Raw genomic sequence first — 64,013 nt, forward strand, 5'->3', positions numbered from 1 at the left:
TCTCTCTGACACTGTGTTGGGGGGGGGGAGGCAGCCAGGAAAAAATTAATTTACATTTCAAATTTGAATTTACAAAAATTTACATAAATGACTATAATAGGGGTGGAACTTATGAATGAATGAAGGTCTTGCAATAGCTTAAGGCCAAAAAAGGCCTTGCACAGAGCAAGGCCGGCCTTTCCTTCGCTGCTGCTGCTGCATCACATACATGAAACAGCAAGCAGTGGAGGGAGCCCTCCACCCACAGATCACGCAAGAGGTCGAACAGTCGCCCTCACATTGAGAGCAGTTGGTAAGGCCAAAGCAGGCTCCAGCAAGTCTTCAGAGGCTCAGTGGAGACTGGGGGCTCCCCGTGGGGGAGACTGGGAATCCCTAAGGATCGCAAATGGTCCCTGGGCAAGGGTTTGGGCACCCATGGTTTAGACTACAGTTTACAATATAGCCATGTGGACTGGTATGGGCTGAAGCTCCCCAGCATACCTGACCCATACAAATTTGAATCAGCAGAGCTGCAAAGCAGTCTTGATGTTGGTCAGGCCTTTGGTCCTAACTGTGCAACTCATTTTCCTGGCATGAGCTTTTAGCATGTGTATTGTACACAGGCGCACACACAAATACCCCTCTCCCTCCAATTGCACCTTGTAGCCTTTGATCACTTGACTCTGAAGATCTGCTTTACTTGATGTTTCATTTGCTAATGAAAGATTTCTGTACACTAAATTCTGCTCAGTGCTCTTTGGCTTGCTCCAGGTCAAGTCGCATTATCTCACTGACGAAAACATGCTCACTGATGAACACACACTCTAGAGGTGGACTTCTCATTTAAAAAAAATGTAAAGGCTCAGTAAGCTGGAAGCTTGGCAGAGCTCAGGTGTCATTCGATGACCCACCAAAAACTAGGTCTATGATTCACAGTTTGAGAACCACTACTACAGGAGCTGTTGTTAAAGTAGGGGAAATCATCACTGATGATAGGCATCAAGGGGACTGAGACAGGGAGCTATGCAATTGAAAGCTCCCGTCTCTTTCACTTACCCCCACTATTCGAGTCTTCTGACCCATACGCTCCAAGAAGAGCTGGGAAGGCAACTAACTAAAATGGCTATTGCTTATTGAGCACTGAAGGCCCAGGAAAGATCCTCCTCTCAGAAGAACTCAGTTACTGCATGGCTGCTTTACACTGCTGCCACCTCCTGGATGATATGCAAGGGAACTAAACAGATAAGTGGCATATATCATCAACTCCTTTCTACCTAGCTAGCTAATCTGAGGGAAGAAAAGTTGGCCTTGACTGAATTCAGCAGAATGCTATTAAAATTGGGCATTTTCAAAGCTAGGCAGAATGAGGAGAGGCTCTCTTCCAAAGGAGTAAATAAATCTGTTTTGCTCTGTCTACTGAAGCAAGAGAAAGGAGCAACCCATGCAGAGAAGAATCTCTCATACACTGTTTCTGGAACAATTGCATGCTCCTTGAGAGTGAATTTTGGCTAAATGTTCCATACCTTGGGTTGAATTTTTAGGAGGGAAGCTAGAATAGCCACCTGTTCATGTAAATCAAAAATGGCCAAAATCCCACAACTGCTGTGTCTTGTCCCATTGCACTCTCCCATCAGCATTGTCTTCTCTATCTACCCACTCTCCAGTAACAGTGAAAGTGATAGTCTTTGTAAAACAACCTTGGCAGCAATCTAGCCCAAACCCCTGCTCAGCACAGACAAGAACAGCACCCCTTAAGTCTCAAGCTAAAAAGAACACATTTTAGACATTGTGTTGAAAATACAAGGAACTACTTTCTATATTAATATGATTTATTTTGAAAGAGGAGTACCCACACATATATACACATGCTGATTAAAGTTGTAGAGGCCTTTCAGCAGCATTACAGAGTTCTCAGGGCTCAATAGGCGAGGTGGAATGGTCGTTCATATTTGCCTTCCTGTATTAGTTTCTCTCTATAATCCTGTACCAAAACAGAAGTGCAAATGGTAAATTTAAAATTAAAAACCACTGGTTCAAGAAAAAGTAAAACACTGTAACAAAAGCCATCTCCGATAGTTCAGAGTCAACACTGCAGAGTGTTCACAGAACAGTAGAATGTAAAGGCCACCACTAGGCTAAGATAACGTTTTACTTCTTGAAAACTGTTACCTGGCACATTTAATACTTGAAACTTGAGAGTCAGCTCCATTTGCAATTTGAATTTTGACTCCACTCACATTTATCTTTACAATTCCTTTTTAGCTTTCTCAGAAAAAAGACTAATGGGGACAACCATTATTTGTAGATTGTTAAACCCTTTTGAACATTTTGCTATATAAACCACTTTTCTTGAAAAATGATATATTTTTCGCAGTAGTAACAGAGATCCTAGAAACCATTCTTACCATCTAAAGAATGATAAAATAACTTTCAAAGTCTCAAGATGGATGAAAAATTAGGGGAAAGTGCCAAAATTTTTAAATCATCAAATACAGGAATATAGTTTATCTCAGATTTTCATGGCACATACACATTAAAGCTTTTCATTTAGGTTTTGCAAGATACAGAACTTACTTACAGAGAAACACTATAGTGAGGAGGAAGTCTGAATCCCTTCATGTTACACATCTGTGCACTGTGGCTGGTAGGCAAAGCAGAGCTTTTATAGAGCCAAGGGCGACCTCCAGGTTTTTCCTCCTGATCCTTAAACATACTGGGACTATGATGAATCCTTGATTTTATTGTTTTTATACTTTTTAACATGAGTGTTTTAAGCCCCCATGAGCCTTTGTAGGAAGGATGGGATATACATTATATAAAAACAAATCATTGCTCCTGAGCCTGGAGTGCAGGAGAAATTTGAAACTTCACCTGACATTGCACAGATCTCTGAAGGGATTTGGGCTTCTCAGTGTTTCCAAAGCTCTGCCCTACATCCGAGTCAAGCCCTTGTCCTTCGCCCAAGCATGGACCTCAGGACTAGGATGCATTCTTATTCTTGCCCTCGTTGTGAGTTTTGGAGGTGCACAGAAGCAGGAAGATTTAAGCTAATTAGGAAAGTAGATTTGGAGAACTTACTAATGGAGAGAGCTATTTGGCACGGGAACAGTCTGCCTCATGCAGTGATGGGCTCTCATTGAAGGTTTTCAGGCAGAGACTGGATGGCATTTGACAGGGATGCTATAGGAATTATCTGCACTGAGCAGGGGGGTTGGACTTGATGACCTCCAAAGTCCCTTCCAACTTTAACATTCTATATCATCTCAATATTTCTAAGTGCCTCCATACTCCTGTAGCAATTTCAGGGGGTTCCTGTTGGCAGTTGGCCTCTGCTTGTGTATGGGGCCCCGGCAATCGCCTCATTGTGTCAACCAATGAAGCTGGCCTGCACTGATCTATATAGACCTGCTAACTGGACAAAGAAGCACCTTAAGTGGTGACATATTTAGCAGAAAAGCAACTGTCTCTTTTCACGCCAACCTGGCATCTTTTAAGTGGCTGTTGCTGGTGTCTCTTTTGCACCTTTTCTTAGATTGCGAGTCCTTTGGGGACAGGAACCATATGTTGATTTATTTTGATATGTAATGCACTTTGGGAACTAAGTTTTTATTCTAAAGCAGTATACTGTGTAAATATTCTAATAATGATGATGGCAACAACTTCACTGCACTGCTGTGAATGAGTTAGGGCATATTCAATAACCAAGATCGCTCTAGTCTATCTCCAACCTATGTTTCCTCATAGGATTATTATGAAGATAAAATGCTACTCTGAGCTCCAAAGGAGGTAAGTATGGAAGTGGAACAGATAAATGGGAATGCAAGAGACCAGAACATGGTTTGTTCATTCCCCGTTAGGATATCCAAAGCATTCTTGTTCATTTACAGCATTCTCCACATGTCACATATACACACTAAGGAGTGACTTAAGAAATTGTATAGGAATATTCTTACCCTTTCCTTTTTGATGACATACCACCAGAAAAGAATGGGTCCTATTCCAAAAACAGCTCCCATTAGGGAAGTTTTAGGCGTTACTCGGAAATGAGGATAGACATTGGCTCTGGCATAGGTCCAACGAGTCAAGGCGGGATCATCCTAAAGCAAAAGAAAAAACAATGAAAATCTGCCAATTATTATAACAAAAGCTAATGAGAAAAATATCAGCTCATAAGAAAAGCCTGCATAAATCAGGCCAAGGGTCCATCTAGTCCTGCTTCCTGCATGTCATAGCTGCCTACCAGATGCCTCTGGGAGAACACAAGACAAGATACTTGTATCTAGAAGTCACAACCTCAAGACTTACAGGAATGATTCCTTACACCCCAAGGTCAACTAGAGGGCAGAACTGTGGGCCTTGGCACAGGAGTCATCAGCTAGGTACTGTACTTACCTTCCAGTGCCTGGCTAAGCCCATGAGGAGGCTGGAGGGAGAGCTGGCTGCTGCTTCGCATTTTAAGCAAACACCCCTTCCGTGAACACCATGGAACAGCCTAATGACATAGCCTAAGTCAGTGTTTCTCAACGTTTGTCCTCCGCTGTACCACTTCACATGGTCCACCTATCTGAACTACTGGAAGCAGCCACTGGAAGCAACTGGCGATGACACCATTACCAGTTACTTCTGGATTGAGAGGCCAGATCTGACACGATGAACACCAGTAAGAGGCTCAGGATAGACTGGAGGGCTTTTTCGAGTGCAGAAAAGCATGCTTTGGAGCTCTGCCCATCAAATCAAGCCTCTACCTCTGCTTGTTGCATCGCATTCCTGGTCTCACTGCCAGGCAGCAGATGTCCAGGGGTCCCATAAGTACCACCAGGCACCACCTCAAGTACCACCGGTTGAGGAACACTGGCTTAGGCACCCAGAGGCTCTGCTGGGAACTGCACTCAAACCCGCTGCAGCCTGACACAGACTGCTATCCTATACACACTTAACTGGGAGTTAGCCCCATTGACTATAATGGGACTTACTTCTGAGTAGACATACATAGGACTGGGCTGAGGCTGCCATCCTATCCACACTTACCTGGAAGTAAGCCCCATTGACTATAATAGGACTTACTTCTGAGTAGACATGCTTAGACTTGGGCCCGGCCTAGTGGCGGAGAAGGCCCCTTGTTCTGCGCAGGCAGCTCTCAGGGGGTCTCAAGGCGGGGAGCGGCCCGCCCTCCTGCCCCGCCCTCCGCCCGCACTCACGATGAGCTGGGTCCGGCGGGGGTCGTTCAGCTGCAGCAGGTAGTTGCGCTTGAGGCGGGCGCGGATGGCCAGGCGCTCGGCAGCGGCGCGGCGCTTCTCCGGCGAGACGTCGTACTCAGCCGGGTCGAGGGTGGGCGGCAAGGACGCCAGAGGCGCCGGCCGATACTTGGAGGTCGGCTGTCCCACAGAGGGCTCCGCCATCTTGTCCGGACGCAGCGCTCCGCTCCCAGCGCAGGAAAACAGCGAGCGCCCTTTGACCCGGAAGCGCTGTCTCCGCCGAAACCATGGAAACCGGGCAGGCCTCGCGCGCGCGCTAAACCCAGGCCGCACTTGGTGACGTAGGCGGCAGTGCTGTGCGCAGGGACCGAACTCCCCCCCCCCCGGCTCTGCTGCATTCCAATAGCGTAGCTGTGTTGGCTGTCCTGCCTGAGGGCCCCCGCCTCCTTCCAGTGGCAGCACCCAATGCAGTGTTTCCAGTGGGTCCTCCAAGCCTGGTGGTGTGCCATAGGTTTTGCACCAGGGGATCCAGCCACCCCTCCATGCTTGACACCCCAATCCTCTCCACACTTTCCTGGGAGTAAGCCCCACTGACTAGAATGCGGCTTACTTCTGAGTAGACATGCATAGAATTGGGTTCTAAGGCTGCAGTCCTATCCACACCTTCTTGGGAGTAAGCCCCATTAACACTAATGGGACTTACGTCTGAGTAGACATGCACAGGACTGGGCTGTGGGATGCTTACTGCTGGGAGGCCAAAGCAACCATCCACAACAGTGGCCCAGATAGCGTGCAGGGGGTGGAATAGCTTCCACCACTGGTGTTTCTCAACCACTGGTACAGGTACCACCAGTGGTACTCGAGGTGGTACTGGCGGGACCCCTGAACACCTGCTGCCCAGCAGCAAGGACAGGAACGCCATGCAACAAACAGCGATAGGAGGCTCGGCTCTTCTGGCAGAGCTCCAAAGCATGCTTTTCCATCCCTCCCGTCCACCCTGAGCCTCATACTGGTGTTTGTCGAATTGCATCTGGCCTCCCAACCCAGAAGTAACTGGCAATGATGTACCACCTGGTGGTACTTCAAATAGGTGGACCATGTGAAGTGGTACGGTGGAGGACAAACTTTGAGAAACACTGCACTACAGCATTTCAAAGCACCATCTAATGATAGCAAATAATAATAAAAAGCAGAGGCTCAAGCTACATATTATGCTGGAAAAACTAGACCAGTGTTTCTCAACGCTTGCCTCCCACAGTACCACTTCGCATGGACATGGTCCACCTATTGGAAGTATCACTGGAAGTAACTGGCAATAACATCATCGCCAGTTAGTTCCATATTGGGAGGCCAGATGCAACACAACAAACACTGGGAAGAGGCTCAGGGTGGACAGAAAGGCTTTTTTAAGTGTGCAGAAAGTGCATGCTGGAGCTCTTCCTGCAAACCTCTTACTGCTGCTTGTCATGTTGCATTGCTGGTCTCACGTTCTTGCTGCCAAGTGGCAGGAGTCTGGGGGTCCCATGGGTTCCACTTGGCATAACCTCACGTACCAGCGGTAGGGAAACACAGATCTAGATTGTGTTGGGATCTTGGGAGGCAGGGTTGTGGTTGATCAGAGTCACAGTGGTGACTTGCCCTATTTCTGCCCTCAGAATTTTGTGTCTTAATATATCAGAAATATTGTATTTTGACTCCTTGTCTGGCTAGTCCATGTTCACTGGTAACTGAATGGGCTGTTCCATCTCCAGTCTGTCTGCCCCCCCTTTTAACTTCTGACCCAGTAAATCAGTGAAGAACCCAGCATATATTGTTTCTGTTCAATGGGAGCAGAAGTGACACAGAGCAGGGAGGTTACATGCTGGGGTGGAGAGGGAGCAAGACACAACTTGCTTCTACCACTTGGTGCTGTATAAGCACCAAGTGGGTGGGGAGAGTCTATTTGGAGCCATGGCAGCAATGCTGGAAGGACAAGGGGACTGCAACTGCTTGCTGTCAGAAGGTTGCAAAAGAATCAGAGCCCCCAGTGAAGCAGCAGTCTGGAGAGGGTAGTGGGCTGAGGATTCATCTGTTTGCTGCCCTTCCAAGGGTGCTGCTCTATGCAACTGTTTTCAAATCACTTCATGGCAAGGCCAGCCTTGACCTAGTGGTTAGTGCTCAGCACACCCTTTCCTGCTTTCTTCTTAACTGATTTACTGAGCCAACAGCTGAACGGGGGGGGGGGGGTAGGATTAGTACCTGTCCATTGCTGGGGAACTATCCCAGCCTGAGGAAATCAGGCAGGGGGGCATATTCCCAAAAGAGTGTAGAAAGTAGCACATCTATTTCAAATCAAATTGCAGTAATGATTGCAAGTGGGTTATTAAAACCCAAAGTGAAAAGAATTACCCCAAATCGGTAAAGGGTGGAAAGAAATACAGTAAGTAAACTGGTGAAATAATTATTTTTCTGGCCACAAAGAGCTTGCTTGAAAAAATTGGGTACAGTAACTAGTAACAACCAGCAGGAGGGGCCAAGAAGTTACAGAAAAAAAGAAAATAAAGCCCCAAAACTTTGCTATACACTACAGTACCAAAGAAGTTGGGCAGAAAGAGCTTAATGTGGGAACAGCAAGCAAAATAATGAATTGCCTACATGTGTCTGGCTAGAAATTCACAGCCCAATCCTATCCACACTTTCCTGGGAATAAGCCCCATTGACTCTAATGGGACTTACTTCTGAGTAGACATGCATAGGATTGGGCTGTCAGTCCCCAATGCTAGTTACTTGCATTGTCCCAGGAATGTTGGCCTTCTGCACTTACTGAGTGTGGTTCCAATAGCAAACGTGTCTTTAAAAAAGCCCCCAGTTGCATACAAGAGCTCATCTGGGTTGAATGATGCTCTGAACATAAGAACAGAAGAAGAGCCCCGCTGGATCAGGGCAGAGGCCCTTCTGGTCCAGCTTCCTGCATCTCACAGCGGCCCACCAGATGCCTCTGGGGGGGCCCAAGACCACGAGAGACCCGCATCCTGTGCCTTCCCTGCACCTGGCCTTCTGCCCTAAAATCAAGAGGCTGCACATACACCTGAAATGTCCAGCTGAAATGTCTGCGTGACTTTCTCTTTGCCGACGATGCAGCTATCACTACCCACTCTGCCAAAGATCTCCAGCAGCTCATGGATCGTTTTAGCAAGGCCTGCCAAGATTTTGGACTGACAATCAGCCTGAAGAAAACACAGGTCATGGTTCAGGATGTGGACTCACTTCCCTGCATTACAATCTCTGCACATGAACTGGAGGTTGTCCGTGACTTTGTGTACCTTGGCTCAACGATCTCCGACACTCTTTCTCTCGATACCGAGCTAAACAAACGCATTGGTAAAGCAGCTACCACGTTTTCCAGACTCACAAAGAGAGTCTGGTCCAACAAGAAGCTGACGGAACATACCAAGATCCAGGTCTACAGAGCTTGCGTCCTGAGTACACTTCTGTACTGCAGCAAGTCATGGACTCTTCACTCACAACAGGAGAGGAAACTGAATGCTTTCCACATGCACTGCCTCCGACGTATTCTCTGCATCACCTGGCAGGACAAAGTTCCAAACAACACAGTCCTGGAACGTGCTGGAATCCCTAGCATGTATGCACTACTGAAACAGAGACACCTGTGTTGGCTCGGTCATGTCGTGAGAATGGATGATGGCCAGATCCCAAAGGATCTCCTCTATGGAGAACTCGTGCAAGGAAAGCGCCCTACAGGTAGACCACAGCTGCGATACAAGGACATCTGCAAGAGGGATCTGAAGGCCTTAGGAGTGGACTTCAACAGGTGGGAAACCCTGGCCTCTGAGCCGCCCGCTTGGAGGCAGGCTGTGCAACATGGCCTTTCCCAGTTTGAAGAGACACTTGGCCAAAAAGTCTGAGGCTAAGAGGCAAAGAAGGAAGGCCCATAGCCAGGGAGACAGACCAAGGACAGACTGCACTTGCTCCCAGTGTGGAAGGGATTGTCACTCCCGAATCGGCCTTTTCAGCCACACTAGACGCTGTTCCAGAACCACCATTCAGAGCGCGATACCATAGTCTTTTGAGACTGAAGGTTGCCAACTAGGGCACATACACCGCATGGCTTGCGACCCGGGATGGAGTTTTCCTCCAGGCTGGCCGGGGGCTCATTTGCATTTCCAGACAAGGCGGCCAATAGGCGCGTCGGAGGAGCGAGCCCCGCCCGGGGAGTTAAGGAGAAGCCCGGAAAGGGCTCCAGCGCGGGGAGTGCGTGGCGCAGGCACAGTGTAACCCTGCAGTGGCTGCCCCGCGGAGCTGCGGCTTGGAGACGCCCCTCCGGACTACCCGGGGGCGTCGCGGGAGACTACCGTCGTCCCCGGGCGGGACTGACTCCCACGACGGCCCCCTCCTCCGGCCGGGGGTGCGCTCCCCTTTTCCCCCCCACTTGCTGCCCCCTAGGAGGGGTTAACCCTTGCACAACCACAGCCCCCCAGTGCTGCCCCCCAGGAGGGGTTAACCCTTGCACAGCCACATCCCCCCACTGCTGCTCCTCAGGAGGGGTTAACCCTTGCACGGCCACAGCACCCCAGTGCTGCCCCCCCAGGAAGGGTTAACCCTCGCACGGCCACAGCCCCCCAGTGCTGCCCCCCCAGGAGGGGTTAACCCTCGCACGGCCACAGCCTCCCTACTGCTGCCCCTCAGGAGGGGTTAACCCTTGCACGGCCACAGCCCCCCAGTGCTGCCCCCCCAAGTGGGGTTAACCCTCGCACGGCCACATCCCCTCCCACTGCTGCCCCCCAGGAGGGGTTAACCCTTACACTGCTACAGCCCGCCCCCCACTGCTGCTCCCAGGAGGGGTTAACCAGGAAGGGTTAATCAGGTATGGGATTACCTGATTGGAGAATTTATGATCACTTGTGTACCGCTAGTTTATCTCTGAGTTGGTCAAGTGGGTGAAGGGTACCCATGAATGGCTGGATACCAATCACACTTGCCAGGTAACTCAGTTCAGGAGGGCTGTCATATAATTGACAGGCATATTCCCCCAGCTAGAAAGGAGGCTTGTAGCATGGCCTCACGTTGCTGGTGGAAGCAAGTACTGGATCATAAATGTCAAAGAATGTCCATGCATATTGTGTGTGCGTGCTAGATCTGACCCCCAAAATATAGGGAAAGTCAGCCTCACAAAGGTGATTCTAATTTCTTCTCATTAAAAAGATCAGCACACATAAAAATAGGCCAGTCTCTGTACAAAAGAATACATGGATACAAATCTGACATAAACATGACTATGTTTAGAAATCAGTAAGAAAACCATTCAGTCACCCAGGACACTTCTAACCCGTATGTCTTCATTCTTCAACAAAGTGACTTCAAAGGGAGACTGCAGTATGAAATTCTTGAAGTTTATGAAATGTACCAAAAAGTTTGATATATTAAAAGCAGAGAAAGGTGCAACAACACTGTGCAAGCACCTTGCACCTGAAGGGGGCAATACCGTATAATTAGAGGGCCAACCAGATGAGATGCAAGGATTTCCTCTCTTACATTTCAGTAAAGCTCTCTCTCTCTCTCTCTCTCTCTCTCTCTCTCATATGCAGGTTGCTAATCTCAGGCTATCCCTTTTCCTCAGAATCCCTTTCCAGCTATACAGCAAGCATGTAGGACCATTCTCTCTCTCCCTATTCAAGTATGGAGTTCATTTATGATAAATAAATGAACTTCATTTATGAACTCATTTCCTTTTCTTTATGACTACATGTGTTGAAGTGATCTTAACAGAAGTCTCCCAAACCTTGCTGCATAAACTAGCTGTGCTTACATGATAAATAACATGTATAGGACATCTGGAGGTAGGGCACCTCCCCACTATTCTTGGATTCCTTCCCCTGTTCCCCTTCCTTGCAGCAACTTGTAAACTGCTTTGATTGACCTCCATGAAAAATAGTACACAGTAAATAAGTACATAAATAAAATGGCCCTTGCCCTTGGAAAATTTCTAGTGACCTTGCTCAGAGAGACAAGATCCTTTATGACATATTCAGCACATTTGTTGACTACAGCTAACCTAAGGTTAAAAGCATCCTTCTTGTACCTGCCAGTAATGATATTGGGAGCCATGTTGGAGGACAAAGGGAATGCATTCTGATGTTGACTGACATAGAGCAAGACTTCTTAACTCCGTGATTTTCAGTCACTGTGCAGCAGCACATTGGTGTGCCATGAATGATCCAGAGGTGTGCCATAGGAGATTGTGGGAGGGTCATTTATTAATAGGGCAGTGGTTTTCACACATTTACACAGGGACCCACTTTTTAGAATGAGAATCTGTCAGGACCCACCGGAAGTGTTGTCATGACTGGAAGTGACATCATCAAGCAGGAACATTTTTAACAATTCTAGGCTGCAATCCTACCCACATTTACCCAGGAATAAGTCCCATTTACTATCATTGTTAAAAGAATATACATAGTAGCCTGTTAAAAGTGCAGGTCTGTAACATTTCCCCAGATGCAGTCACCTACCAGGGAAGCATAAACTCTAATATATCAAAAATAAAATATTGAAATTAATGGGGACCCACCTGAAATTGGCTTGCGACCCACCTAGTGAGTCCCAACCCACAGTTTGAGAAACACTGTAATAGGGTAATTGAGGGTTATGAGTCCCCCACAGGCAATGCAGTGTGCTGTGAGATGAAAAAGGTTGAAAATCAGTCTTAACTCAAGGGTGAGCTGAGGAGACTATGAAGTGACAACAAGAGTTAATGTCACAATTCTTGTATGAGGATTCACAGCACTACCCATTCCCCAATGAGGAAGATTTTAAAAGGGAGGGTGGGGGGAGTATCTTGCATGTTCCATAGATGAGATCATGATGTCAGCTCCTGGAAGATTAATAATCTCTCCACCCTTCTCTGCCCTGGAGACTCTGCTGATCAAGTTACTGCCGAATTCATCTTATTTGGCATCAAACCTGAGAATGTGATCAAGATACACGCAAGTATATTGGCTTTAAAACATGTTGTTCTCTTCTTAGTCATGATTGCTTGTTAAATAGTGTAACTGGGTTGTAAATTGATGGCTTGCACAAATGACATGGAATCACTCTTGTTGCATTCCTGCATTCTTTTTCAAATATATTTTTCACAGCACTTCAAAAGATACATAAAATTTCCTTCCAAAGTGCAAAGAGCACTTTTTATACACAAACCACAGAACCAAAAATGATGAATTGTTACCATCTCAGATGAATATGGCTGGCAGTGACTTTTTGCAAAGTTCACATTAAGATGGGAAACAGGTGATAGACTTGCAGCAATTCCATGATTTGTGTGTAAACAATGAAAAATCAATTTATTTTACATTGATTTCAATAAAGAACCACTGCATCTTATGATGTCTATAACTTTGGCATTTTCCACCAAATTCCATTAGTATTTCAGACATTTATCACTTAAGGCATAATATCTGAAGTTTCTAAAAGATTAGATACCAGGAACACATTTTATAGGTAATTAAAAAAAATCCACAAAAGCTTGGTTGATTTGAATAATAACCACCAGCTTTTGTGTTGCTTGCAATGTCTCAGTTTCCCTTCCCCTTTTGTTGAATTTTTCAAGTACAGGTGGGACCTCAATATCCACTGATTCGGCATCCACTGATTTTGACTCACTGCTGATACCAGGGTCCACCTTTCAATTTCTTGTAACAAGGGAAAATAACATCAATATCAATTTCCTACTATTAGAACATACCAGTTGCAAGCTTCTCGGGGTTTAATGCTTCTCCATTGGTACAAATCAGTGCTTCTCAATGTTTGTCCTCCGCCATACCACTTCACACGGTTCACCTATTTGAAGTACCACTGGAAGTAACGTGATGACATCACTGCGAGTTTCTTCTGGGTTGGGAGACCAGATACAGCGTGACAAACACCCGTAAAAGGCTCAGGGTGGACCGAAGGGCTTTTTCGAGTGCAGAAAAGCATGCTTTGGAGCCTCCTACTGCTGTTATGCCACGTTCCTGAGCTTACTGCTGGGCAGCAGGTCCTGTGAGTACCACCAGACACCTCCTCAAGTGCCACTGGTGGTACCTGTACCACTGGTTGAGAAACATTTGTATAGATGCTATACCACATTCAGCCACTAAATGGGGTGAATAGTGAAATCTAATGGAATTATTCTCCCCATCTAGTGGCTGAATGAGTTGGCTGCTGCCACATGTATTATGTATGTATGCTAATAAAGGTTATTGGATTGGATTTGAGGCTGAATGAGGTATAATGTCCATACCTTGTTACAAGGCATTTAAAGGTGGAACCTAGTATCCACTGATTTCAGTATCCACTTAGGCCCAAATCCTAACCAACTTTCTAGCACTGGCATAGCTGTGCCAATGGGTCATGTGCTGCATCCTGCAGTTGGGTGGTGTTCATGGAGGCCTCCTCAAAGTAAGGGAATGTTTGTTCCCTTACCTCAAGGCCACATTGCCCTTATGTTGGTGCTGGAAAGTGGGTTAGGATTGAGCCTTAGTGTTCCAGAACAGAATCCCAGTGGATACTGAGTTCCCACCTGTATTTTACTATTCCTTTAAGGCATCATGTCTGAAAGTTTTCAAATATACAGAGCAAAAGTTTCTCATTTTACAGGTTATCAAATAAAGCGCACAACTATATTGATTTCAATGGGAAAGATCCAATAGCTTTTCGCCTGCATCTGACTTCTGTGCTTGCCCCATAACAGTGGCATGACATTTCTATTGCATTCTACAAACTCTGGATCAGAGGTCTCAAATTTCAAAGAAGAAGAAAAAAGATTCTCATTTTAAGCCTGCACAAGAAAACCAGACTTGCACATTTTTATTTGAATGTATGTGGCGATGCCTCTACTTGTTGTTTTTCATGGGTCGACTCTGAAGCAACCTGCACTGAACTTGTCAGATGGGCACAACAATTCCTCAACCTAACTGGTGAATATCACAGCTGTGTTGGCATTAGCAGCCCAAGAGACCCTAAACTGTCATGCAAGGATAAAGTGAAGCAAATTTTCAGGCTTCTTATTTTCCACATCTCGGATTCACTTCTTTTGGCCCAAACCATATGGAACTGTAAGGGGGTACAATTGCATTTCTCTTCATATACCAATTTTTTCCCCTTATATGAATGCAGTACAAGTATTGTCCTAATTAGAGAAACACAGGGGTTGAAGCTGCATTACTCTTGTATAATTTTTTTCAAAGATCATTAGGAATACTGCATGTGAGAATGAGCTTTACCAGTTGATTTCAACCTGTTATGCATTGTTAAAAGACCACGAATTCTGCCTATCATAAACTGGCAACCCTTGCCAGATGCAAGGGAGGGCACCAGGATGCAGGTCTCTTGTTGTCTTGTGTGCTCCTTCAAGCATCTGGTGAGCCACTGTGAGATACAGGAAGCTGAACTATATGGGGCCTAAGTTTGGCCTGATCCATCATCTTATGTTCTTGTGTTCATCCTCATATAATTTTCATATGGCCAGTAAGTTTTTCACAACAGCTCCAAAGGAATTCAGTTAGGTTCTTTTAGCTTGTGGAAGACTTTTCCTATAAAAACATTAAGATGAATACACTTTTGGCTTACTCTTCATTGGGAGGGAAATATAATGACCTCATAGCATTACTAAGTAATGAGTTCTTCATTTCTTGGGTTAACTGTGCATGGTTATATATTTTGAATGCACCTCTGGCTAGTTGTTTTCAAAACTTGGGCCTGGGCGGAATAAACCACACACTGCAGTATCCCAGTGTCTATCCTAACTTTTGCCAGAGGCAGCTTTATAGGAAATCCCAAGTGTTCAGTGCAAGAATAATTAGTTCTAGGGAACAGGGATGCAAAACAAAACAAAAACTGTGACTCTATTACTGTATTTTTTACTGAGTCTGGACCTGGTGAGGTTTCCCATCTAGGAGTGAGTAAATGGGTAAGTAAATAAAATATTAGGGGCCTGAATAGGGGCCAGACTGGATACAAATTGGAATAAACAGGCACTAGTGATCCACTGAAGCCAGGAAGACTTTGCTTCAAGGTCTTTTTGTGTTCCTGCCTTACAAACCTCACTGATCCTAGAAAATGACAAGAATCACTATTTTCCAGCTCCAGGTTAACAAAGTGTCAGTGACTTCATTAGAACTAAATGAAGGCAAACGCCTGGAAAAAAATGGGTGAATGTGAGATGTGATCCAGGAACCAACTCCATCCCCCTAGGATTTCCATCTGGACCCCATCATACCCTTGATCCCAGGTCCTCTCCCCACATACACTCACTGTTGTCTTCAGCCACTATTTTCCCAAGCTGCATCAAGACAAAAAGATTTTTTAATTGTCTTTCCTGTAGTATGAGCAGCAGGAGAGGTCAAGACAAAGAGAAAAAGGTAGACAACAGTTGATAGACAACAGGGCAGGAGGTCTGGTCTAGAGGGTAGAGCCTCCGTCTGCCTGAAGATAACATCCACAAGGTCGCCAGTTCGAGGCCACCGGCACTGTGCGACCTTGGAGCAGCTGACAAGCTGAAGCCGAGCAATTCCATCTGCTCTGAGCGTGGGAGGATGGAGGCCAGAATGTGAAGCCAGATCGGAATGAAACACCTTGAATGTAGTCGTTCTTGAAAGAAAGAACCTTCTTTGAAATTGTAAAAATCCCTATTTAATAGCCATTTAAAGCCTGCCTATGTAAACCGCCTTGAATAAAGTCTTGAATAAAGACCAAGAAAGGCGGTATATAAATACCTGTTATTATTATTATTATTATATGCCTGGAACATGCTCTGCAAAATTCTGATGACATTTACCTCATTTTTTTTTAGAATTTAGCTCCATCTCAATACTAATATTGATCTCAGCAATTTTCACCCCAAACACTTTGAGACCTTGAGGTATTTCAATGTACTGAAGAAAGATGGTTGTCTGTATCCTGTTCTAGACTCAAAGGTTGTCAATGCTTTCATCCAAGAAATTCCATACAATGATACAGAATACACTGACGCTTCTCTATGAAGGCATCTAGTTCGCAGCTGTAGACTTAAAGGATGTCTATTTCCACATCATGACATGTCCATGACACTGGAAGTATCTACCAGTGGTTCTCATACTTTCTAGTACTGGGAGTCACTTTTGACAATGACAATCTGTTGGGACCCACTGAAAGTGACGTCATTAATCTGGAAGTAAGGTCATGGTCAGAAGTGACATCATCAAGCAGGAGAATTTTTAACACTCCATATGAAAAAATCAAATCAGATTAATTAATTCATTAAGTGAGTAAATTAAAAGTTACAATAAGTATAAGTTTAAAAATTTCTTTAAAATAAAGAACTCTCCTAACAATCCCAAGAAGTTGCTGATCTCTTAAAAAAAAATTCCCTAAACATCCGCAAGGCTGTAATCCTATCCACACTTACCTGGGAATAAGCCTCATTGACTATCATTGTTAAAAGCATATGCATAGTAGCCTGTTAAAAGGACAGATCGGTAATATTTCTCCAGATGCATTTCCCCAAATGGTAGAATCAAATCTAATACAAAATAAAATACACATTGAAATGAATGAGACACACCTAGAATTGGCTTGCGACTCACCTAGTGGGTGCTGACTGGCAGTTGTCCTACCCATGTAACTATCTTGCCTCCACTCTTCCTTCAGTTCAGTTTTGCATTATTGCTGAATCTATGGGAACCAGAAAATAAGAGTAGCTCAATCCCCCTCCATCTTTCAGTACAAAAACTTGTGACATACAAGTCTAGTCTAGTGCCTATTCCAGTGATTTTCAACCAGTGTCCCATGAATGGTCTGCAGGTGTGCTGTGGGAGTTTGGCGGAGGGTCATTTATTAGTCCTTTGAGGGATGTGAGACTCCCTGCCGCCACCAATTGACATGGTATGACTTGTCAATTGTCAAAACACCAGTGTGCCTTGACATGGTGTGCCTTGACAATGTTAGTCAATGTCAGTGTGCCATGAGATGAAAAAGGTTGAAAATTGCTGGCCTGGCCTCTGCATCTCCATCTCTCCCAACTAGGCTGGAAATGGCAGTGTGTGGTGAGTGGCAGGAGCACTCTGGGCATTGAGGGTGGGTTGGAGTCACATAGGGTCCAAAGGTCTCTCAGTGGAGACAGCCTATGGTTAGGGTTAGGTAGGGTTGTGTCCGCAACATATTGCAGACATAAGGGAGCCAACCTGGCACAATTGTCAAGGCTTGGGTACCAAGCTGGAGCTGGGCTTGGTATTGCGTAGGAGCAAACTGAGGCTGTTGCATTAGGTCTTGGGACCGTGGACAGATGGACAGAAAATGAAACTTTCACAAGGTGAGCAAAGGAGGCAAAGAGGGCAAGTGAGGCCTGTTGTCTGTCAGGTGGGAAGGAAGAGAAAGACACCGGCAGCTGGTCTGAATCTGAGGGCCTGCCATTTCTTGTCGCCAAAGCGGCAGAGGTTCTCAGGCAGCCAAAGCTTCCAGTAGCCAGCTCAGGGCAAGCAGAGTGTCTGTGAGCTGAGCCAGTCAGGACACAATCTTATCCAACTTCAGTGTAACCCCGCAATGCAACCCCGTAGTAAGGGAACAAACATTCCCTTACCTTGAGGAGGCCTCTGCCCTGCTCCTCCACAGCAGGATGCAATGGGAGCCCCACTGGCACAGCTGCATCAGTGCTGGGAAGTTAGATAGTACTGGACCCTCAACTGGACCCAACTCTCAAGATCGGATTGGACCCCACCCTCAGCTGGGTCCCAGCAGCAGTGCAGAGGCGGCAGGGGAGCTCGCTGGCCCTCCTTTCCCTTGGTCCAGCTCAGCTCTCCTCTTCCCGCGAGCATCGCCTGGAGTGGCCCCGGAGCGCTGTGCGCTCAGCATGCGCCGTCCCGCCAGCATCCGCGCCGACGACGCCCCCTCCCTGGGACTGTCTGGCTGGCCTGCGTTGGGGAGGGGGTGGGATGGAAGAAAGGAGGGGAAGGAGGAGGGCTGCGAGGGGCGGCGGGGAGGAGCTGCTGGCGGCGGGAGGGAGCGAGTGGCGTTCCCATTCCAGCATCAGCTCGTTCCTTGGAGAGGAGGAAGCAGGGAGCGCAGCCTGCCCGCCCGGCCTCCCTCCTTCGAAGCCCCCCCCCCGTGGCTGCAGCAGAAGCCAGCAAGATGGTGAGGGGTCCGGGGATCGGGGCCCCCCGCTCGGGGTGGGAACCCCGGGGTGGGAGAGGGACCCGCGCGCCCAAGAAGTTTCTCTCCTGCCGCTGCGCGCAATGACGCCCCCTCTTTCCTTTCCTCTCTCCCCCTCCGCAGTCCTGGAAGAGCCTGTCCGCCTGCATCGTCCTGATGATCGGGGTCGCCTCGGGGCTCCGAGCGGAGGTAGGAGATGCGAGGCTAGGGAGGGAAGCAGGGAGGGGCCGCCTCTTGGCACAGGCAGCCTGGGAGGAAAGGCGCCCTGCAGATGTCGACCAGAGTGCGGGCCGGGGGAGGGAGGAGGAGCGCGCTGGAATTCCAGGCAGGGGCCACTCCTGGGGCAAAGGCCTCCGGCGAGGGAATGGCCTGGAACTTGGGACCAGGAGGGAATAACGGATCCACTGGATCTCCTCTGAGTTGGGTTTTCCTTTCCCTTGTGGAGCAAGAGCTTAAAGGGAGCATTGTGGTTTGTGGTCCCTCCAAAGCACACTCCCTCCTCTGGGTTCGGAAGAACAACTTTGCTTCTTCGCTCATGGAAAGTTTATTCTTTCCCTGGAAACGAAGTGAGGTGTCTCATGGTTACTTGCGAAGCAGCTATTGATAGATTTAAGAACATAAGAAGAGTCCCACTGGATCAGGCCAAAGGCCCATCTTTTCCAGCTTCCTGTATCTACAGTGGCCCACCAGATACATCAGGGAGCACACAAGACAACAGGAGACCTGCATCCTGGTGCCCTCCCTTGCATCTGGCATTCTGAAGTAGCCTACTTCTAAAATCAGGAGGTTGCACGTGATGGGACTTTTCTTCCAGAAATCTGTCCAATTCCCTTTTAAAGGCATCCAGGCCAGATGCCATAACCACATCCTGTGGCAAGGAGTTCCACAGACTAATCACACACTGGATAAAGAAATATTTTCTTTTGTCTGGAGAATATTTTCTATGTCTGTTTTTTTGTCTGTCTTTTGGAGGCCTGTGAGTGAAAGAAGGCCGCAAAAGTCTCCTTCCAAATATCAGGTTTTGTGGGTGGCACCTATTTGTTTTCTGCTACCCCGTTTGGGCGATCCTCCACTTTGCAAAGTATTTTGTTTTGTTTTGTTTTGCCTTATTGTGTACACACCCAGCATCTCATTCAAAAAAAGTCAAAGATTTGGCTCTCCAGAAATAAAGGAATGGTGACTCAATTCACAGAGTTGCAGCCTTCCTGAAAGTGAAGTCAGAGACAAAATATTTGGTAATTATGGCTAGGAAATGTGGAAGTGATTTAAAGAAAATAAACTCAAGCTGCTTTGGACAGAAGAACAGACTGAGCATTATGAAGAGCTGAGGTCCCTCATGGGTTGCCTCCTGCCCTCTTCTTTGTGAGCATTCTTTCCCTTCTTTTACATCAGATGCAGATAGTACAGTATATCTGATCCTGGACCATTGTAATTTGGACTTAAGTAAGTAAATAAACAAATATACCTGATTTTCTCTGGGAAAATTATTCATGTCGTCCCTTATTACCAAAGTTAACAAAGATGCAATTTATAATATTATTGGGCTGGCCCAGTCTTGAAGCTGGCCTAGTCTGCAGGGCTGGCCCAGTCTTGAGGCTGGTTGAATCCTTTACCTCAGGCAGTGGATTAGATAGGCTATAAGCTGATGGGAGTACTCCATACCATGTACCTGCCCACCACCTCCCTTGATCCATTGCCTGCCTCATGAAAGAGGAGGATGGGGTGGGTTTACCTCCTCCAGCCTCCAGCCCTGCTGTTGTTTCTTGTAATGTGGCCTTTAGAGTGTATGCTGGAAGTGGAAAGGTTCTGCTCCTAGCATTCTCTCTACCAAGCCAATTTACAAAACATGGCAGTGGAGTAGGAGCAGAATGTGTGAGTGAAGTGCTCTCTGTGTATGCATGTGTACATGTGCATATCCGCTCATGTGCATGTGCACTGGGGTGGGTAAGGGGATGTGGAATTGGGGTATTGGTTGAGATGGCAGCTCACTTTGGGCTTCCCTTCCTAAAGCATTAAATAGTACTTATATAGTATACACAGGAATACCTTGTTTTATGGCAATTTGCTTTGTGATATGGTGCTTTTCAATTATATTCATTTTTTAAATTTTTGGCTCTTGCCTTGTTCTTAAAGCACATCAGCTGAGTCCAAGCTGAACCAAGCAAGTCAACCTGCACCATATTGTTGTATTACTATTGAAATTATTAATTAGATATGTCTCCTAAGTGTAGTGCAAGCCTCTTACTTTGCAAAAAAGTTTTTTTTTTAAAGCCTGTAATTTGCTTTATGGGGATATTTGCTTTTGGGTAGTGATCTAACCTATTGTATTATCGAGATATGTCTGTAGTAATAGTTTCTCAAATGCACTTTCATTCCGGAGATGAAAAATGTTTAGTTACATAGCATGCATGGTATTGTACAAGGCAGAGGTTTCATGGAGCAATGGAGAAAAATCAGACTGGATTCCATTCCCACTCCTTTCAGGGGAGACCTTGGATGCCAAGAAAATGGAGATTCCACATTCCCTTGTTGCAAAAAAAAAAAGTGAAAGATTTGGTTCCCTAGAAATAAAGGAACAGTGACAAGATACATGTATCTTGTTTTGTGTGCTTCCTACAGCATTTGGTGGGCCACTGTGAGATACAGGGAGCTGAACTAGATGGCCCTTTGGCCTGATCCATCAGGGCTCTTCTTATATTCTTTTCATTCTGTTTACATCTGGCCGCTTGATCACTGGCCAACACATGAGGGAATGACCACTGATCTTCCTATATGCTGATATTAAGCAACTCCTCACAAACCTCTCATAGCCCTCACGGAATAACTGGGTCACTTTTGTAAAGGAGCCACATATTTACCACCATGACAGTGGAGATGTAGTTCCTCTCCCAACCTGACATGCACCTGTCTCCCATCCTTCACCTCCATGGCAAGGTCACCGAAGTTGTGTTGCAGGCTCCTTTACTCTGCCTGACATCTTCTTGCCACTACTCCAGCTGAAGAATTGTCAGCCCTTTCTCTGTGGACCATTTGCCCGATTAAACTCCTCCCCAACTGCTTTTCTCCCTGCGAGAAAAGGGATACCTGGACCTGGTGTTTTTCCATCACTAGTGGGAAAGCTGCAGCTATGTGTGTGATTTTGATCAGGCAAATGGCCTGCAGTGAAAGGTTTAAGCATATCCTCCACCCAAGGGGTTGACCAGGACAGGCACTGGTTGAGACCTATTCCCATCATAGAGCCCACTTTGTGCTGGTGGCACCCACCATGCCAGTGGGGTAGGTGGAGCCAAGAGCACAGTTTAGCCCAAGGGCTTCCAGCAATCTGGTATCAACGTTCAGTGGTCAAGTCCAGTCAAATCTTTCTGTGCCAGGATTAATGTAAAAACCAAAAATGTTGAATGTCTCTTCCATCATCTTCCAGTTTGGCTCTTGGCTTCTGATTACACGTGGTTTGTTTTTAGTGGTTCAAAGAAAGGTACCTTAAGATCTCTTTGTCTCAGTCCTCCCATAATAAAAGGCTCTTTGTAAAGATTTTCAAAACTGTGTGCTATAATTGTGCTGTATATGTGCTATATAATTTCTGAGCAATGAGAAGTTCCAGAGGCAATCCTACTGGGTCTAGTTTTCCTTAGATGAGAGAGAGAGAGAGAGAGAGAGAGAGAGAGAGAGAGAGAGAGAGAGAGCTCACTGAAGACTTATGGTGCCTTTGTAATATTTGTTGTCATTTTTCAAAAATGCAAGCATATCACACATTAAGGCAAAAAAAGAACGCCTGCTGCAAGCAGTAGATCCCCAGAGATCAACTTGTGTAATCCATTTCAAGGCTGCATCCCCACCTCCAGCTAACTCTGAAGAACTTTCGGGTTTGGCTTTTGTTCTTTCTTTTAAAGAGAGAGAAAGCACCCAAACTTTCTAGCCCTACCACAGTTTCGATCCTAATCACACACAACCCTGCTCGTTACTTTTGGTTTTTAACAAGCTTCCCTTGGCTTTCAATGTAACTGTCAATAGTGCAGTCAAGAAATGATGGCAAGGGCTATGAACTAAAGCTCTTCTGCCTCCCACTATAGTTTCATGGCATTTTGTGTGTCTCTTTACATGCTATTTAAAAGAAAAAAAAGAAAAATGGAAGGGAAAACTCACACATACGTGATGTGTAGTTTCGCCTTCACAGCTCTGTCGCTCTGTCTTTGATTCTCTTGATTTAAAAACTCTAGACTGCTCTTCTCATGCACAATCTGCTGAGTGTTCATCTCAGAGCCCTCACCTCTGCCAGTGAATTCAGGGCCCAATCCTATCCAACCTTCTAGCACCGTTGCAGCTGCAGTGCAGCCCCGAGGCAAGGGAACAAACATTCCCTTAACTTGTGGAGGCCTCCATAACTGCCCTTCCACCACAGGATGCAGCACATACCTCTTTGGAATGGCTACATCAGGGCTGGAAAGTTGGATAGGATTTGGCCCTCAGAGTCATTAATGGGCAAACTCTACAAATATTTGGTAAATGTGTGCTCCAGACATGAGCTTCCAAGTGGACACACCTCTCTTTTGCCTTAAAACAGCCATGTGAGGTGGCAGTTCCAGTCAGAACTGGGGCACGCAGGGCAGGGGAAGTTCATTCTCCCCAATGCACTGTTTTAAACTGAAAAATTGCTCTCCTGAACAGGCGTGAATCACCCCTTCACTGAGATGATTTTCGGGTTTAGAATAACTGTTAGGATAGAATGAACTTCCCCTGCCCTGCGCACCCCAGCTCTGACCAGGATTGCCACTCCATGCCACTGTTTGAAAACAAAGAGAGGTGCTTTTGAGCATCTTCTCTAGAATATTGTGTTTATATGCTTGTGTGATGTGGTCCTGAGAATAGTGTCCTTTTGTCATAACTTTGACCTCTCATTCGTAGTGATCAGGCCTGCTAAATTTTCAGCAATGTTAAAGCCCTAGAGGTACACATTGGCACCAAAATTAGGGTCATGTCCCATGTTAGTCAACCAGAAGTTGCCCGCTGAATGTACCTAAGTAGATCAAGATCCGGTTTGCAATTGGGAGATTTACAAAACGGTATGCAACTGCTCTTGCCTGGCAGCTGTGGGCACAATAAGGCTTGCCTTGTCTCTCTATTATCATTTCAATCCATATGATATCCAGGATTAGGCTATTGGGGTGGGGGAGGGATTTACGACAGTAGAAGAGGCTCCTATTTTCTTATATGTCAGAACTGGGGCACATACTGTGCAGTATAACTACTAGAGCTGCTCTACCACCAGAGAAGTGATTTTCAACCTTTTTCAACTCATGGTACACTGAGACAGTACTTTTTTTTCAAAGTACAAAATTGTCAAGGCACACTGGGCGCAATTCTGAGTGCTGCTTCAGCTGGCACAAGTCCCTTTACGGCACAAGTGCCGTAAAGCACTTTTGCACAACTTTTCGGGGAGATAGGCTGGCGCATGGACATGTGCTGGCCTCACTGCGCTGATGTGAGTCCTGGGCTGGGTGAGTTTGCATTGGCCAAGCTTGGCTGGCACAGGGATCTGGGGAGCCTTGGGGAAGGCAGGAAGGAGGTGGGAGGGAGGCGTTTGGAGGAGGGCAGGCGGCAGGTGTTTCCAGGGGCAGGCAGGCAGGTGGGGAGCAGGAGGCGGGGCCAGGATCCAGCAGTCATGCCCCGGGGCAGTCCTGGGCTTCTCAGATTTGTGCCACTTCTTTAGGTGACACAGATCCAAGTGGACCCATTGGGGCTGCAGCAGCTCTCCCCAGGTTAAGGGGGGAAAGTTCCCCTTGCCTTGGGCTGAGCTTCTGTCAGCACTGAACTTGTTTCAGTGCAAGTTAGGATTGGGTTGACTGTCAGGTGTTGTTTTTTTTTTGCAATTGACAAGGCACACCACGCTGCTAGCAGGGGGCTCACATCCCCCAATGGCCCTACTAATATATGACCCTCTCCTAAACTCTTGAGGCACACCTGCAGACCATTCATGGCATACCAATGGGTCGTGGCATAGTGGTTGAAAATTGCTGCTTTAACTGCTCAACTAGAGGCAGAGTTCCAATGCAACTCCTTACATTGAATGGGCATGTATTGGCCTAATGGCCACATTATTTTTCCTAGTAGGTGAATTCCCAACTGAAATTTCACTAACTTTTTCATGTTAGAATGTCCTCTCTTTAGAAAAAAAAGAAAGAAAAAAAAGAAAAGAAAAAGAAAGCTAGTTGGTGTTAGCTGGTCTGTGAAAAATTTATCTGCTGTGTAGCAGAGGAAAAATTCACTACAGTGTGACATTTTTTACTTATTTAGCAGGCAGGTGCTGATGCAGCTTTCATCCTAGGAGCCTGGAAAATGTGACAAGCCATTCCTGCCACAATGTGGGACTCTTAGCTCTTTCCTGAACAGTTTGAACTTACTGGCACAGAGGGTGAAGGGTGGGGAAAGAGGATGAATAAGGGCACCTTTGATTATTACTTTATTTGCATAAAAAGGGTCTGTAACCAAACCCTATGGAATCTTGCTTTTCAAAATCACAGAACTCTTATTAAGAATACTTCATTTTTTCCCCTGGAATGCCTAATCAGGGCTCCGGATTGAGCCAAATTTTGTTTGTCTTTCTCTCTTCCTAAAAATCTCCTGTAGTACTGCAGTTTTTAACCTGCTCCTAAAGCAAAGCAGCTCTCCTGGTGGAAGATCTCTTCTGTTCATCCTCTCAGATTGTTGAAGGAGAGGTTTCTTTAAAATATAATACACAGCTGATTTGGCACAAGCTTAGTGAAATAAATGTGGCTTACGCTAACACACTCCAGTGAGTCTTCCAGTCTAAAATGTATTCATATTTTATTTTAGTAGGTCTGAATCCCATTCTTTTCTGAAGGCTCAGAGCAGGTACCGTGATGTCAGAATGCATATTAAAAGCCATCAAGATAAAATAAATAAAATTAACAAATATTGAGGCTGTACACACACCTCCATACACCCAAGTGCCATTCCATCTCTAGCCATTGCTAGCTGAAATAAGGAAGTCTTATATCCTGTCTGGATGAAATTCAGGCCCAGGCTTTGTTAGACTCAGGCTTTAGCAAATCTCTTGGGGAGAGAAATTCCACAGTTGACCACAGAAAATGTGTCTGTGTTCTTTTGTGGTTTTACTGTGATACAAGGATGGGAATCTTAAAGGAGTACTCCTGGTCAACCTTTGAGATAATAATGGGACATACGAGTTCGGTACTAGAGTAATTTCTGATACGTTGGGTAGAAGCCACTCAAATTTTAATAGATATTCATCAGTATCTTGTATTGAGCCTAGAAGACAATAGGGAGTCAGTTCATACAGTGGTGCTCTCATGTCTCATATCTGTGAAAACCTGCCCCCCTTTGTACAAAGCCTCTGAAATGTTGTCAAGGGCAGCCAAATTTTGAAACCTTTTATCAGGGGTATGTGGTGAGGGGAGGCAGACCCACCTCTGTTGTAGTCCATGGAAAAGAGCCACAGCCTCCCCTGTAATTGCACATGTGCTCCACCCACTTTCCGGCTCTGTACGCTTTCTGATTTCTGTGCCTGTGGCTCTTTCCCATGGACTACAACCTGGGTGGATCTCCCTCCCCTCACCCCACGTCCCTGCCATATACTCATGGTTACAAAGAGCTTTCTTGGTGATAGTCCCCAGATGATGGAATTCCTTCCTAATAGCACAATCACAACCATGCCAGCACCAGACAAAGTATGTCTTCTCATGAGCTTTAAACGCAATTTGTGTGCGCTTTATGCCCTTCTCAAGTATTTTTTAATCAGCTAGTACAGTGTTTCTCAACATTTGTCCCCAGCCGTACCACGTTGCATGGTTCACCTGTTGGAAGTACCACCGGAAGTAACTGGCGATTTTGTCACCACCAGTTACTTCTGGATTGGGAGGCCAGACGCAATGCGGCAAACACTGGTAAGAGGCTCAAGGCAGATGAAAGGGATTTTTTGAGCTCGCGAAAAGCGCACGCTGGAACTCTGCCTGCCAAGCCGAGCCTCTTAATGCTGCTTGTCACATTGCATTGCTGGTCTCGCTGCCAGGCGGTGGGAGTCTGGGGGTCCCGTGAGTACCACTGGACACCACTTCTAATTTCACTAGTGGTACGAGTACCACTGGTTGAGAAACGCTGAGCTAGTTTGACCATTTTAAATATAATGTTGTATCTTTTGTCATTAAGCCACCTTGATAATAATTGAGAAGTCTAATTTGAGGAACTAATAGTTATCTGGATGTAAAATTAGGAGAAGTGAATATTACCCAAAAAAGCGGCACAGAATAACTCTAATGTGACCAGATTTATCAGATTCAGTTCATGCTGGAGTAGAGAGAGGAGCTTTAAAAGTATGCAAAGAAGAGGAAGAGGGTAGTTGGCACTGGACCAGCTATGCAGATTGAGCGAGTGGACGGGCCGGGTAGGCAGGCAGGTGCAAGAACTTTACAGGATTCCCACCATCTCCCAACAATCACCACCTGAATTGGTCACCTCACCCAGCCTCATCAGCAGGCTAACCATGAGTAATGAATAAGAATTTGATTATAGAGGATTAACCCAGCATTAGGTGCAAGAAAGACGTACATTTGGCTTTCAAACTAGAACCCTTTAGCACTGCAGAGACACTGCACCGCATATAAAGCATTTTCTCCATTTCATGCATAATGCTCCTTCGCTACGGCAAGGCCAAGGTGGGCTGGCATTACCAATCTCAGATTGGCAACCTTAGAGCAAGATTCTGTATATGCTTACTCACAGGTAGAATTGGTTTAATTACTCTGTCGAATTATTCTCTGTAGAAGCGGTTCTCAAAATTTTCGGTCTCCAGAGCCCTTTATGCTCTTAAATGGAATCTCAGGAAGCCCCGCTGGCACATGCTTGCAGTCTAGGGGAGCTCCAGAGCGCTGGTGCACGCACAGAGACACACAGTGGTAAGCAGATGGCAACCACTTATGACACCATCAGTGTCATAAGTGGAACCGCTGAAGATGCCTTGGGGAGTCCCAGGGCTCCTAGGAGCACACTTTAGATAAATGCTGCTCTGTCGTAACTGCTCTATTCGTAGAAACCCAGGAACTGTGCTTAGAATTCCAGCTTTTATTTATTGATCTCCTCTTTAATGTGGTTTAAAGTGCCTTCTGCTTCTCTACAACATTGTAGAGCCGCTTCTACAACATTACCTGAAATGGTTCATCCTGCCACTTTAAATGACTTTTCCCCCCTTAATCTCACCATCTTTTTTCATGACTATAATATCACATACACTCCCCAGTGGCATGAGATTGCACCATGAGGAAGCAGTTCCTCCTTTTTTTTTTTGTTATATTTTGTTTTCACTCCTGTGCTTGCTGAAAACTCCCCTTGGCTATGATCAGGTGGATTGTCTTGACCAATAGTCAGCCAGTAGCACAACACAGTAGAGTGCTGAAGGATGTCTGCATGGTCCATTGTTTCACATAAGCCATTGCCACCAGATCAACCCCACCTGCAATCTCCTTCTCAATTATGCCCCCTCCCTGCCTGATTTCACCCCTCCCTGCCCCTGTTCTGCCGTTCCCTGCCCCCTTCTGCTTCTCCCACTGGCTTATCTGTTCCAGCCGGCAGCGAGAGAGTCATTGATATGGGCAGGAAGGCTCTACCCTTCCCACCTGCATCCTAGCATCATGCTACTGAGCATGCTTCTGGAAACTGCTTTACAGCTCTTTTACAGCAGTTAGCACTGGCAGAATGCTTGTTCAATTCTATAAGACAGTAGGGGAATTGGAAAGCTAAATGAAAAGAGGTTTTAGGAGTGGAGAAACTAAGTGTCAACTAGGAGGAGCCCAGAGGAGTTAACCAAAGGAAAGATTCAGAGAAGTCATTGATTTGATCAACAGCCCAATCCACCATAGCTCCGGATGTGGTGATATAGCAGTGCCAGTGTGGTACCTGCTGTATCCTGCACAAGAGTTTTGTGCAGTAGCTTTGGGATAAGGAATCATTTGTGCATTTACCCCAGAGTAATGCTGTACCAGCCCACCAGGTCTACTTGGACCTGTGCCAGTGAAATTGCTATTGCAAGACAACATAGACCAGGTGAATCAAGGCCAGGAAGGGAGTTAAATTTTGGTGTGAACCCTGCTGCCAGAACTACCCACCTCCTGGTCCCAATCCACCCTCCTCCCCACCCCATTGCCTCTTTCTCTGCCTCTCCATTCTTTCTCCACACCCTTCTCTCCCTCTTCACCCACCCTGCCATATCCTCCTCAAGCTCCCTTTCTGGGTTGATTTCAGCCTAACCCCTCTATAGCCTAAGCATCGCCCGCTGGTCCCTCGCTGGACCTCCTCCCCCTCCCCCGCAGTTCAGCTATCTGGCACTTAGTGGTGACATCACTCCTGTGCTCCACCATGTTCAGCTTTTGGGCTCTGCCCTCACATCTGGCTGGAGTGGGATGCAGGGCTGACGATGATGTTTTAGTATTTTCATAGAAGCTACTATAAGCAATTTCATACTGAGTTGTCCTGGCTGTATTTATTGTTTGCAAACATGCTGTGATTGATAGAAATGTTTCAAAAGCTGCTGAGGCAGTGATGAACGTTGCTGTTACTTGCCTTTGACATTTTTGCTCCCTTGTCTCTTTTAAGGGCATTCCAGTCCACTGACAAAATCAGGGAGCAATGTTTTCTGCTCAGCTGGCTCTCACGTCAAGTCTGCAGGGAGGCAGTTGCTGCTTTTAAAATGGTGATTTCAACCACTCTTGCCTTGCTGTAACTCTCCCTGCTATGCAGTGATTGGCCAATCTCTTGGAGATTTAAGATCTGATTGAATGGGCACGGTCTCTTTCCTCCCCCAGCAGTGCATTTTGCATCTGTTAGCAAAAAATATGTGAGAGCCAAGACTATGTAAGGTGGGTGGAGTATGTTTTTTGGCTGGCATCCAAAACCAAAACAGTGGAAACTTTTGTGACATGTAAGGAAAAGTTTTACAAAGTTGGCCTTTTAATACAAATGCTTTGTGAGGTGCTTAAATGTCGATTTAGCACCACCCCCCACCCTTCTTTCCTTTGCACAGACTGTTGTGGAGGTGGACTAGTGTTACTGGCAGTCTGCCTCTACATCTGGCCAAATGTGGGCAAGAGAAGTGCCATGTCACTTCAGTGTTCACTATAGACATGGTCATGGATGCCCCCCCTCCCCAAGCTGCCATCCCCTCAGTTTTAGGAGACAGCCACCACTTCTTTCAACAGCAGTATCTCCTGGCATCTAGAACAATGGTTCTCAAACTGTGGGTGGGAACCCACCACTGGGTTGTGACCTGATTTTTGGCAGGCTGCGAAAGTGACAAACCAATAGTGGACAAGGAAAGTGTATTGAGCCCTATGGAAACCAAAACGGAGAAGCGTGTGCACATTTCCTCATGAATAGGCGACCTTGCCTTGGTCCACTGCAAAGGGAAATGCAAGCTCACCAGAATGGTCCAGATCCAATGAACATGGAGCTCAACAAAGCTCCAGAAGGTAATTCCCCTTGAGGTAGTTCCCCTGGAGGTAGTAAAAAGATTAAAAACAGAGGCTTGAGTGGCTGGTAAAGTGAAACTTTTTTTTAGTCTTGTAAAGCTAGGTTGGTCCCAATAAAATGCTGTTTTGAAAAGTGCTAAAAAGTTTGATCTAGAAGATAAAATAAGAGTTTCACTGCCTAATTTGAAAATCACACCTTATATTTTCTGTGCCTATGATAATACGTTTCAGCTAGCACAGATCACCTTTTCCTGTTTTCTCTGAAACTCAGAGAAAACTGCTTCTCATTGAAGTAGTAAACCTGTGTCTGGGCTACACCACTTCAGACTGCAGGTGGGAACTCACATGCTTCTCCCCAAAAAGAAATCTTCCTGCTTATCAAAAGCAAGATGCTAGACTGAAGGGTTCTGTTATATCCGAGCCTTCTTTGTGTCATGCTTGTTCTCTATGCGCAGGATCTCTCTCTCTCTCTCTCTCTCTCTCTCTCTCTCTCTCTCTCTCTCTCTGTGTCTTTTAATGGAAGAGCATCCAGTTATGTGAACCTCCTGAAATGGTACAGCCATTATACAGGCTTACTCCCTCAGGAAGTTGTTAAAGGATCCTTTAAAACTGTCCTTGTCCTTAAAGGATTTATTTGCCCACATAGATGTGGACAACACAAAGATTTGCCCACACAGATTTGAAATGTCTCTGAACTTTCCAGCCAAGACACACTGTCTACAGAGCACCTCCTTCTCACCAGGATACCCTCATAAAAGCTTTTCAGTGTTTGGATTCCCTCAGTTATACATCTGAGCTGCCAATGAAAAGAGCCGAATAACTTACTTGGCTCAGTGCTAACATGACCAGGATGTCTAGAGAACTGGCTGGATGGTGATTCCCCCCCCCCAATCGCTTGAGGTGCTGCTTCAAAGTAAGCACATCCTTTTGCTGACAGGAGGCAGACTTAAGAATGTAAGCAGAGCCCTGCTGAAGCAGCCAAATGGTTCATTTAGTTCAGAATCCTGTTTCCAACACTGTCTGGCCAAGTGCTTCCAGGAAGCATGAATACAACAGCCCTCTACTGCTTGCCCTTGTTAGCATTCATGGTATTTTTAGTAGCTCTGGCTCTGAATATGGAGGTTCAACCTAGTTATGGCTAATAGCCCTCCCTGGACCCAGCCTCCATGAATTGGTCAAATCCCCCTTTTAACGGGTCAAAATAATGACATGATCAATGTGTTGCTGGCTGTTAACATTTTTTGCTTTTATCAAAAATAGCATTCATGGGGGCATGTGATCTGGACCAAAGCCACACTGGGGGAGGGGGCATTCAGGCTTTAACAGGGATGTGCTGGAGTCACTGTGCAGAATGGCATGTAGAGTCACAGGTCTCCAGCCCCAGACTCAAGTTGACTTGCGAGTCATATTGCAATTTGTCCTGAGCCGCCGGCTAATGTGCAGCTTATGGTCTGCTAAGAGCACAATCCTATCTTAATGTCCTGGAGAGAGTCTTAGAAATTGCAACTTTAACTGAAACAACGTATAATGAAACCAATTCTACCTTAAGGAGATTATGTAAACAAGAGTGTCCCCTGAACCTTCAGCTGTGACTGCAGCCACTTGGGCACGCAGCCACGGAGCTTTCGTCACTGCATTGCAGGGGTTTGTGAGACGATCTCCCTGCAAACTGGCAGAGAAGCAGCAGCAAGCTGCACCTCACTAGCGAGACTTCAAGCCTGCCAAATGTGAGCAGCCCATCTAGGGGATAGTTGGTGGTGGGGTATTGTTGCAGAAGGGGAAAGGAAGAGGGGAGGGTGGTGCAGAGATGAGACCTCCTTTTGGCCTGGCACAGTGACCGGAATTGGGCAGTCCAATCAAACTGGGCGGCAGGGATCAAATTTTTCATTGACACTTGAGGTGCTGCTTCGAAATCCTTATGCTGACAGGAGGCAGATTTAAGAAAGCAAAACGACATTGAAACAAGTGAGACATATGGGTGAGAACTTCCTGTAAAAGTAAGCCTACAGGTATTCCCTGTCCTGAAGTTGTGCTCGTGGTGTTTTGTACATACTTGCAAGACTTTACATTTGTCTCTGTTGAAATTCATCTTGTTGATATGGGCCTACTGCAGTGATTTTCAACCTTTTTTTGTCTCACAGCACACTGATAAGGTAATGAAATTGTCAAGGCACACCATCAGTTTTTTGACAATTGGCAAGGCGCACCATGCTGCTGGTGGGGGGCTCACATCCCTAATGACCCTACTAAAAAATGACCCCCCAAACTCCCATGGCACACCTGCAGACCGTTCACAGCACACCAGTGTGCCACGGCATAGTGGTTGAAAATGGCTGGCCTAGTGATTGAACCTGTCAAGATAAACTTGAATTCTGATTCAGTTCTGCAGGGTGTTAGCTTCCTCTCCCAGCATTGTGTGCAGATTTGATAAGCATTCTTATTTACTCCCTTATCCATGTCATTTATGTAAATGTTGAGCAGTGTAGGGACCAAGACTGAATGTTGTGGTAACCCACTCTCCACTCAGGGAATATCTGTCTTCAGGTTAATTGAAGCCATTTATTAGAGCTCATTGGGATTCAACCAGCTTTTAACTCACCTATCATCTAGCCCAGGGGTGTCCAAAGTTTTTGGCAGGAGGGCCACATAATCTCTCTGACACTGTGTTGGGGGCCAGGGAAAAAAGAATTAATTTACATTTAAAATGTGAATAAATTTACATAGATTTACATAAATAATATATTAAAGATGAACTTATATGAATGAATGAAGGTCTTGCAAAGCTCAAGGCCTATAAAAGGCCTTGCACAAAGCAAGGCTGGCCTTTCCTTTGCTGCCGCTACTGCATCACAGACATGAAACAACAAGCAGTGGAGGGAGCCCTCATCCCACAGCTCATGCAAGAGGTCAAACAGTTGCCCTCACTCTGAGAGCAGTTGCGTTGGGCCAGTGTGGGCTCCAACAAATCTCCGGAGGGCCAGAGGCTCATTGGAGACTAGGGGCTCCCTGAGGGCCACATTGAGAGGCCTCGAGGGCCGCAAGTGGCCCCAGGGCTGGGGTTTGGGCACCCCTGATCTAGCCTAGTGGGTCGCAAACTGTGTAGAGGTCCTTTAGGCTGCTACCTGATTTGTAAATGCCAAGGGGTGTGGCTATAATAGTGATTGGACAGTAGTGTTCCCCCCAAGTAGCAGCTTGTTTAACCCTTGATGCACATAGCCTTATCTGCCCTGTCAGTTTTATGAACCACCAAAAATTGGGTCAAAACCCACTGGTGGGTCCTGGACCTACCATTAAGAACCACTGATCCAGCCCACATGTTACCATTTTATCAACAAGGATGTCACAGGAGACTTTGTCAAATGCCAAACTGAAATCTAAGCATATTGTGTTCATAGTATGCTTTCCCATGATCTACTAGGCTAGTCACTCTATCGAAATAAGGAGATGGGGTTATTGTGACACAACTCATTCTTGACAAACTCATGCTGGCTCCAGGAAAACAGCCTATTATTTTCTTAGTGATCACAGACATTCTGCTTAATAATCTGTTATGGGATGTTTCTGTGTGTAGATGTCAGGCTCTCTGGTCTGTATTTTCCTGGATCTTCTTCCCCCCCTTTTTTTTTTAAAGATAGGGACATTTGCTCATCCCCAGATCTTGGGCACTTCATTCATTCTCTACAGACAAATAATATTTGTCTTCAAAGATTACCAGCAGTGGCTCTGTTATTACATCCACAAGCTTCTTCAGTACCCTGGAGTGTTGTTCACCTGGTGCTTGGACTTGAATTCATTTAAAGTAAGCTGGAGTTCCTTTACCATCTTTTTACCTCTTTATCTCTTCATTAGTTTAACTGTTGTTTGGTTGGGTCATCTTTCTCCTGTGGGAGGTCAGATGCAAAGTAAGAGTTGCTGCTCCACCTTCTGTCCATCATCTGTTACTACCGCATCATCTTCTCCACAAAACAGTCCTATTACTTCCTTGACCTTCCCCTTCTTTTGGACATAGACATAGCCAGGAAAAAAATGTTTTTGTTGTTTTGGTGTTCTTCACAAGCTTCCATTTATTTTATGTTCAATCTTCCTGAAATCATCCCTGCAGGTGTGGGCTGTATTATGTAGTGTTCCTTTGTTAACTTCTTGACATTTCTTGTAAAAGCAGACTCTTGTACATGAACATCTTACTTCTCAACTTCTCAGGAAGTCCTTTGTGCAGTCACACTGGTTTCCTTAGATATCGCTCAACTTTTCTGCTCATGGGAACTGTTTGAGTGTGCCTTCAGTATCTTGTTAAAGATAGTGAATATCTAACCCTTCCTGGACTTTTTTCTTGTAGAAGTTTCAGCCAAGGGATAAGACTTAATTTCCCCTGTAGCCATTTAACTCTGCTTTCCTGAACTCCAGGGTACACACCTGATTACCTTTAGCTTTTTTTTATTTATTTATTAAATTTAAAATATCTTGATATCACAATTCTCACTTCCTTGGCCAATTCTTCCCTGTTGGTAAGGATTAAGTCCAGGATAGCAGACCCCCTTGTTCATCCATCCACCTTTTGAATGATGAAGCAGTCCACAAAAAGCAAGTCAAGAATTCATTGGACCTCCCATTCTCTAGGTGAGTTGGACTTCCAGCAGAGATCAGGATTGTTGGTCCCCATTAGCACTGTGGCTTTCTTCTTTGAAGATTTGTTAATCTGTGCAAGGAAAGCATTTTCTGTAACTTCAGCTAGCCAGGTGGTCTGTATGAGACTCCCACAATTATTCCTCTCACCTTTAATTCTTGCTCAGACACTTTCCGCTGGACTTCCATGCTCAACTTCCTGGATTTCTGTGCAGGTGTACGTATTCTTGACATATAATGCAATTCTACCTCCCTTTCTTTTAGGCCTATTCCTTTTGGACAAGTTACACCCTTCAAATACCATACTCCACCATATTTCATCCCACTATATTTCCATAGTGTCTATCAAATAACATATGCCTTCCGATGTTAGGATTCCAGATTTGTTCTTTGTTTCCTTTACCGTGTGCATTAATATTCAGACATTGAAGACCATGGATATCAACTCCTACTATCTTCCCTGGTTCTGTGTTTTTGTCTCCCTCCTTCTTTGTACTTAGTCTATCGTTGTCTTGATGAGGTTTGTGAGACTCTTGTCAAATACATTCTTCCCAGACCTCATGAGGTGCACCTTATCTCTAGCTAGGAGTCCTTCACACAGGTAGCATAAGAAACCAAACTTTTCTTGATGACACTGTTTTCATAGCCAGCTGTTCAGTCCCTATCTTGCATACTCTTGCTGAACCTTGACCTTTAACAAGAAGGACAAATGAAAACAGCACTTGGACCTTATTGATTGCTGAAATGGATGGGTCTCAGCAATCTCTCCATCACATCTTGGATACATGCATCAGGAAGAAAGTACACTTTCCAAGTTGACATGTGTGGTCTGCATACCACTGCCTCTCAGTAGGGAATCTCCTACACCACCACACATCTCCTCTTCCTTGGGATGATAGTTGCATTTCTCCCATCCATGGGTAACTGAAAGTCTTTCTTCCTTGTTTGCATTCTCTGGGTGTCAGTTCTTGTCCAATGGGTGTGTATTATTCTCCACAGAGAAAGATTAGTATTAGTTGCTCAATCCAATGGGCCAGAATAGCCCCCTTTTTTCTTGTTCCTCAATATCACATGTCCACACTTCCCATAAGGATTTCCTCTTTCTTAGGAAATACCTCCATCTTCCCTTCTTGGGGAATTCCTTCTGTCTTATCCAAGAACTCCTCAACCCCCATACTGAGTCACAAGGCAGAAAAGCACACTTGAAGTCCTTTCACTTCCTCCAGCAGGGAGGCTAGCTTGCACTTGCAATAGGAGTAGTTCATAGTCTTCTTTGGGTAGGAAAACAAAAATGGCACATATACTGCAGGTCACCATTCCACACTTTTCCCCTTGTCCATGTTGCCTGAAGCTACAGATACTGTAGCCGCCATGTCTGGACTCCCTGCACACTCCCTTGTTAGTCCCATATGCCCTGCAAGTCCCATACAAACAAAGCAGCTGACCCTCACAGTCACCCTCTTTTCTCTTCCAAACTCTCATGTCAAAGTTCTTGCGCCCTGTTTGCAGTCTGTAGGTGTGCAGACTGCAAACTGTAGGTGTGCCTCCTAAGTGGCCCCAGAGTGACTGATGTCTGAGAGAGTTTTGGTTTCTAGCTGAGTCCTACTCCTCCACTGAGTCATCCCTAAAGCTGATACCTGAAAAGCAGACTGTCTTTTTCTGATGGTGGCTGGTATTTATTTATTGTATTTTCTCTGTATATCCCTTAGGAGGAGCCAATGAGCAAGTCCAAAATCTGTGCCAATGTTTTCTGTGGGGCAGGCCGGGAGTGTGCTGTGACAGAGAAAAGTGAGCCAACTTGTCTGTGCATTGAGGTAAGTCAGGGATCAGCACTTCAAGCAGCAGGGTTCTGAGACTGCTAGCTCAAACACTTTCTTCCCTTTAGTGGTGTTCCCATTCATGAAAAAGAAAACTTTTTCTTTTAATTTCTTTTTTTCTCTTCTCTGGAGACTGTGTCTATATAGCTCTGTTGGTTTGGAAAATGCACCTAAGTGCAAATGGTAACAAGACTATCTCCTGTACCAGTTCCTTTCCATTTTGTGAACTATTTTTTAAAAATTATTGCATGAGATCGCATTTTAAATTGTTTGGGGACTTCTGCTCCCCCGTATTTCAAACCAGCTTTTAAAATAGCAGTACCTCAAATAAGCCGTCTTGTCACTGTTGTCACTCGGGGGAATGTGGTGTGGTGACTAAAATACTCCTCATGCATTATCTCAACAATTTGCATGATAATCTTTTAAGGTAGGTCAGGAAGCAAAGACACTGAACATACAGCTAAGCTGTGTGTTCACAAAGAAGTGGAAACTTGTACACAGAATGGGAATTATGAGCAAACATCGCTGAATTAAGTTGGAGTCATTTTAACAGATTCATTTCATTGGGGTACTGGAAGTCTGGAACTCTGTTCTGATCTTTTATGTTTAGTCTCTCTCCCTCTCTCTTTCCCTCTTCTAATACAAATAGGCTGTTTGAGGTCTGGTCTTTAGTTTCCTCCTTCCCTCATCAATCTCTTGAGTCAGTTTATCTGGCTTCTTTCTTTGTAGAAATGCAAACCGCACAAGAGACCAGTTTGTGGCAGCAATGGCAAGACATACTTGAACCACTGTGAGCTACATCGCGATGCTTGCCTCACTGGTTCCAAAATCCAGGTGGACTATGATGGCCATTGTAAAGGTAAGCGAGGCTTATGTTGGGATACCCATGAAACAACTGCTTTTCCAGTCAGACTGTAGAGTTCATTAGAACCTTGGGAACACTGAGATTAACATGGGGTCTCTTCCTTGGTTTTTCAAACACACATGATTTGGTTTGGCACAAAATGTTTTGCTTATTTCAACCAGACTTTGCTGTGGAAGTATGTAGTTCTTTGGGCAAGGGTGGCACCAAAGCAGAGGTTGAAAAAAGGCAACAAGGCAAGTGGGGGCTGCTGATCATCTTGTTGTCATTAGGGGATCGCCATGCCTATTACAGGGCATGATAGCCCAGCCTCATTGTCTAGTGACAGGTTTCCTGTTTTTGCAAAAAACAGCAGTCATAAGCAAGCTGGGGAGGAAGCAGAAATGGGCATAGTTTGGGAGGTGGAACAGTTGTAGGCTCTCACAGCTGGGCAAGATCCCCTCAAGCTCAGCTGCATGCCTGGAGGCTGAACTAGGAAGGCTGAATAGGATCCCTGCATAAACAACCCTTGCTCCTTACCAAATATGTTCACATAGGTTTTCCTTGTGAAGCTGAAACTGGAGGTCAGTTACACAAAAACTGGTTTTATATGACGAGATTGAATTGAGATTGACAACTCAAAGCTCACCAAACCTCCTAGACAGTTGAAATAGTAGGAAGCCAGTCATCCATAGTATGTATATATTTGGAACCAGGGATGGTCCACCTTGTAAGTGGTGAGAGGAAAGTCAACTTTTGGAAAGCCCAAGTTGTTTGCAAATGGTTCGATTGCATCCTGTAGAGTTGAAAAAAAAAAAAGAAATGCCTGTAGCTACCCCTTGTGGTGAGCTATCTGTAGCTAAATATCAGGAGGTTCAAACACACTAAGGGCCCAATCCTATCCAACTTTCCAGCACCGGTGCAGCTGTGCCAATGGGGCATGTGCTGCATCCTGCAACTGGGTGGCAGTCACGGAGGTCTCCTCAAGATAAGGGAATGTTTGTTCCCTTACCTTGGGGCAATACTGCAGTTGCATCAGTGCTGGAAAGTTGGATGAGATTGGGCTCTAAGGCTTTTGTGGCTGGATGAGTCTAAAACATAATTAAAAATGTAGCTCGAGTTTTCAAGCTCAAGACTACACTAGATCCTTCAACGTTTTAAATTATGTTTTAGATCAGGAGGTACCCTGATTATGTTGTACTCCCTGGCTCTGGATGGACTCCACTTATCCAAGCAGCTCTTTGGCTTCCCCTGACCTGGTGGTGTTAAGAAGGCTATGGCTGTGCTTGTCTGGCACCACATAGAAAGGACCTTTATAGCATCTCTAATTGTCTTCTTGTGCCCCTCTCCTGGCTCTGTACTCTTGTTCTAAGGTTGCACCCTGCTATTATCTTTGCTTTGAACTTAAACATTGGAACACTTGCATAAAAAGTTGCCAGTTCTCAATTTACAGAGTGCATTCAGAATGTGCCAGATACTCAAACTAGTCATCTATTTCAGGTACTGCAAAAACCTTGTCCTTGGGCCTTATCAATCTTAAGATGCTTAACTGTAAGTTCTCTATAGTAAAAGAGTAAAATGGAAGCCATAACTGACATTGTGAGATGGTTATTAAATTGTTACGCAGTCCAAAACCATGGGTCTTGGACAAGTTAAACAGCTTAGGGCGCAATCCTAACCCCTTATGTCAGTGCTTTCCAGCACTGGCACAGCAGTGCCAATGCGATGTGTGCTGCATCCTGCAGTTGGGTGTCATTCACAGAGGCCTCCTCAAAGTAAGGGAATGTTTGTTCCCTTACCACAGAGCTGCATTGCCCTGCAAAGCACTGACATAAGGGGTTAGGGTTGCGCCCTTAATGGCATTCAGCTGGCAAAATTTGACTGTGCTTATTTACAGCAGTGAACCAAACTTTGCGCTTACTTTGGTTAGCTGCATGGCAGGAAGGTCAAGTGTAATTCTCTCTTCTCACTTTTGAGTGATTGCACAAGGCATGAGGCATGAGGTGTGATTCAGTAAAAACACAAAACATGGCACAAAATGCCTTTAAGCTCAGATTTTCCTGTTTCTTTCTGTTAATAGAAAAAAAGCCTGAGAACTCAGCTGCAAGTCCAGGTAAGTATGCCTTTGCTATGCTCAAGTGTCCCAGAGACTGTTCCTTATGAGATGCCATCCATTGGTCCCTCTTCACGCATTTGTATGGGAAGCATATTGTGAACGTGCAATCTGCCCACTTCCTGGGGCTTTTTGCATTATGTAGAGGGACTGTTTGTTCACATTGCTAATGCAACTTTAACATTGTTCCTATGTTAAAGTTCCTCACCCCAGAAATGGGTGGGGCATGAGTACTCATGGTGTGTTTGGCCCCCAACTGTGCAAAGAGGGGCTGGCAGACAAAGTATCATCCAAACCAGCCCCAAATAGATAGAACAGTATGCACAATATTTAGATTTTGGTTTTCTGAAACATTCTCATCTTGTGTGTGTGGGAAATAGGCAGTGATACAGTCTAATCCTGTGCATATTTGCTCAGAAATAAGTCCAGGTGAGTTCGGTTGTATTTATCCACATGTAATTGCATCAGACTGCAGCTTCAGAGTTCTGCTGTGCCTGAGTACACAGTGGGTGAGACAGATTGGGGCAGAGTCAGCATTTTTCTAGGACCACATAGAATTATGGGAGACTTCAGGTACAGCCCAAGAACAGTGTATACGGTGGCATGGAGAATGATTTATCTGAAGTTCAAACCTCTCAATAAATCAGCTCAAAAAGCCCAAAAGGCTTTGGGCCCCAGATTACCTTTCATCAGGAGAATCTTTACCAAACAGATAAACAAAGGTTTAGGTGCATTAAATGCGTTTTTTTCTGTTCTTCCTGCCAAGGAAAGTATCCCTATGGAGAATCAGTAGTCGTTTCCTTGAGACTAGTTTCTCATGTGTCTCAAGAGAAGAGTAGTGTGTACCACTTTATGTATCACTCTACGGGATTGGGAGTTTTGGAGTTTGCTGCTTGCCAGTTTATGTTCCGCTTGAGACTAAGGGAAGTTGCACTGCTTCTCACCTACCTTTAGGAATTCTCTTTTTCCCTTCTCTGTCAATTCCTTGTGTTTTTCCACCATTCCTGATGCAGTGTTTCCATTTCGTCCTTACTCAACAGTTGTCTGCTACCAGGCTGACCGAGATGAACTTCGACGACGTGTCATACAGTGGCTTGAAGCTGAGATCATTCCCGATGGTTGGTTCTCTAAAGGGAGCAACTACACAGAAATCCTAGACAAGTACTTCAAGGTACAGATGATCGGAAAGGGGAGATAGAGGCATTTGACTGACAAAGGAAGCAATGAGCTTATCCGTTTAATGCTGTTGATTAGGACTTCTCTGCAGATAATCATTATCCTGATTCTACAGCCCAATCCAGAGCAAAGTTCCATGCAGCAGTGCTGGCACAGTGTTGCATCCTGTGCAGGAATTTTGTGTGCTGGAGGTCTCTGCAGGTTAGGGGGACTTTTGTCGCCTTGCCCCAGGTAAGCCTCAGCATCTGTAATAGGGCACCTCAGACCTGCACAAACTCTATAGCTAACAGAAGTCCACAAGTGTCACCGGGTCAGGCTTGGGAAGGGGGATCGGATTTTGTGCATGTGGCTGTCGCTGATCCCACCCCCTCTCAGGCCAATCCACCTGCCCCCATTGCTACTCTCCCCCACCCTGTTACACCCCTGCAAAGGATGCAGCAGAACTCCTCCCCCTCCACAGGATGCAGCAGACGCTCTGATGGTGTGACTGCATTTCGTTCGGAGGAGAAGGATTTGGCCCTAAGTTCATTGTTTCAAGAGGAAGTGTGGTGCATCTCCCCAAAAACACAGTCATGAGAAGTTACCCCAGCCAAGTCACAGGTGGTTGCATTTCACCTTGTTCATTAGGATGAACCCCAACCTGGGTGCAGATCCACTCATGAGCAAAAGTGTCAGTGTGTTGTCTCCTTCCTACTGTTTCTCTTGTACATTGTTATTCTTATACTGCAGTTTGTGCTAGTTTGTATGTATTGCAAATGCCCATAAATGCCCATAAATAAAAAGTGACAATGACAGAAAATGCAAAGCAAAACAAAATCAGAAGAAATAGACCTGAGGATGTACTCGTAGCTTAAGACAGTGGTTCTCACACTTTTAGCACCGGGACCCACTTTTTAGAATGAGAATCTGTCAGGACCCACCAGAAGTGATGTCATGACCAGAAGTGACATCGTCAAGCACAAAATTTTTTAACAATCCTAGGCTGCAATCCTACCTACATTTACCCAGGATTAAGTCCCATTTACTGTCATTGTTCAAAGCATATACAGAGTAGCATGTTCAAAGTACAGATGTGTCACATTTCCCCAAATGCGGTCACATCCCATGGGAGCATCAAGTCTAATATATTAAAAATAAAATATTGAAATGAATGGCGACCCACCTGAAATTGGCTTGCAACCGACCTAATGAGTCCCGACCCACAGTTTGAGAAACACTGGCCTAAGAGGTATAAAGAACTAGTTGAAGAGAAAGAAAAATGCAATTCCGTGATGCACTGATAAAGCATTTGTAGAAAGGAAGTACTGGCACCCTTCCACAGATAGGTGCAAGGCACTATATAATATGTTCAGTTTTGGTTTTGTTCCGGAAAGACTGGATTCAAACTTGAAAAGGGATAAAGAAAAGCAATAAAAATAGTTTTAGGAATGGACAACTTCTCTTTTAAATGGAAGTTAAAAGAACTTGAATAGAACTGTTCAAAAAATCAAAGAAAAGGAGCATAGCATAAATTGGGCCTATGTATGTACATGTGTACACTCTAAATCACATGCAGTGACTTGCACATGGGAAGAGAGAGAGAGAGTGTGAAGTCTTGAAGCTTGTGTGGTGAGTGTGTGGACTTCATAGCTAGGGACTTGAAAACAAGTACTGCTTTTTCAGCCTCTCCTGTATGTTGCTTTGTGCTTTTATAGAATTTTGACGATGGGGATTCTCATTTGGACTCCAGTGAGTTCCTGAAGTTTGTGGAGCAAAATGAGACAGCTGTCAACATCACCACCTATGTGAATCAAGAGACCAACAAATTGCTCAGGTATCTTGGTGCAGTACAGTGGAACGAGAGAGAGAGAGAGAGAGAGAGAGAGAGAGAGAGAGAGAGGAGGCAGTCCTGCTGCATCTGATTTGCAGAAGAATCAGTAAAAATATAAGGAGTTTATTAAAAGGATTTACAAGGCTTGGAACAACAGGGAAAATAATAGCAGGTGAGAAGGGGGGGAAATGTATCTCTTGGCAAAACGGAAGGGAGGGCAGAGGTTGAATGGCAAGGAGATTATAAAGCAAGCTGGAAAATGAATAAATACTGATACAGCTAAACTAGATATGGCCCCTATCTCAGTGTACTCATGCTATCCAGGACAATGGCAATTATGCATGTGGGAGTTTGCTCTTGGGTTTATAACCAGTGGGAGTAAACTCTGCTTTCTCTGAGTCATTTGGGGTCACCTGGCGTGTTTGAATGTCCTACTCTGAAAAGCAGGAGGGCATCTGGGTCAAATGAGCTAGCTCAGAGTCTTTTTCTTTTCTTTTCTGGTACCTGTCAAGGGAAAGGAACTCTTGGAAAGAGAAGGTGCCAAACAAAGGATAATGGTGATTTGCAGCTGGATGACATCCCAAACCTCTAAGGGAGAGTTTAGAAAGGTCCTAAATAAATCAACAGATAGTGTGAAATCAGGGTATACACACCACAGGATGTATACAGAGCCTTGCTGATTTAAATATTAGAGACTTGGAAAACAATGGAAGCATTTAGGAGAGCCTTAGTGGAATGGAATACTGGGCTCAGACTAACAAAATGAAGAGACAAATGCAAGATTCTGCACTTAGGTGCCCGCCCCCCCAAAAGAAAAAAGAACAAAAACAAACCCAGGCACATGTATGGAATACCTGACTTGGCATCACTGTGTGTGAAGGGGATCTTGGTGTTGTAGTGGAGCTCAAGCTGAACATGAGTCAGCAGTGTGATGTTGTTGCAAAGAAAGCTCATTCAATTTTAGGTTGCATTTGCAGAACCATGGTTCCAAGTAGCAAGAAGTAGTGGTTCCATTTTATGCTGGTCAGACCTCATCTAGAGAACTGTGTCCAGTTCTGGGCGCCACACTTTAAGAAGGATTCAGCCAAACTGGAGCAGGGTCAAAGAAAGGGAACAAAGATGATCAGGGATCTGGAAAATAAATCCTATGAGAAAAGGTTGAGGAAATGTGGTTTGCTTAGCCTGGAAAAGAGAAGGGGGGGGAGCAGTGATAGCATTCTTCAAATATCTGATGGGCTGTGACATGGAAGAGGGCAAAAATTTGCTGCTGTAGAGAGTAAGACTAGATCTAATGGGCTTAAGCTGCTGGAGGGAAGATTTTGGTTGAATATCTGGAACACTTCTCAACAATAAGAGCAGTTTGACAAAAGAATCAGTTATCAAATGAAGTGATGAGATCTCGTTGGAGATTTTCAAGCAGAGGTTTGACAGGCACCTTTTGCAGATGTTCTAGAGAAGATTTTCCTGCAAGGTCTACATAGCTTTGAAGGCCCCTTCAAGTCTATGATTTTAACTCATGGGGTTGTTGTGAGGAGAAAAGGAGAGAAAGAACCACGTACACCACCCTGAGCTTCTTAGAGGAAGGGTGATATAAAAATGTAAAAAATAAATTACCCACAAATGTGTCCAGTAGCTGTCGGTGGTACTTGCAAAAAAATAAAATAAATTATCAAATGAGTCACTGCTTTACTTACTTAGATCAAAGGGGCAAAATGTGGGCAGAATCCAATGCCAATACAGATAGCTTGAATGACTGCTTCAGATGTTGATCAGGAAACTCATCTGTGCTGATTTAACAACATTTGCCTGTAACAAATGCCAGCTGCTTTATTGTGGGTACTTTCAGATGAGTTGCCCAGAGTTGCCACTGATGGCTCCTGGATTTCTTATGTTCTCCAGATCCCTAAGCTTTCCCATGATGAATCCATATTTTTTGTGAACTAAGAAAACCAAGCTTTTCTGAAAAGAACAAAACTGCTGTGAGTTCAGCTGTAGCTGAGTCATAGTACAACTTTTCCATCTTTGAAGAGGAGTGCTTTTCTGTGTGTACAATGCTGTTAGGGAAGTTAGCCCCCAAAGCACATCCTTTTCCTTATGCACTTGAGCACCTCATCACCATTTTGTTTCTGGTTACACTTGCTTTTGGAAGCCATTTTATCAATATTCACACTCCAAATTCTGCCTAGCCTCTTCCTCCTCACAGCTGAGGAATACTGCCCCTGTTTCTCACACTGGGGGTTCAAACTATTGTTTATCGAGTGCTCTTTTAATTTAATTCTTGACTATTTTGTAGTTTTGTAATTGCACTTATACAAAATAAAATGAATAAGAGCTTCCAGTTACTGCCATTGCAAGGTTTTGAAGGAACCAGGAGGCAGCAAGAGATGAGGAGGGATAACTGAAGGCAAAATTGCACCAGCAGCAGCCAGAACAACTCTGCTTCTGACAACTTCTGCATCTTTTATACCTTCTTGCCTTAACCAGATCAGTCCTGGGGTGAATTTGGGGTGAGCATGAAGTCAGTTTTCCAGGAAATTGTTATTTAATGAGGCACAGCAATGTGCAGAGAAGAAGGCACCATCTGAAATGACACCCAAGGGGACATTCTTGATGATTACAGCTGCAATGCTAAGCACATTTTCAAAGTAATAAGTTCCATTGAGCACAATGAAATTACTTCTGTGTAATCACACTTAAAGATCTCATTGTAAAGTTGTTAATCCCAGCTAAGTGATTCCCCTCCCCCTTTGTTTTTGCCTTAGGGACAGAGCACATCATGTTGCCTTAGGGACAGAGCACATCAAGGACATCCTCACCATTTTTCCAAAAGAAGGAGGGGAGTGCTCCAAATTCGTGCTATGAACTTTTTTTTTTTTTAAAAAAAGGAAGCAGAGCACTGACAGAATTATGCTAAAATATTTTTAAAGAAGAGGGGAAACTTCAGTGTACCTGGTTTCTGTGTGTATATCTGCTGCTAGCATGATAGTGGGGTCCCTGAGGACAATGGGAGAGGGGAGTAACAGCAGGGGGAGATATAACTTGGGTATATTCTGTGCTCCAGTGCAAAAGGAAAATAGTGGGATGAATATACACCAAAAACCTGCAATTACTGCAATCGCTTGTGAGCCATTGTTGCTATTCTATGTGAGATTAAGAATAGGAAATCAACAGATAGTGAGCAACTTAAATCCTTAGTCTGGAAGTAACTTACGATGCAGTCAGAATCTGTTTTAAAGCTGGATACCTCTGTGTTGATGATCATACCTTTGTATTTTCTCCAGAGGACTCTGTGTGGATGCCCTTATTGAACTCTCTGATGAAAATGCTGACTGGAAGCTGAGCTTCAACGAATTCCTGAAGTGCCTCAATTCAACCTTCAACCCACCAGAAAAAAGTAGGAGCTCTTTGTGTACACAGGAATGGACTTGAGCCCTCAAAAGAGTTGAGAGAGCTGGGGCTAGAAGTACAGATTTTACAAGCAGAAGTTTCAAAATCCATCCCATATCCACTATTATGCTTTGACAATAATTAATCTTTAGCTCCACTCCAGCATTGACAATATATTACTAGCCAAATGTGCACAAAGTCATAAGCCTCCCTGTTTCTAGGGAGCTTCCTAAATAAGATCAAAAAATTTTGTCATCATCACCATCATCTTATTTATTTGTTTGTTTGTTTATTGTGATGAAAATCCTCTACACTGACATTTAGATTATAATAGCGAAGTTACAAGTCAAGTAAATGTGTGGGTGTCATATTATATTTGGAACATGATTGGGTGGGCACTCTAAAACCAATTCATTCAGTGTCCGTTCCAACCCAATTCCCTTCTTGGCCCTCTCTCCAGAATGTGCTCTAGAAGATGAAACATATGAAGACGGAGCGGAGACCCAGGTGGAGTGTAACCGTTGCGTCTGTGCCTGTGGGAACTGGGTGTGCACTGCCATGACCTGTGATGGTATGTATAAATGAGAAAACCTGGATCCTTTTAGAAACACCTCTTTTTATCAGAGGAAATTGAGCAAGGAATGTTATGTTGAGTCACTGGTTTTTGTTTCAACGACTAGCGGAAATACTGGAGAAGAGAAGAATACAGTGTACCTTCACTAAAGGTAGATCATGCCAGCTTAAACTTGTATATGAGTAAATAATTGGTTTTCTGAAAGAAAAAAAAGTAGTAGTGCCATTTCTGCCTTCCAGAGGTTGACTAGGGTTTTGACAGGGCTATCCAACAGAGAGAGGTGAGGGTGAGAGGAAAGGCTATTTTCCCTTGACCATGAGAAACTATGTGTCCACTGCATAGTACAAAATGGAAATACAACATTTATTTCAAAGTATGGCTGCACTTTCATGACAACCACACAGGTTTCTGCTTTGAAACTTTCAAAGTTTTCAACTCCCAAGATCTCTTCTTTGCATTCTGTTAAATTCTTGTCCTGTTGTGGCAATGGTCTCCACCATCTAATTGCACAGTCTGCAGGGGTCTGTTTCCTTGATCCATTTAGAATGTTCCTCTGTTCAACATAATTGAATGTCCTCTAGTTCTGTTCTGTGAAATTGCCAAAAACCCAGCTCCTTCTCTGCCTTTCAAATAGCAGCTATTGTTGTTTTGAATCAAGTCCTTTCAATCTTGTTCTCTCTTATTGGTCTCTTTTTATGGTGAAGAATCCCAGGCTTTTTCAGTGTGAATTTCTTTAATCCCATAATCATTCCTGGTGCCTGTCTTTAAATCTCTGGAATGATTTGCCAGGCATAAAACTGATGGTTTTCTTTTCATTTGTCATGCTTTAAATCAGTGTCAATCCTTTGTCTCTCACTGACCACTCAGCTTTCTCACTAACTGCAAATGAAAGAACCTGATCCCAGAGTAGGGCAGGCTGCCATGAGTTCTGGTATGCCTTCACTATGGTGAGTTTTCAGTGACTGTTGCAAGTAGTAGGCAATTGCACCAAGCTTTAGAGAAGTGGTACAAGTGGTAAAAGCTAAAGTCCCCTGAAACTAAAGGTTCAGGAAAGTTGTATGAATGACCTCAGGATAGACTGAGGCTGCAGTCCTAACCACACTTCCCTGAGAGAAAGCCCCATTGAACAAACTAGGACTTACTTCTCAGTAAACCTGGTTAGGATTGTGCCCTGAGAGACTTGCAAATAAATGGTAATAGATTGATCACTTTTTTTTAGCTTGTCACATATGTAATACAGTGCTGAGGACGTTAGATTTTAATAAGATTCATGGCAGGAGTCTTAAAGAGGCCTAAATAATTTTTATGAACTGATGTGCCTGTTCATTATTTTAACCAGTTGAATCATTAAATTCTAATAGTTGAATGCATCATGGAAAAAAAAAAACTGTCATTCAATTAGTTAGGGTCTAGTCCTATCCAACTTTCCAGCACCAGTGCAGCTGCAATACAGCCTGGAGGTAAGGGAACATACCCATACCTTGAAGAGGCCTCCAAGACAGCCTCCCCAACACAGGAAGCAGTGCTGTTATGCCATATGCCCCAGTCCTGTAGAGAATTTACAGGCTGGATAGAGCAAGGCTCTGATGTCTTGGCCTGCATACAGTGTAGCATCATGGGAGTGGCTGATGCAATACCATGTCACCAGATATGTTATCAGATGGTGAGTCATAGGATCACCAGACTGTAGCCCGCCTCTCATTGGCCAGTGCCAGTATATACTGCAACCTGTGCAAGCTGCTATGTGGGAGATGTTATGTGGAGTGTCTGCAGAAAGCTACGTCGGTGTGATTCGTGATTGGAGTGTCGAGAAAGAGAGCTATCTGTGCTGTTTGCTTGCAAAGCTGCCTTTGAACTGTAAATATCTTGTACATACTTCAAGTAAAGCAACATCTGGTGGTGGAGCACTGCTGTGTGCCTCGTTATTTTCCGGGAGTACTTGCCTGACCTTGGGTCTCTGGAGCTGCGGTGTCAGCTGTGTACAGCAACAAGTGCATACCCCATAGGCACAGTAGCACTGGCTCTGGAAAATTGGATAGGATTGGGCCCTTATTTTACTTGATATAAAGTAGGAAAGAATTATCAAAGATGGAATTGATGATTCCATGCGGTCTTTTTCCTCTTTCCGGGTATTCAGTCTCACTGAAGGATCCAATAGTTCAGTGGTTCTCAAACTTTTCAGCACTAGGACCCACTTTTTAGAATCACAGTCTGTTGGGACCCACCGGAAGTGATGTCATTAACCTGGAAGTGATGACATGACCGAAAGTGACATCATCAAGCAAGAGCAGTTTTAACAATCGCTAGGCTGCAATCCTATCCACACTCATGCAGCAGTAAGCCCTACTGACTATCATTGTTAAAAGCATATACGTAGTAGCCTGTTAAAAGTACAGATCTGTAATATTTCCCCAAATGCAGTCACATGCTATGGTACTATCCAGTCTAATATATTAAAAATAAAATGTTGAAATGAATGGGGACCCACCTGAAATTAGCTCACGACCCATCTAGTGGACCCTGACCCGCAGTTTGAGAAACACTGCTATAGTTGATACTACATATAATATGGTAGTGCTTGTTATGACTTCTATCCTTTTCCCTTAAAACTCATCTAACAGTGTAGTCTTGTGCATGTTTGCTAAGAAGTAAGCTCCACTGTGTTCAGTGAAATTTACTTCTATGTACATGTGCATAGGATTGCCCTGTAAATGTTGTATAATCTTCTTGATTTCCTAGGTAAGAATCAGAAGGTGTCTTCAAAGGGGCATCAGCCTGAAGAAAAACTGACTGAAGAGGAGTTAGCCAGATATGTTCAGGAGCTGCAAAAGCATCAGGTTAGAAGGGAACTATGAGGTTTACTTATACCTGCTGACTGTGCAACCTTTCTATAATTTTATTCTGCTGAAGAACTATAAAATTCTGTAGTTAATGGAGTCTGTACTTTGTTGACTGCCAGGACTATGGAGAGTTACAATGAACGTATTGATTTCTTTTTAAAGATGTATAATCTGCCTTTCAGATTAAAACCTCACAAAGCTTAATACACAAATAATATAGCAACAAAAGCAGCATAAAACATTGAAGTCTTTGTTTCGTGGAGGACTGAACCTTTATAGACTGGTTGGAATGATAGAATTATTGAAGGTCTGCCAACAGTTTACATATAATCATGGACAGAATATGTCCTTATATACAGTATAAGCTTTTTGTATCCCTAGGAATGCTATGATTTTTCCAGGAAGAAATTTTCCTCTCTCCCACTGCCATTGTAAAAACACCAGGGTCATACCCAGATACCAAACAACTTGAAAAAAGGGGAGTAAGAGAAGTTCTCCTAAGCGGTAGCCCTCACTGTGTGGGACTTCCTGTCCTTCAGATGTGCCTGGAACCATCTCTGCAAGTATTCCAGCACTGTTTGTGAAGTCCTGTCTGTTTTGACAGGAGTGAAGGAATGTGTGTTACGTACAGCAGTTTTGAGGATAAAATTTTAATTGGGGTAAATGGAACATGAACAGCATGTGCCTTGGCCTATCTATTACAGCTGCTGGTATCTAAGTTGGCATGTCCATGAACAGTTATATCTGCGATGTACTTACCTACCTAGTCACAGTGGGCTATTAAGAGTTTCGTCTCTTGTTGACCTGGACCAGACTGGGCTATGTCTCTCACTACTTGGAAAAGCTCCACTAGATGGTACAGCACAACCACCACCACCAGAGAGTCGGCCTTAAAATGGGCTCTAACCTGAGTTAGGTTTGATTCACTATGAGTTTTTCTTGGTCTAAAATGCTGTCTTTCTTTCTAGGAAACTTCTGAGAAAACCAAGCAAATGACCACCAAAGAGATATAACGGGAACTTACCAACAAAGATGTCCAAAGGCAGTGTGTGTTGCCTTATTAAACCACCAGTCTTCCTTCAGTGCCGATCTCAATATGCAAACATGTTTAGGGTTGATTGTCCAGTCACAGATATTTATAAAGTGTAGCAATGGGAGGGGGATAAGGAAAAGAATAGTTTGTCTGAAATTTAAAAGAAAAATACCCTTTATTATGGTTTTCACAGTGAGGTTTAAAGGAGCTGCACTGATGGGAATTAGTGAAGATGATTAACTGGAGCTCTTGGAACTATGACCATTTAAAGGGCTCTGCAGGAGTTTGTGTCTGATAGGGCAGTCTGTTCCAATGAATGGTTTGCTGTTTCTTGGGAATTTCCCTAACAGCTTATAAGGAATTTTTTTTGCAACTACAGGAATTCTAAAGGAAAGACCTGCAGTTAAGCATTTATTCTATGGAATATTGCTTTACTTCATGACATCCCATCTTAACACCTGGCTTTCTGTGTTCATCTCTTCTCCCTCCTCTATCCTTACCCTATTTCAATCAGCTTAGCTCGTATTCAACTCCCATAAAATGTGCCTCTGGCCCCACCAGTGTGATTAATTGTGTGTGTGAATTCAGACCAACCTGCTTCTTCCTGCCAGAAGCCAGGTAGCCCCACTGCAGTGTGGGCTTCCAAGTGACCTCATTTCTTTCCCCCTCTCTTTGCAAAGGTGCTACAGTATTTTTTCTTATCACACTCACATAATGGCTCTTTTTAAGTAATGATTTTTAATTGAGCTTTTTGTATCTTTGATTTATGATATTGTAATAGTTATTGAAAAATTGCTGTGCTTTGGGTCCATGCTTTGTATTACAGCTACCTGTATCCAAGAAGTTAAATCAATGCCTCACCCAGGGGACCCAAAGCACTGGTTCCCTTCTGGATTGGTCTTTGAGTGCTTTTTTATACAAAACAATCATGGTTCATGCATGAATAGAGTTTTCAGTGTAGGCCCAATATTTAGCATGTTAGCAGACAGGGACAGGCCCTCAGCTACATAGGAAACCGCCTCATATTTGGGCAGACCAGTGTTCCATATTTTCTACACTGACTCGCAGTAGCTCTTCAGAGTTTCAGATGGCATGTCCCAGCTCTACCTGGAGATGCCAGGGATTGAACTTAGAACCTTCTGCATATAAAACATGTGCTGTACTACTGCACTACAGTCCCTCCCTGAGGGTCCTTCACAAGCACCACTCCTTCAAGGAAGGGATTCCTAAGTTCACTTCAGGAGAAAATGGTGGGGTGGCCAATCCTGCAAATATGATAGAAGGACATAGAAATGTTCATCTGGCATCAGTTTTCCTGTGCCTTTGAGTGGATAGGTTGGGTAATCTGCCTTCACTCCATACAGTATCCTCAGAGCCATTTTGGATGTGGCAGCCACTCACATATGTAAATACCCAGCACTTCTAATTGTGGCACTGGTGCCATAATGTCCAAAGGGGAACTTATTCAGCTGGGATTTCAAGTTCCAAGCCAAAGCATTTCGACAAAGCATTTTCCATGCAGTGAAAGGGATGAACTAGTTCCCAAGTAGGGTAAGAAGGGAACATAAGCCCATACGTGCATTACATTTCTTGGCGTGAACTCAGATCTGTCCCATGCTGTTATGGAATTTTGGCAATAAAATCAGGAGACCCAGTATCACAATGGTATAATAAACATCAATAGCATGTGCTGGTGTTTTTGTTACTTATTTACTTGAGGAAAAAATTTGGTATTCAGTGGAAATTCTGTATGAGACTTAGGGCACAATCCTAACCCCTTATGTCAGTGCTTTCCAGCACTGACATAAGGGCAACGCAGCTCTGAGGTAAGGGAATAAACATTCCCTTACTTTGAGGAGGCCTCCATGAGTGACACCCAACTGCAGGATGCAGCACATGTCCCACGGGCACTGCTATGCCAGTGCTGGAAAGCACTGACATAAGGGGTTAGGATTGCGCCCAATGTTAGTCAACAATCCCATCCTTGGGGAAAGTTTCATTGAGCTGGGGTTACTTGGAAGTAAGACCTGATCTTAACAATACAAATACCATACATTGATTTTCTCACAAGAATGAGGAAGAGGTGAGAGTGGGGAGTTAAACTGAAAGAGGGAGGAAATCTCACAGGATAATGGAACCAAATTTATTAGGTAAATTATCACCAAAAAGTGAGTGTATCATTTAGATTGGGTTTAAGATTGGGTGAGTTCAGTGAAACTTACTCCCAAGCAAGTGGAAATGACATTGCAACTTTATAGTGAAATGATTTATTTCCTTTACTGTAAATGATGTTAGCCTGGGGGTTTGGCTGAATGCAAGTTGCCCTCTGGAAAAGATCTTTATGCCTCCTACTTTACCAATACATGTGTAAGGCAAATTTGTGTAAGTGTCCAACTACTGTAATGCTCAAATCTTAGCTTGATGATATGAACAATTCCTATTAAGAGTGGTTTGACTTTGGGCCTTAACAACATTGGGCGCAATCCTTTCAAGCTCTGACATAAGAGCAATGCAGCTCTGAGGTAAGGGAACAAATATATCTTTACTTTGAGGAGGCCTCCGTGAGTGACACCCAACTGCAGGATGCAGCACACGTCCCATTGGGACCACTATGCCAGTGCTGGAAAGGATTGCGACCATTATCTCACAATGTAGGCCAGCACTTCCAAACGTCAGCTAGCCCATGACACCCGATTTCACTGCAGAGGCAGCACGCAGCTCCCAGAAGTGACTGGTGATTATGTCATTGCCAGTTATTTCCAGGTTTGGAGTTGCACAGGAGGCCCACAAATGCAGGTGGGAGGGCCCTTTAGAGCATGCCAAAACTGCACAGGACCCATGCCCACTGCACTGACCCTCTCAGCAGCATTTGCAGGTGTTCTGTTTGGTCTTGCTGCTGGTGGGCGAGTGACCCATGATACCCCAGTGAGTGCCTCGCACAGTGTGGGAACTGACATAGGCTTGGGTTTGCGTGTTTACGGTTGCTTTCCTTTTCATCTGCCTGGTAAGGGAACCATAGCTTGATACAACATGTTGCATGACATCAACATAGCTATATAGCACATACCACATGTGATTTGCTTTTTGAAGTCATGCAAGTTTGGCTTTATTTCTCAATGTTTGTTTCCCACTGTACCATTTTGTGTGGTTCACCTACTGGAAGTATCACTGGAAGTAACTGACGATGTCATTGCCAATTACTACTGAATTGAGAGACCAGAGGCAGTACAACAAACCCTGGTAAGAGGCTCAGAGCTGAGAGGAGGGCTTTTTCAAACATGTGAAGAGTGCACGCTGGAGCTCTGCCCACAGAGCTTCCTACTGCTGTTTGTCATGCTGCATTGCTGGTCTTGCTGCCAAGGTGCAGGGTTCTGGGGGTCCTGTATTTACCACCAGACTCTATGTCAAATACCACCATGGTTTCTACCATTTACAAACATTATCCATCTATATGAAGCACTTAGAGCTGCTGCCAGCAAGTCATCTGAATGTGTTGAGCAATGGAAACCACAACAAATCCTGAAATATGAGATTTCCCTTCGTACCAGTAAGTCAAAACTCTGTTGGCAACCTTCAGTCTCAAAGACTATGGTATCACGCTCTGAATGGTGGTTCTGGAACAGCGTCTAGTGTGGCTGAAAAGGCCAATTTGGGAGTGACAATCCCTTCCACACTGGGAGCAAGTGCAGTCTGTCCCTGGTCTGTCTCCCTGGCTATGGGCCTTCCTTCTTTGCCTCTTAGCCTCAGACTGTTGGCCAAGTGTCTCTTCAAACTGGGAAAGGCCATGCTGCACAGCCTGCCTCCAAGCGGGCCGCTCAGAGGCCAGGGTTTCCCACTTGTTGAGGTCCACTCCTAAGGCCTTCAGATCCCTCTTTCAGATGTCCTTGTATCACAGCTATGGTCTACCTGTAGGGCACTTTCCTTGCACGAGTTCTCCATAGAGGAGATCCTTTGGGATCCAGCCATCATCCATTCTCACGACATGACCTAGCCAACGCAGACGTCTCTGTTTCAGCAGTGAATACATGCTAGGGATTCCAGCACGTTCCAGGACTGTGTTGTTTGGAACTCTGTCCTGCCAGCTGATGCCGCAAATGCGTTGGAGGCAGCACATGAGCTGCTTTAGCCAAGCCAGTGCTGCAAGTCTGTCATGACAACATTCCATGTAGGTTTTGCATTGTAGACATTTCATACACAGTTTTCTCAATCTGAGATAAGCATGCCTTCAAGCAGATAAGGAATTCTGCTTTCTAATTCATATTAATAAAAGATGCTGAGCTGGTGGAGTGATGGGTTGTTTTGGATTCACTTGGGATACAAGATGGTGACTTATGTATGTGCGACTATCAGCCCATTACTGATGTCATAGTTCTGAGCCTCTTCTCCATTCATTATTGTTGTGCAGTAGGTTGGGGGGAGTAACATATGTTCGTGCTAGAGGTCAAAGTAGGGGGCTATAGTTAATGATAGAGCATAAGCTTCACATGCAGACAGTCATAGAATCCCTGGTATTTCTCCATGAAAAGAATCTCAAGTAGCAAGACAGTAAGTATTCATCTCTAGCTAAGACTGCAAGAGCCATTGCAAGTCAGAGGGCTTGACAGAAAAATGGTTTCAATATTCAGAATAATACAACCACAGCCATTTCCTGCTGCTACAATGATATTTGAGATAGAATGGTTAATATATAACAGCTGCCAGACACGGTGAGCTATTTTAGGCCATTCTACAGAATTATATCAGGAGAAAGGGCTATGTGTTTTCCTAGAAACTCAGGACTGCCACCTACAATTCCATTCTTTTGGCTTCGTGGAAAGTAGTTACCATGTTGCCAATGTCAAGAGCCATTGAATCAATTTAATGAATCATGAATTCAAAACTTACTGCTCTGTATGTTACCATATCAGCAATGAACTGGAAGAATTCTAAACTATCTTCTTTGTGGAATATTTATTATTGGATTTACAGAACTCAAAGAAGAAGAAAAAATTGCCTATCAGTTCTCAGAAACAAAACCCCAAAAAATCTACTCAAATTTTTGTATGCCTGTAGTTTCTAGTGTATTTATGCTCTTGTAACAGTAGTTTTGAATAATGTCCTTACTTCAAAGAATGGAGAAAGAATGAGATACCAGTGAAAGTATTTCATCTGTTTTTCTTTATTTACAAAATCAAAACAGAATTAGCTTTGCAGTTTCTGGACTTCTCCTGTACTCTGTCGACACACACACACCCACGCGTGCATAAATGCAAAGCTTATGTGGAAAGTTAGTAAAATATATTTATATTTGCTCTCCCTGTACCTGGTCCTTATAGCTTTATTTTTCATATAAGGAAAGAAGTTGTACTAACAGGCATGTGGCCCTGGTCACATTACGAATCAGTAAACAACATTAAGAAGTAAAACCGGAGCTCTGAATATTACCTATTCATTCTGATTCCCAAGTTCCAAACACATAATTGTGTCTTGAAGTGGTGTTTTTCTGAGTCTTGCCTTTAAGTAGTGGTGGAAACTCTAACATGGTTTTACTGCTATACATGAGCACATCCCTGTTAACCTCACTATCTAGTTCAGTGGTTCTCACACATTTAGCCCCAGGACCCACTTTTTTAGAATGAGAATCTGTCAGAACCCATCGAAAGTGATGTCATGACCGGAAGTGACATCATCAAGCAGGAAATTTTTTTGCAATCCTACCCACACTTAGAGCCCAATCCTAAGCATGTCTACTCAGAAGTAAGTCCCATTGCAGTCAATGGGGCTTACTCCCAGGAAAGTGTGGATAGGATTGGGCTGTTACCCAGGAGTGAGTCCCATGTCATTGGTGAAAGAATATACATAGTAGCTTGTTAAAATAACAGATCTGTAACATTTCACCAAATGCAGTCACATATCCTGATAGCATCAAGTCTAATATATTAAAAATAAAATATTGAAATGAATGGGGACCCACCTGAAATTGGCTCATGACCCACCTAGTGGGTCCTGACCCACAGTTTGAAAAACACTGATCTAGTTGATCCCAAGTGCTGAAAAAGACTGCCTTTAATTTCAATACTTACTGCCAAACTATGTCTTCTGTGCCTTTTAGGAAGAAAGTCAAAAAAGTGTGCAATATATAAATAACTATCACAGCTCACACAGTGGTACAGTAACCAGTAATGCTGAGCAGATGCAGAGGGGATGCTACTCAGGAACACACCACCACCCATCTTTGTATCACATATCTATCTGGTGCAATCTACAAATGGAATTGAAAGACAAAAAGCCAACAAGTGAAAAGAAAAAGTTAGTTCCCAAAATGCAGTTAGCTGGATAATACGGTCCTTATCACTAGCAACTTCAGTAGCAACCAAGGGATCCTTGGTCTTTACCATTGGCAGTCCTAGAGTGGGGCAAACGGGGCAAATGCCCCAAGCGCCGACCCTCCAGGGGCGCCTCTCGGATCCCCGCCCCCACCCCCGAGGAGCGCCCAGGAGTGCAGCAGCGTGCGGGGGGCAAGCCCAGAGGCATGCTCACGGTGCCTGGTGCTGTCCCCATCATGGGTATACTAGAGTTATAGCCACCAAGCAGAAAAGCTCGCTAGAGCTCTCCATGCTGAAGCTTTAAAAAAAACCAAGGTTTGATGATGTCATCGTTTCCTGTTCGGAGGAATGGAACCCATCTGGCTTCTCCATTGAACTCTCTTTGCCTGGACAGGTTTGCTACTCTACTGCTAGACAGAATAGTTACCTCAGGCAAGAAGAAGGACCCCAATCCACATCTTGCTCATGGCTGAGGGATAATTGAGTTTCAAAGAACAAGCATGTTGTAGGAGTATTTTCCAGCAGCTCTAAGACTGTTGAACCTGTACAGGAGCTTCTGGGGAGTTAGAGGCGTCCAAGAAATGAGGAAAAATAGGCAAAAGGGGGGGAGCCTCGTTCATCACAAGGACAAACTCTTTCTGTCTCTTTACTCCTCCCTCCCCCCCAGTAGCAACATAATGTGTATGAATTAGGACTATGGTGCTTAGTGAGGGAGGCAGTCCATGCTCACTCTGGCCCCATTTTGCCCAATGGAAAGCCCTTTCTCAAAGCTGCTGCTTGCCCATTTGGGCAAAACTAATGGGTATCTAGATAGGTTTTATTAGAAGAGACTGCTCCAGAATATTTTCCGAAGATTTGGAGAACTTCCTATAATGCATACAAGGATCATCAAGACCAGCAAATGAGCTGGTGACCTGGTGTAGCTTTGCGGAGTCCCATAGGGGACCACAGAGCACTGGCAGGGACAAGTAAAGGTTTTATTTATTAATTTCTCCTGGGTGGCCTGGTCTCCACCTAGCTCACAGGATGCAGTGGCCACTTTGTCAGCAGCCCTGCACCGTGTGGGCTGGCCCAGGATAGAATTTGAACTATAAGGGCCCGATCCAGAAGAATGCGTGCTGGTTCATCTCAAATGTGCCGTAAGCACGCCTGCGACAGTCTTTCACTCATGTGACAGTCTTTCCCAGTCCAGCGCTGGAGCAGGCTCAGTTCAAGCCTGTGCTGAGCCAGTGCTGACCGGTGGACTGAGGACTGCCACCTGAAGCTCTGGATGAGTGTTGGGTGGAGGAGAGGTAAGTCTGGATGGGGTGGAGGCATTCCGGGGCAGGAGGAAGGCGGGGAAAGGCGCGGGAGGGGGCAGAAATGGCGGCGGGACTGCCGCTGTATCCTGACCCCCTTCTGAGCCCAGGAGACCTGACATGGGCCTACTTGAATCTGCGCCTGCTCAATAGTTCCCTCACTTGGAGCACCACTGGCGATGCTTCCCAGCCCCTTAGGATGCTACAGTAGCCATTTCGGTGCCACTGCAGCCCTGGGCACTGGGAAGCACAGGATAGGGCTGCTCGTCAGAGAGCCTACTCCCAGACATGCACAAAAACAGCTGCTCAGATTCTAATAGATATTAGCATATTTTGGCAAGCCAATAGTAGTTGAACTAAAAAAATTTTAGGAAATAAAAAAGAGCAATAAAGCATTTTATTTAAATTTCATACAAATTGAAATATGTACTTTGAATTTATTTTGAACCACTTGCAAATATTTTAATATTTACACATTGTGTACATTTTAACCCATTTCCGTGCAGCCCGCACATTCAATCCCTGATGCGTACAAGCAACGTTGTGCAGAAACGGCTTAATAAGAACAATGGATGCTGAACTTCTGGGCCGATTGGCCGAGTTGGGAGCTGGAGGCACTGTTTTGCGGTGGTTCCGCTCCTACTTGGAGGGTCGGTCCCAGATGGTGGTGCTGGGGGATGCCTGTTCGACACCCTGGCCCTTGAGGTGCGGGGTGCCGCAGGGTTCAATTCTGTCCCCCATGCTATTTAATATCTACATGAAACCGCTGGGAGAGGTCATCTGGGGGTTTGGAGTGGGGTGCCATCAATATGCCGATGACACCCAGCTCTATCTCTCCTTTCCTCCAGACTCCAGGGTGGCAGTTGAGGGCCTGGAGCGCTGTCTGGAAGTAGTGAGGATCTGGATGAGGGCTAACAAGCTGAAATTAAATCCGGATAAGACAGAGGCTCTCCTGGTTCGAAAATCCTCGATGCAGGTGCTGGACTATCGGCTTGCTCTGAATGGGGTTGCACTCCCTCTGAAGGAGCAGGTTCGCAGCTTCGGGGTCCTCCTGGACTCGCAGCTGCTCCTGGATTCCCAGGTGGTGGCTGTGGCTAGGGGGCCTTTGCTCAGCTTCGGCTGGTGCGCCAGCTGCGACCGTACTTGGATCGTGCAGACCTGGCCACGGTGATCCATGCCACGGTGACATCAAGGTTAGATTACTGTAACGCGCTCTATGTGGGGCTGCCCCTGAAGACGGTTCGGAAACTACAATTAGTACAGAATGCCGCGGCCCGTGTGGTCACCGGAGCCAGGCGGTTTGACTCTGTCAGTCCGCTTCTCCGGGGGCTAAATTGGCTGCCCATTCGTTTCTGGGCCCAATTCAAGGTGCTGATTTTGACCTTTAAAGCCCTATACTGCTCTGGGCCAGGATATCTTAGAGACCGCCTACTCCCATACAATCCGGCTCGCCATCTCAGGTCATCAGAGAAGGCCTTTTTGCAAGTGCCGCCACCCAAGGAGGTCCGGGGGGTGGCTGCAAGAAATAGGGCCTTCTCGGTAGTGGCACCAACATTATGGAACTCCCTTCCCCTTGATTTGAAAATGGCTCCCTCTCTTGAGAGTTTTTGGCGAGGCCTGAAAACACTGTTGTTTAAACAAGCCTTCTGATTTCTGGCCTTCTTAACATTTTTATACATCTTTTAGTTTGTTACAGGCTTGATTCCTCGGTGACTTGCTCTTTTATTCTGTCTTTTAATCTGACTACTGTTTTTATGGCCTCTGTAATGTGTTTTTAAATGTTTTTATCTGCTATGTATGAATGTTTTTAAAATCTGTTTTTTTAATATGTTGTTAGCCGCCCTGGGTCCCGTTAGGGAGAAGGGCGGGATAAAAATAAAGTTTTATTATTATTATTAACTAATTTTAGCACACCCAAATAATTCTTTTTTTTTTTAAACTGGCCAATTTAAGTGGTATTCTAGCGATTGCTTTTGAATTAATATTACGAAACAACGTGCTTTTAGAAATGGATTTTTCTGTACAGGAAAATATAATAGTAGAAAAATTTTCCATCTCACATACTGTTAATAATAATAATAATAATGTTGCTGTTGTTGGCAACCTTCAGTCTCGAAAGACTATGGTAACACGCTCTGAATGGTGGTTCTGGAACAGCGTCTAGTGTGGCTGAAAAGGCCGATTCGGGAGTGACAATCCCTTCCACACCGGGAGCAAGTGCAGTCTGTCCCTGGTCTGTCTCCCTGGCTATGGGCCTTCCTTCTTTGCCTCTTTGCCTCAGACTGTTGGCCAAAGTGTCTCATCAAACTGGGAAAGGCCATGCTGCACAGCCTGCCTCCAAGCAGGCCGCTCAGAGGCCAGGGTTTCCCACCTGTTGAGGTCCACTCCTAAGGCCTTCAGATCCCTCTTGCAGATGTCCTTGTATCGCAGCTGTGGTCTACCTGTAGGGCGCTTTCCTTGCACGAGTTCTCCATAGAGGAGATCCTTTGGGATCCGGCCATCATCCATTCTCACAACATGACCGAGCCAATGCAGGCGTCTCTGTTTCAGCAGTGAATACATCCTAGGGATTCCAGCATGTTCCAGGAATGTGTTGTTTGGAACTTTGTCCTGCCAGGTGATGCCGAGGATGCGTCGGAGGCAGCGCATGTGGAAAGCGCTCAGTTTCCTCTCCTGTTGTGAGCGAAGAGTCCATGACTCACTGCAGTACAGAAGTGTACTCAGGATGCAAGCTCTGTAGACCTGGGTATGTTCCGTCAGCTTCTTGTTGGACCAGACTCTCTTTGTGAGTCTGGAAACCGTGGTAGCTGCTTTACCGATGCGTTTGTTTAGCTCGGTATCAAGAGAAAGAGTGTCAGAGATCGTTGAGCCAAGGTACACAAAATCATGGACAACCTCCAGTTCATGTGCAGAGATTGTAATGCAGGGAGGTGAGTCCACATCCTGAACCATGACCTGTGTTTTCTTCAGGCTGAAGAAAATCTTGGCAGGCCTTGCTAAAACGATCCATGAGCTGCTGGAGATCTTTGGCAGATTGGGTAGTGACAGCTGCATCGTCGGCAAAGAGGAAGTCATGCAGACATTTCAGCTGGACTTTGGACATTGCTCTCAGTCTGGAGAGGTTGAAGAGCTTTCCGTCTGATCTGGCCCGGAGATAGATGCCTTCTGTTGCAGTTCCAAAGGCCTGCTTCAGCAGGACAGCGAAGAAAATCCCAAACAAGGGATGAATAATAATAATAATAATAATAATAATAATAATAATAATAATAATAATAATATCTATTATTATCTATTATTAATTTAAAACTAAAATAAAAATATGTAAAAATAAAATAAAAATATAATTATAATTATATAATAATAATAGACAATAGATATTATTATTATTATTATTTATAAAAAATATTTTGTCTGTGATAGACACCCCCCTGGCCTTTGGCATTTACATTTCATCCTCATCTGTTTTTATTATATGTTTTTATTATTACAATGAGATATAACCTAATTTCCCCTTTGCTTTCTCCCATTTCCAGAACTTTAGTGGTGGGCAAACGTCTGCACCTTTAGTGGTGCAAAGGTCTGAGAGGATAACCCTGTTTTTGGAGCGTACCACTTCAGACTACGCGCAGGGGTGTCACATGAGGGATACCAAAAATGAGACTTCCCTCTATACATAGAAAGCCGGGCATTTAAGACCTAAAGTTTCCATCATAGCCTTCTCCGTGACATGCTCGCTTCACAAGGGCAGGATATTTATATACTTATATGGAAGAGCACCACACCGACTGTAAGGCTCCAACCCACAGTCGCAAAGTGGTACAGCCCAGGTGCCACCCCTATGAGAACTAGGGCATGGCCTTGGCCAACCTCCGCAGGTTCGTTCTGAGGCGCGAACCCGGGAAACTGTATAAGCCGTGAAGAAAGAAGGCGGTGCGAGGAACCCCGGAACCTGGATACGCAATGAGTCATTGAAAGGGAGCCAGGCAGAGGCGGCGGTTAGTTTTGCGTTATTCAGGTTTCCGGCGGCGAAGCGAACGAACACGCGGGTTCCGGGGCTCCCCCTGAGAGCTATGGCGGAAGAGCCGGGACAGGCCGAGCCGGAGGCGCAGCAGCTCGCGCGGCGCCTGGTGCTGCCCCCGTCGTGGGTGTCCCCGGCGGGCGGGCTTCCCCCGGAGCTCGGGAGCTGGTTCCCGGCGCTGGAGGTGCTGGACGTGAGCGGCGCGGGGCTGTCGGCGCTGGGCCCGGAGCTGCTCGGCCTGGCGCAGCTCCACACGCTGCTGGCCAAGAACAACCGGCTGGGCGCCCCGGGCTCCCTCCCCAAGGGCCTGGCCGGCTCCCCGCTGGGGCGCTCCCTGCGCGTCCTCAACCTCAGCGGCAACCGCTTCACGCAGCTGCCCGCCTCGGTCCTGGGCCTGCGCCGCCTGCAGAGCCTCAGCCTGGGCAGCAACCGCCTCCACAGCATCCCCCCCGCCATCCAGGAGCTCAGCAGGTGAGCGGGGAGACCGGCGCCCTCTTTCTCTGTGCGGTGGGTCTGTGGAACTCCCCGCCACGGGAAGTGGTGTTGGCGTCTCGCCTAGATGCCTTCAAGAGGGACTTGGGCAGCTTTCTGGGGGAAAAGTCCATCAGGGCTTTTGGTAGGTACCTACCAAGCCATGGTAGGTACGTGCAAGCTCCTGATTTTAGAGGCAGGCTGCCTCTGATTGGCAGGTGCAAGGGAGGGCACCTGGATGCAGGTTGTGTCTTGTGTGCACCCTGCGGGCCCAATCCTCTTCAACTTTCCAGCACCGGTGCGACTGCAGTGCAACCCTGAAGTAAGGGAACAAATGTCCCCATACCTTGAGGAGGCTGCTGTGTCTGCCCCCCAACTGCAAGTTGGGAGTGCACGCCCCATTGACATGGCTGCAACAGCCCTGGAAAATTGGATTGGATTGGGCCCTGAGGCATCTGGTGGGCTGCTGTGAGATACAGGAAGCTGGACTATATGGGCCTTGGACCTGATCCAGCAGGGCTCTTCTTATATTTATGTTTTTATGTTTTTTTTAGGGGGTTCAAGTGGTGCAGATGCCCCAGGTGCCAGGTTTGGGGAGTTGTTGCTGTGCTGCCAGCCACTCCCCACAGCCCTCAGTTGGCACGCTGAAATGAGTGTGCCAATCTGAGGGCTGCCTCCCCGGAGGCGTTCTGAGGACCGGGAAAGTCATGCGCAGCTTCCCTGGCCCTCTGGAGGCCTTGCAAGGCCATCTGGAGGCCAAAAACCAGAAGTGGCCATTTTTGACCTCCAGAAGGCCTTACAAGGCCTTTGGAGGGTCAGGGAGGCTGCGCATGGCTTCCCCAGCCCTCAGGAGGGGGAGAGGCAGGCACCTCCAGATGGGGGTGGCAGCCCTGGGAACACCACTGTGAGACTGGGGACCTTCCATAGATCCCACTCTCCTCTAGACCCAATCTGTTCATGCCTGCCCTCCCGTAACACCCTCCCAGCACAGTAACCCAATATTCTTATTAGAGAGAGCAGAAAAGTTACTATTAAGCCTGGCACTAGTGAAGGCAATTTGATCACAATTGCTAAGAACCTGAGCAGGCCTGGGACACAATCTCCTGGTAAATGAAGGGTTATAGCCAATGCCTTTCCCTTTATCTGGTCATGTTCTAGTTCAGTGGCCTTCACCTATTTCATTCCTGTAGGTTGCTGCAACCCTTTTAGGTTCAGGACCCTAAGATTGAAGAACCTGAATATAGTCTGTGAACAAGAAGTTTATATAGTTGATAGACCTTATAATCTCAATGGTTTTATCTAATCGTTGGTAATGAGTATAAGAATAGATCTGCTGCCAAATGCCTCTGGGGCATGAGATCAAAGGCCTTCTTTCTTCTCCCTCAGCAATTTAGGATTCACAGGTACAAGTGGGTTTTGCAGCAAAATGTATGTTCCCAATCTTAATGTCAAACTGTTAATTTAATAGATCCCTTCTCCTAGCTTTATGTGCTTGGAAGCTGTGTTGATTTCTGAGTGAAAATGCCTATGAAGTGTTGGCAGAACAAAAACTTGTTTTGTTTGCGTTCCAAGAAAGGTAAAAAGAAAAATACAAAATTTATAAATACATGCATTGAAAATTTAACTAACAAGGTTCAGCTGATGAGTGATCTTATCTCAACATATCAAAATGGTTCTTGTAAAACTATATATTCCCACACTTCATTAATTCATCCAGAAAAGCTTCACAACAGATTAAGTCCCAGTCCTATCCAACTTTCTAGCAGTGATGTTGTTGAAACAATGGGGCATAAAGCTGCATACTACATTTTGCGTACGACATTTGTTCCCTTACCTTGGGGCTGCATTGCGGTTGCATCTGTGCTGGAAAGTTAGAT

At 45.2% G+C, this 64,013-nt stretch overlaps 3 protein-coding genes across 3 annotated transcripts in view; 2 read left to right on the forward strand and 1 right to left on the reverse strand.

Annotated features, from left to right (window-relative positions):
• Positions 1 to 1,790: 1,790 nt before the first annotated feature.
• Positions 1,791 to 5,427, reverse strand: NDUFB4 (NADH:ubiquinone oxidoreductase subunit B4). Its single transcript, XM_066616381.1, has 3 exons — positions 5,178 to 5,427; positions 3,933 to 4,076; positions 1,791 to 1,960 (listed from the first exon to the last, which is right to left on the reverse strand). The coding sequence occupies exons 1-3, from the start codon at positions 5,376 to 5,378 to the stop codon at positions 1,898 to 1,900; spliced, it is 408 nt and encodes a 135-aa protein (XP_066472478.1). The 5' UTR covers positions 5,379 to 5,427; the 3' UTR covers positions 1,791 to 1,897.
• Positions 5,428 to 18,184: 12,757 nt separating this feature from the next.
• FSTL1 (follistatin like 1) lies at positions 18,185 to 51,734 on the forward strand. Its single transcript, XM_066614954.1, has 11 exons — positions 18,185 to 18,317; positions 18,459 to 18,524; positions 36,163 to 36,267; positions 37,000 to 37,129; positions 39,192 to 39,224; positions 40,265 to 40,395; positions 42,095 to 42,213; positions 45,492 to 45,604; positions 46,058 to 46,168; positions 48,911 to 49,008; positions 49,980 to 51,734. Exons 1-11 carry the CDS (start codon positions 18,315 to 18,317, stop codon positions 50,022 to 50,024), a joined length of 954 nt encoding a protein of 317 aa, XP_066471051.1. The 5' UTR covers positions 18,185 to 18,314; the 3' UTR covers positions 50,025 to 51,734.
• A 9,949-nt stretch (positions 51,735 to 61,683) lies between these two features.
• Positions 61,684 to 64,013, forward strand: part of LRRC58 (leucine rich repeat containing 58) — an 8,105-nt gene continuing 5,775 nt past the window's right edge. The window contains exon 1 of the mRNA XM_066616640.1: positions 61,684 to 62,136. Coding sequence (XP_066472737.1) covers positions 61,718 to 62,136 — 419 coding nt within the window. The 5' untranslated portion in view covers positions 61,684 to 61,717. The remainder of the gene's footprint in view (positions 62,137 to 64,013) is intronic.

This window comes from Tiliqua scincoides, chromosome 2, assembly GCF_035046505.1.
Source record: "Tiliqua scincoides isolate rTilSci1 chromosome 2, rTilSci1.hap2, whole genome shotgun sequence".
In the NCBI taxonomy this organism is placed as follows: domain Eukaryota; kingdom Metazoa; phylum Chordata; class Lepidosauria; order Squamata; family Scincidae; genus Tiliqua; species Tiliqua scincoides.

Bases quoted from the DNA above. Each gene is read 5' to 3' on its own strand.
- NDUFB4 (XM_066616381.1), bottom strand. From the start codon at position 5,378: ATGGCGGAGCCCTCTGTGGGACAGCCGACCTCCAAGTATCGGCCGGCG. The intron at 4,077-5,177 runs GTGAGTGCGGGC...CTTTTGCTTTAG, and splicing joins CCCGCCGGACCCAGCTCATC to GATGATCCCGCCTTGACTCG. The intron at 1,961-3,932 runs GTAAGAATATTC...GTTTTGGTACAG, and splicing joins ATGTCATCAAAAAGGAAAGG to GATTATAGAGAGAAACTAAT.
- FSTL1 (XM_066614954.1), top strand. The intron at 39,225-40,264 runs GTAAGTATGCCT...CTTACTCAACAG, and splicing joins GAACTCAGCTGCAAGTCCAG to TTGTCTGCTACCAGGCTGAC. The intron at 46,169-48,910 runs GTATGTATAAAT...TTGATTTCCTAG, and splicing joins CACTGCCATGACCTGTGATG to GTAAGAATCAGAAGGTGTCT.